This window comes from Papaver somniferum, unplaced genomic scaffold, assembly GCF_003573695.1.
Source record: "Papaver somniferum cultivar HN1 unplaced genomic scaffold, ASM357369v1 unplaced-scaffold_21, whole genome shotgun sequence".
Classification (NCBI taxonomy): Eukaryota; Viridiplantae; Streptophyta; class Magnoliopsida; order Ranunculales; family Papaveraceae; genus Papaver; species Papaver somniferum.
The window spans coordinates 852,182-924,270 of NW_020631041.1; the positions used below are offsets into that span (position 1 = coordinate 852,182).

The following is a 72,089-nucleotide window of genomic DNA, read 5'->3' on the forward strand; positions in this document are numbered from 1 at the left end:
CAGTCGACAAACACTGGTCTTTTTTTACACCAACATAAATATACTCGAGATCTTATTTCTTTGGCTGGACTACAAGATGGTCGCTCAGTTGACACTCCTTTAGAGGTAAATGTCAAATATCGTCGGGATGATGGTGATTTTCTTTCTGATCCTTCTTTGTATCGTAGATTGGTGGGAAGCCTCAATTATTTGACGATTACAAGGCCATATATTTCATTTGCTGTTCAACAAGTTAGTCAATTTATGCAAGCACCTACACACATCCATCTAGCTGTTGTTCGTCGCATTATTCGCTATTTGCAAGGCACTTCTGATAAAGGTCTCTTCTTTCCTGTGGGTACTTCCATTCGTTTAGATGCATATAGTGATGCAGACTGGGATGGTTGTTCAGATACTCGACGTTCTATTACCGGCTGGTGTATGTTTCTTGGTGACTCTCTTGTATCATGGAAGAGCAAAAATCAGCAACGAATATCTAAATCTTCAACTGAGTCTGAGTATCGTGCTATGTCCTCTGCATGCTCAGAAATTATTTGGCTTCGTGGTCTCTTGGGTGAACTTGGCTTCTCTCAAGCCGAGCCTACTCAACTTCATGCAGATAATACCAGTGCCATCCAAATTGTCGCAAATACAGTATTTCATGAACGTACAAAACACATTGAAGTGGATTGTCATTCTATTCGTGATGCATATGATAGTCGTGTTATTTCACTTCCTCATATCAATACTTCTCTCCAAACAGCTGATGTTTTCACGAAGGCTCTTTCAAGAAAACGTCATCAGTTCTTGGTTGACAAATTGATGCTTCACAATCATCCAGCATCAATTTGAGGGGGGATATCACTGGTAGTTAATTCAGGATTCTTTGCAGATATATTGTGGCTCAAATTAGGATTATTCTTCTTTGCATGTAATTGTATATATTACTTAGAATAGTTAGCCAAATAGTATATAGCATTAGTTCTATATTTTGTTGCCTGTTATAGGCTGTACAATGATCTTATTTATACATAATGAAATGAATAGAGAAGGCATTCAGCCATTTAGCATTTAGATTGTCATGTTCTAGCCGTGGCAGAGATATGGATGTGTATGGAGATCATGCTCTTCATTGTGCAAGTGAAGTGGGGCTCAAATTCAGGCATGATTTGGTTAAAGATGCTTTGGCAGACGTGTTACAGGGCAGGGGTCGCAGCTAGAAAAGAAGTTTCTCTTGGTTTTCTGTCTGGAAACAACGATTTAAGATATCCTTGTCTATTGATAAGATATTTCAAAGTTGTTGTAGTAATAAGATTCGAACTCTAAGACTTATGAAGATTAAATTTAAAGATTTAATAATAAAGGGAGAGTTACTGGGTCAAGGATTCCACCGAATTCATATCATAAGGTTCAATTATTTATTCTCAACAATTATCGCTCAACAAATAAAACAACATCAACTCTGGTGTTGTCAAGGTAGATTCTCAAAATATTATTTATAAATCGCAAGCATGGGACATCAAACATTTAAGCAACCATGACCCATCAAATAAAATGATAACTAATTAATCAAAATCAAAATTCTATTTTAATTAGTGCAAAAGTCAAATAGAGAATAAAATAAATTCACCCATGTATTCGTCTTCCTCCGTCGATCCAGTGTCGGGGTTTAGCTTCTCATGATAAGAATACCCTCAAAAATATAATTCATAGATCAAATGGTGTTTTTATTAAAGAAAACTAATAATATAATGAATCTGCAACGCTGCAGCGTCGTTACAGAAGTCACGTTACAAGAGATGTTGCAAATTCAAAATAAGCGTGCCAAACTGACCGTTACGAGTACTGTTTATAAACGACAGTTCTACGACAGTCATTGGACATCAAATGTTCTTCTTCTTCTCTGTAGCAGCAGAGAAATCTGCTCTTCAACACTCTATTCTTCACCCCTATCACTCGATACCCATCTGTGAACCCCTGTGACTCTTTTTATACCCAACAACAACTCATATCTCCACAATAACTTCCCAAAAATCTTCACAGTAACTCAATATTATTCGAGAATATTTTCTTTATTTTCTCTTCATGTCACGAGATATACTTTCTTTTTATTTCTTCACACGCTGTGTTATCCAAGCTATCACACTGCAGCACGTTGCTTTCTCGTTCAAAGTATTTTCCAACTCACGCCAAGCACAAAGAAACAAGGGAAAGTCCGTAAATAACTCTAGTCTCAGTTTTCTTCCCACACGTCTCCTGTTAGCTATCAAACTCCAACAAAGATATAATTCAACCATCAGAAATATCTTCTCTTATTCTATCCATATCTTCCAATAATAAGCACTAAAAGAAACCCGGGACACTCGAGTATTTGTTCATTCCCTATTTTGAAAAGGAAAGAAAATCTTCCTTATTTCACTAATCAAAGCTGTTTCTTCCAATCCAAGACAGTTACCAATCCTGAAACAGGGTTTTCCCGATTCATAACCAACAAAATCTCTGCTTAAATCTCTCCCAGAACTTCCACAGGAACCCGTGTTTATCCTCCACCTGTGTTTCGTCCAGAAACGATTATCCAGCCCAAGTTTATAAATTCTGATGGACTTACCAATCCTGTTCGAGTCTAACAGGCCCAAAACTAGCTAAATCTTCGATTGAATCTTACCGGAAACTATCCAAACCAAGTTTCAGAGCCCCTTATCAACTGGTTGCCCCTTATCCAATATGAGAGTCCGCTTAGCAAATGCTCTCTGGGTGCCTTTGACACTTTTTCGAGCCGATTTTTCCAAAACTGTTTATTGCCCAAAAAACACCTACAAACAAGTTTATTAGTCATAAAATGAGTCCCAACTAATGTATTTATGGGTGAAAATGCGTCACATTTGCGTGCTCATCATCTATAACTGCGAGAACGGGAAAGATGTGTGCTTCGACGTCAATGGTGTTTCACCGTTCACTAGTAGATGCAATCTTACGCCTGGATAAGTTACTTCCGCTGCCATTAATCGTAAATGCAATAAGTACTTGGGCAAATGCACGACTCATGGATATGGTTTCGGGGTTCTAGCCTTCTCTACTCTTGGTGAACTTGGAGACGACATTTCTGTTTTTTAAGAAGATTGAAAATTTGCTTAGTATGTCAGGATGTTAACAATAAAATAGATAGTTCTCTTTTTCATAGGTTCGGTATTATTATTCAAAAAGGTGTGGATGTTTAGCTTGTTGCTAGACTCCCGACTGTTTCTTTGTAATTACTTTTTGTTTTCTTTTGATAATATAAATCATAGTACTTAAACTAAACAACAGAGCAAACGTTTTTACAATGAGTTGATTGGTAGCCGACCAATAGGTTAGGCACCAACCCCTTTTTGAATACTAATAGCTGGTATATGAAAATTATTCACATAACGTTCTATTTTCCCTATTCTTGGGAGAGTTTAATAAGCTTGTCCACCAATGTGTCCGCTATGTTATAGTAATACAATTAGCTAAAATACATGTGCACCCTTATGACTCGTTTACGCGGTTTTGGTGTGCCTTCGCCTTCACATCAGTAAAAAATTGTTCGCCTTTGCCTAAATTGATTATTTTACACGAAGGAAAAAAAAATTCGTTTTTTACTGTAATCACGTACGATCTAAATCTAATTGTCTGAATATGTCTTAGGACGACTCCGTGGACCAATGCGTAAAATATCCTGGTCTACAAAATTCTACCTCTCTCAAGCTGGTAGGTGAAGCAGTCAGTTTTTGGTGGCTTTCGTTATCGCTGAGAATTCGCATAGGAAAATTGATTCAGAACACCTTTGTACTTTCATCTTCTTCTTAATAAATCTTCTCTTTTGATCAAAAAAAACAACACCTTTGTAAGTTTTGAGGAGGGAGGGTGAGGCAGTTGATACAAAGCACTTTCTTTGTTGTACTACTTGCTAAGATTGGCATAGTTCACCGTCTACCTAATTATCAACGGAGCGTTGATTAAGTTTCAATGCGCGTATGTCTAAGGTATACCAATTAGCTCATATTTTCTATCGAGCTACACCCTCATTAGAACGCATATAGACTTTTCTTGCACCATGTAGATATGACAGCCTTTTTTGAGATCGAGTAACATTATTAAGCAACTTCATGAATTCTAATAGGAATGTTTCCCAAAGCCATGAGTACAGGAGAACAATTTGTTAGAACCGTAACAATAAAACATGCAAATAGGAGAGTGAAATTAACATAAACACAAAGGAATTTGAATCGGACAGACTCATTTGTTAAATATATTGTTCTTGACATAATATTGCTCAGTCAAGCTTCAAAAGAGCGAAGCTAATAACCCCACAGAGCACCTGCGAGTCTTAAAGAAGACTGTCTGTTGAAAATTGTGTAAAGAACAAACAGTATTCACCCGCTTAAGAACTTGGCAACAAGAAGAAAAAACAACATGAATCCGCGAAAATTGAATGCAAGAAAAGAAAGCAATATGAACTGTCGTGCATATCAACATCCAGTGACTTCACCGCTCTATACTAGCGAGGCATGCGTCTGTGCAAATTGACATTACTCTTTGCGTAGCAATTGTCCCAATGAGCAGATGAATTTCTGTATGTAATCCACATGGAGATCATGGTCTGAGAAAATGTTTTTGCTCATCTCAGTTGTCTTCTGTCTTAGTTGTTGTCCCTTTTGTTCTACCATCACAATCCTCATTGCATTTTTTTTTTTTGATCAGCAAAAATATATATATTGATAAAAAAATAAAAAATACTCAAGAAATAAAAAAACATCCATTGTGACCTGTAAGCAAGTCACAGTGCACTCCAGTACAAATAATGAAAATCTTCAATCTCTCACCAATTGCTCCCACCTGAATACTAGGTCTTCAAAACGCACTCCAACCTCTCCCCAATTTCTTTGTTTTACTCACCAATCTCTCACCAATTGCTCCCACCTGAATCCTCATTGCTTTTGCCACTGCATCTCTGGTAAAAGAACCGTCTTCCTTTCTTTCAACTTCGAAACCGAGTCCTTTGTCAGCTAAGAACCTAGCATTTATGCCTTGGTCAATGATCATTGGCATTAGAATCTGGCTATGTCCGAAGAAGAGATTCTCAGAAATAGAACTCGACCGCAATGACACAAACTCCCTCCAATTGCAGTATGAGATAAAACCTCTACCTGATAGATCCATCCAAAGCACATAAAACCTCTACCTCTGATTCTATCCTCAAAACCAGATGGTAATAGATTTGATTGATCAATTCCTTCTGGCTTCCATAGTACCCACAAGAACGGTAGCCGGGAAGTTTCCAATCCAAATGCTAGCTCATGAATCTCATCTATACTCATTTTGTATTCACTCCCAAATGACACATAAACAACAGTTTTTGGTTGTTGTTCATCAAGCCAATCGAACATTTCAGAATTAAAATTCTTGCTTGAATCGCCAGAGTTGCTCCTAACTGATGAACCCGGCGCAGGAGGGGGTAGTAAACCAATGGATAAAACCGGTTTTTGGAAGATATCCTTGAGGAGGTTCACATAATCTCCATCAAGTTCCGTAATACTTTTTAGTAAAATGAAGTCGCAACCTTCCACAACTTTTACATGTCTGTCACCAGTTGAAAGTCCGGTTGCATCTTTAGTGTTCATAACTTCATTCATACCTATAGCTTCATGGTATCGACATGCAACACTTGAAGGAAAAGGAATCCATTCCGGTACTGAAGTTAAATCCTCCGGCGTGCGACATTTGTTTGGCTCTTTATATTCGGATGGTGGTCCAACAAAAGCGAGAAATGGTGCATAAAACACACTGAAATATGCAGTTGAAATACCGAGTTTAGCTCCTATATCTGGTACCCAACAATTGATAATATCGAATACAATCAAATCTGGTTTTATCTGATCCAAAAGTGTCTCGACCGGCACCTGTAACAAATCATATGCTATCTTAAGATATTGAGTTTGCTCTCCATCTTTCAAATCGACGGTTGCTTCACAACCTGCAGGTAAATTATCGACCGAAGGAAAATCGACCGATATTAGATTGATGCAAGCCTTCAAACTCGGTGGATGAATTGGTGGTAGTCTTTTGATAATACTTGGTGTGGATATGAATGATATTTGAATATCACCTTTTGAAGCTAAACTCTTTGATAACTCTAGAAATGGTATAACATGACCAAAAGCTAACCATGGAAACAACACAATATGGTATTGATTTTCTTTAATCTCCATTAAAGAAGGAAGTTTGATGAAGTAGCAAGTATGAGACTAGTTGGTAACCTGGTATACACATAAAAGAAGATGCATATTTCATCTTTATAAATCAGTACTCAAATTATATTCTATTATGGCTGCTGCATTTTTTGTCCAATTTCTATTAAAATTAGTGCTTGAGTCGCATTTCTCACCGATACTGCTAATCAACGTTGTTTTATTTAAACGGTTTTAGTGTAGGTTCAGGAAGGCACGTGGTCGCACAGGAAGGCACGAAATAGGTCTGAAGAGTCTCACTCAAGGATCTTGCATCATTCCCGAGAACTCGGTCAGTGACTTGTCAAATCAAAGTCAGATTCATCTCGTCGTTGATTAACGACACGAAGTAAGAAGACCCGTACACAAGGAAGCATCCCAAAACGAAATAACCCGCTTAAAAAACCTAAAACACGAAAGATCAATTGGAGTACCCAACAAGATACCGATCACGAAGACGAAGTAAGATTGCTTGGCCGAAAAAATAGCCTGCGAAGTCAGTAAATTATTGAACAAGAAAGAGACAGCTGTCCCGACAAGTTCTCATGGTCGTCAGCGAAAGAAGGGGATAAACTTTATGGAAAATGGCCTGGGCTAAGTAAAAGGCTTACCTACGAGAATACAGTGACATTGGATGAAGTAAAATGAGCTGTTTTCCATTAGGGTTGGATGGCCTATAAATAGAGGCCCTTGGGCAATGTAAAGGAGGTCGGATTTTTGAGTGAGGAATAGTCTTGTTTAGAGTGTGAGATTAGGGTTTTCCTTGTATCTAAAACTTGTACTTTCATTACCTTGAATGGTGGATCAATAAAGAATTTCTTATCCAAATTATCTATTATGTCTTAGATCTAGTTTTGTTTCTTATTTGGATGTACTATTGGATTTCCGGTAGTTACATTTTGGCGCTAGAAACAGGGAACTTAGATTGGAGATCCATCTTCATCTAATAGTTTGAGAAAAGTTGAAATTGTTTTAAAATCATAGAAGTTGGAGATCTTGGCTTATTGTCTTTTGCAAGTTAGGTTTTTGTAGATCTAGAACGATTTATTTATAACTAAGATTGGAGATCTAGGAGAGGGAGTAATCTTTGGGTGTTGCATCGTAAGGATTTAGAAGCGGAGGTTGATTTGGAGATACCGAATCAAGGACTAGTTGATGGCTAGGACGACAGATTGAGCAAGGCACTTGATAGCAACGAGGAGAAGCAAACGTTTGGAGTAGAAAAGAGGAGGAAGAATGGAAAGAGGAGAAACATCAGATGCAGGAGAAAGGCAAGGCATGAACCAAAGGAGGAACGGAGAGGCCGGTGAAGATGACTTCAGGGAGGGTTCGGTGCACACTTCTGATACAGACACCATAGCGGAAGAAGAAATGACCCGCGAAGAGATGGAGAAGAACATCAGAGAAGAACATATGACGCCGGAACAATTAAGGGAGACTCTTCACCTCGAGAAGGAAAGAGATCGGGATTTAGCGGAACAACAAGCTAGGCTGGTGAGGCAAAAAGCATTGCTAACGATTGAGAATCGCCAACTCGACGAGGAAAGAGAAGCTGACGTCACGGACTCTGAGGCAATAGCGATATCATCGGAAGAAGAAGAACGACGACATAGAAGATATGCTTACGGGGAAGACGGAGGAAAACGAAAAGGAGACGGCGAAGAGAAAGTAGTGAAGAAAGAGGCCTGAGAAGGGCGTTGGAAATAACGAGATGGGAAGATAAAAAACGAAGGTATTAAGAAGAGAGGAGACGAGAAGAGGAAAGAAGGAACGAAGATTAAAGGAGGTGACAATAGGAAAGGAAACATGACGAAAACCGGAGATACGAGGAGGGAATAAGACATGAAGAAGGAAATCTTAGCGTGATGAGGGGCAATCATCTCGAAGAAAATGGAAAAAACCCAAACCAAGAGGTCTGGAACGAGTTGCAAGATATGACGACATTGATAAACAATTCTCGAAAAGGAGGCAGGGTGCAGCTGGCAGAGGCAATAGAGGAAGCAGACAAATCTCCATTTACTTACGGGATAATGCATGCGGACATCCCTGAGAAATGTGTGCTACCAATATTCACAAGCATATTTAGCGGGTCAGAAAGTGTTGTACAACACCTAAAACAATACATTCTTTCATTGATGCAGTGGGGACGAAATGATGCGGTACTCTGTAAGTATTTCCCCGTGAGCTTAACTGGAGAAGCGTTGGCTTGGTTTGATGGGCTACCAGAAAGGTCGATTTCGTCATTTAGAGACCTGTTGAGAATATTCTTGACAACTTATATAAGTAACAACATGCTGAGGCCGGGATTGAGACCCTGTTCAACCTTAGGCGAAGACCCACAAAGAGTCTGCAAGGACTGGTAACGAGATGGAGGACAGTACGTAGCGATCTTGCAGGAAGAGTGGATGAGAAATTTTTTATCTTAGCCTTCGGAAACGCCTTAATCCCAACTGACCTGCTGTACACCCAAATATTCATACGAAACTCCTTGACAATGATGAGTTAGGGGAGTACCAAGAGGAATATATCGCGTTGGAGGAGAAGCAAAGGCAAGTCAGCGAAGTAACACTGATCCCGACGAAGGAAGGAAATTCAAGGATATTACCAAGAACAGTACATGTTGTGGAGGACGAACCGAAATATGAAAATGGGGAGCCTTCAACCCCAATTCCTGCGAAGCTAGTGGATGTGTCAAGCGGAGATCAAGAATGGATCGATCAGCAAAGATATGAGGAGTCAAGACGAAGGAATTATGAGCCGCGAAGTCATAACACGGGATACCAGCACAGAAAAAATCAGAGACCTAGATTTGGAGAGAGAAGACCGAATGCGCCAGCTTTTGAAGATGTAAAGCTTCCGAGACTCAACACGACTGTGGAAAAAGTATGGGAAGCGATAATATTGACGGAGGAGATCCCACCCCCACCAAATTTTGGAAGAGAACCACCTTTGGGGGTTGGGAGTCATGAGTTCTGCAGGTATCATCGTTTTCATGGACATCACACGAATGACTGTCGAAATATCCGAAAAATTATACTTCGTCTGGTAGAAGAGGGAAAACTTGCGCACTTCCTGGAGAATTGCGTGCCCCCACCGCCGCCTCCACCTCGTGACAATCAACAGGTGTATCGAATTGAAATACATCGGGGAACCCAAAAACTGAATTGTAATTCGATAATACATTCAGCTAAGAACATTCAAAATTTTCATGATAACATACTCAAGAGGGTGCATAAGAGGGACTTCGAAGGAACTGAGATATTCAGTATCGCGAAGAAGGAGCCATTAGAAGAATGGCAAAAGAGAGAGGCAACATTCTCAGCAGACGTACCTGAAGGAGGAGCTTCACACACATATACATTGGTCATAACATTGAACTTTAGGAAATACTCAAAGTGGGAGCAAAATAATGTCAAGAAAGGAAAATTTTGGGAAATAGATAGAATCCTGGTAGATACGGGGAGCTTGGTCGGCATACTCTTTTACCATGCGTTTAGGTCATAATGTATAAGGATTCTGACCTTGTACCATCAACATACAACATATATGGATTTAACGGAGTCGCATCAAAGCCAAAAGGAGAACTAGTCGTAAAAAATTTCGCGGGCGAGTTGGAAACAAAAGTTACAGTCTGCGTGATAGACTAGACTCACCTTATAACGCTCTCATAGGCCGTCCATGGATACATGGGATAAAAGGAGTAGCGTAGACATATCATCAAGCCATACGATTCCATATGCCAAGTGCGGTAGGAGAGATCAAAGGAGATCTAAAGGATGCGAGAGAATGTAATGAAAAGGATGTCCACAACTATGATGAGAATCTAAGAAGAAAGATAGAACAAAAGAAGAAGGTGTGCGAAACAAAAAGGGTATAGAAGAGGAAGATAAAACGTTGGGTGCAAACGAAGAGGACCACAAGGTCATTCTGGAGAGGGAAAGTCAGATTGAAATAAAGCAAAGTGGGAACACGAAGAAAGGGAAAATAGAAGAAGGAAGCGAAGCAACACAAAACGAGAAAGAAACTCCTCTCTCCAAGGAAAAAAACACCCCACGAGGTGGAGCAAAGGCGAACATTACCAAATGCAAACGGGTATCAATACTAGAGACTGAGGAAAACGTCGAAGGTAGGAAGGCATGAAGTTCAAGAAGCGGGCCGAAAGACGCTTGCGAAGAAGATAAGGAGATGAAACGATTAAAGGAAGAACTCTACCAAGAGAGGCGAAGGAAAGAAGACCTGGTAAGGGAGCAGATAAGGCTAGAAATAAAAAATGAGATACTCATAATCAAGAATAATCACCTAAAAGGAAAACAAGCGGATCAATAGGGTAAGACCTTATTGATTATAAGGTCTTACCCTTGTAAGAAGTACAAATATCACTTAGATTTCTAACTTTCTCTCTCTCTAGATCTCTCTCAGGAATTCTATGTAGAAAGACCATCTATTGTTACATAAGTTGTCCATCTTCTTCTACATGGACCGGTATTTATAGAAAAAATAAGACTCGTGAAGGTCTGGCCTCGCCGAGCATATGGAGTCTGCCATTTGTTTCCTCTGGGCTTCGAGCGAGCTTCTATACTATCCCTCATGATGGCATGCTGGGTTCCTGTCCGAGATATCTCGCCCTGTACACCATTGTGCTGTTCTTCTCAAGTAACCTCGTGCTGTATCATTCTCGGGCTATAGTATAGGTCGCACGAGCTCTCTGAGGTGCTGTAGGCTCGCTTATGCTTCTTCTGATCCTTTATTAAATGCGATCCTCCTTTTTAGACTTTACCGTCTGAATTGACTAGAGCACTCCTTACACGCGTCATACATGTAACGTAGTATCAGGAGTCTCGATTCAGACGAAACTACTTTATAGATTATGATCTGGTGCTTCTTTCTTATTGTCTCAGCATGAGATCATCTCCTGAGATGATGACACGTGGCGATCGGGTATTTTACCCTCACATTTGCTCATTTTCTTTGCAACTTTCCGAGGGCATGATGGGAAGAAAACTCCAAAACCGCCCCGTCCTTTTCACCACGTCCGAGATTTCCTCCACGTCTGCACTTTTAGTGACGCTTTTACCTGTTGGACTTGAGGCGCCGGTTGGTTATCCTTTGGTTTCTTATAAGATCTTTCGGGAGGAGAGAATGTCGCCTTTATTATCTGTTTTCAGAGTTCAGATCTTTTTCATTCTCTCTCCTTTGTCTCTTACTGTTTCTTCTTAACTTCTTGTCTCCTATAAAGAAGATTATTATGTCTAGGATAAACTCTCCATCTGGATCTTCAAGACGGTATGGTCCCCTGGTTTTTCTTTTTGTTTTCTTTGGTGGTTTTTTACACCATCATTTTGAACTGTGTGTATGTTATGCTTGTATGGATCAATGGTTCTTGCCATTGATTTATTTTCGTCGGGTTCTGCGATCATCATGATTATTTTGATGATTTTCTCCATTGTTCTTCATCTGTGAAGTTTCAGAGAGTCGCCATTATCTTTTCTGTTTTGTTGATTTTGTCCACCTTTTTTTATTTCTTCCTTCTGTTTGCCTTTAAGAAATATCGAGAAAGGTCCAATGAGAAATCCAGACTCCGACCGTTCCTTCGGCATTTTTGATGATGCTTTCCTAGTATCGGTGAGGGTTAGACATCGTCTTCAAAGGTTTCAGATCTCCTTTGCTACTCCCGAAGGTCAGTTCGGTGTTCTTTCGAATGACCTTTTCGAGAAGAATCCTTGTGGTCCTAACGAGATTATTATTGCAATGGGCCAACTCGACGCCGTCCTTCGTCTTTCTCTATACTGCCCGCTAGATCCTTTCCAGTACGAGGTATTGTGTAAGCTTGACCTTTAGCGAGCTATATTTCAGCCCAATGGTAATTTCTATAGGATTTCCCGAGAATGTGATCGTCAGAGTCAAGGCAAGATTACTGAGCACGAGTTGAATCAGTTCGTTCCTGAGCAGAGGGATTTCTACCACTCCGATTCTTTTATGGAGAATTACTGGTGTCACCAGTCTGATACCTTGGATGGTTTTGGGGTGGGTATTTCTAGGACTCGTCGTGCTATCCGAGGTCCTCGCCTTATGATATATTTGAATCCTCCCATTACTACTCAGCTTACTCTTCGTAAGACTCACGATCCCAAGTGGCTTGTTGCTCCTATTAGTGTTGTGGGTCCTTACATTTTTGGTTGGGATGAACTTGGTAACGTTCTTCCTGGTATTCCTAAGATGCATGCCCATCTTCCATCCTACAGGCCTTAGGTGCTTAAGTGGATCACCTCTCGTAGGCGTTTATCGTAGTCTGCTCGGGTTATTGTGGATGCTAAGGTATAATACTATCTATTTTGACGTATATATATATATATATATATATATACCTTTCCCCTGTTTTATGCCTTAGCAGCTGATGGTTTCGCATTTTTGGCAAAGGAGAAGGGTTGCTGATGGTTCTGGGACGTCTAATGCTCCTCCGGATGTGGCCGAGCATGCCATGGAAGTGGATGTTGGTGCTTTATTTGGTGATAATGAAGTGTTGAACCTTACTGATTCATTCTTTGATGATCTTGATCAAGCTTTGTTGAATGATCCCGTCCATCCCGATGCTGCTTTCGGATCAGAAGTGAGTCTGCCCCAGGCGAGTGATCTCGCTGACAAGGGTGCTCTTTCCGATAAGAGTGCTCGTGGTGGTGGTAGTATTTTCGTGGTTCCGCGTGTTGGCACTCCTGGTGTACCGAGTGGCTTTGTTAGTGGCTTCCCCCCTGCTCCAGCGATTCCGTCTAGTTCGTCTTCCACCGTATTTTTGTTTAGTGGAGGGTCCGAGGAGATGAAGACGCTATGCTCGGATAAGTATTCTCAGATGAGAGAGGACGAGCAAGATGGTATGTGTTGTACGCCTTTTCTTCATGAGTTTTAGGTTTCTTAGTGCCAAATTTTGACTGGTGTTGTTGTCTGATGTACTAGAGCAAAAATTTGAGGACTGGTGTTGTTGTCTAATGTACTAGAGCAACAATTTGAGGACTGGTATGCTGTCTGAGAATCGTGTTGCTAGGAGGATAGCCAGGGCTGCTGAACAAAAGATCCAACATCTTCGTTCTGCTGTGGAGATGGCTAAGTAATAGGCCTTATCTTTTCACCAGGATAAGAAGGAATTATAAGGTATTTATTTGTTACTTCATCTAAGTTTTGCGTCTCCATAATAGGTTTTAGACTTCTGAATTATCCCCTCTATTGGTAGCTATGGTCAAACGGTTGGAGGAGAATATAGATAATGCTAGTCATAGGCATGCTATAGAACGTAGAAATCTTAAGCTCGATGTGAGTGCATGCCAGTGCAAGATTGACTCCTTAGAGCAAGATAATGCAAAACTGCAGGAGGCTGTAGATGTACATCGGGACCGCATTGTGGAGCTTCGTGGGCTGTTGGATAAGGCTAAGAAGGTAGCTGTGGATCGTTCGGATGAGATCAAGCTCCTTCGACTTCAGAAGGACGAGCTTATTGAATGGAAGTCCAACCATTTGCCTCAATTGGCGCAAGCCGAGGATGATAGAGAAGCATTGAGGCAGCTCAAGCAAGAGTTTGTCGCACTTGAGAGGGAGCGTGATAGACATGCTATCATGATCTTCTGGTGATGCGGCTAAAACCCATGCCGAAGCAAGGATTAATGCTCTAGATACGGAAAAGATCCAATTAGAACAGAATTTAGATGCCGTTTTAATTGAGAATGAAGGTTGCTTTGGTAGCAATATTAATTTGTTATTTATTTTGAATACTATCTTTGCTGAGCTAATAGTATCCACTTATGTTTCTTTCAGAAGCTCGTAAGCGAAGTGCAGAGTTGGAGAAGCAATTGGAGGAAGAGAGGGCTGCTAGGCAAAGTCTTGATGAGGAACTTAATGAGTTGGTGAATCAACACCAGGAGGAGTTAGCTGCTTAGCGTGCGGATAAGAATGAGAAGTTGAGCAAACTTCGGGCGGAGTTCAAGGCTTTGGTGACAAAGTTCTGCAAAGCAAATAGACACATTTTTGTGACCGTATTGTCCTCAATTTTCAGTATTGTTGGTACTCGATTTTCTATTTATTATGGTGTTTTATGTGTTTGTAGGTATTTTTGGAAAATAAACATTTTTGGAAAATTCGGCTCGAAAAGTTGGTATAGGCACCCGGAGGACACATGTTATTCGGACTCTCAATTTTGGATAATGGGCACCCCATGGAGCCAACTGCTAATCGCGCCCTATTACTGGTTAAGGGGGCTCCATCTTCTTCCTTGATTTGAAAAGAAAAATTGGCGGGAAATTTGGTCAAAACCGTAAAAGATTTATTATCTTTAAGATAAGAATATATTCTTGCCTTACAAACATGAAGTTTTGAAGAAAAAAGAATTTATCTTGTATTAAACAAGAAAGATATCCTTAGAAGATTTTATCTTGGATTTTATTCTGCTAATTAAAGAAGATATGGGTTTAGTAAAGACATATATAGAATAAAGAGAAGGAAAAATTCCTGAAGAAAATTTTAATTAAAAAGAAGAAGATTTTGGAGTTATGGAAGAATATATTTGAGTGATGTGTATTTGTGTGTATAAATAGAGAGCTAGAGAGCACATTTGAGGGGAGTTTTGGGAGAGAAAAGAAAATCACTGCTTTAATAATTTTCTCACATTCTCATCATTTTGTAAACCACTTTTTAAGCCATGAATAAATATTTTAAGTGTGTTTTCAACATGATGAGCTAATCCCCAACACTGGGACGATGGAGGAAGACGAGTGTCATACATGGGTAAAATTATTTAATTATTTTTAAGACTTTTGCATTAATTTTAATCGAAATATTATTTGAATTAATTGGTTGTCATTTAATTTGATGAAATATGCTTAGCGTAAATGTTTTGACACATCATGCTTAGGATTTACAACTAATCTTTTGAGAATCTACCTTGGCAAAATCAGAGTCCATGTTAATTTTATTTATTGAGCTTTAATTGTTGAGAATAAATAAATCGAATCCTATGTTTTGAATTCGACAAAATCCTAGTCTCAGTAACTCGCTTCATCTTGTGACAATATTTTGTATATATTTTTCTTTTATTTTAGTTTATTAATTCTTAAAATCAATCTCATCAAGTCCGAGTGAACGAAAAGCTTCTTACCATTATATAAAATACCATCAATTTTTGGCGCCGCCGACGCGGATTTGTTTTTAGGTTTTATTTGTTCTTTTTTACGCGTTTTGGTATTTTTGTTTGCTTTCAGATTTGGAGCTAAGCTAAAGGAAAAAGAAAAAGTGCTGAAAAGAAAGGAAAAGCCCAAAAAGGAAAGAAAAGAGAAATCAAAAGGAGCGAAGAATAAGATTTTGTAAATAATTTTATTTTTATTTTTTTAGAAACTGTAACTAAGGTTTTTATTTTTGGACATTTTTTTTTTCTTTTCTTTTGTACATTGAACATTGTACTTTTTTTTTAAAACCCTAAGGAAGGGTTAGTTTAAATATAAACTGCAAAGTGAAGGACGGCGATTATGATATCACCTCGGCCTCTCAGGCTCGTACACTGACATTGGAGTCGGTAGCCCGAGTCGAATTCAACGGTTCATCCCCCGTCTGGAACGGGAGGTAAGAATTATAAACACCCGCGAATCCCCTGTCAGCGGGTTTACTGGATGATTTTGTATGCATATATGTTGAGGACCGGAAATCAGATTTAATTTTCTAGTAAAGGGCAAGGCCTGGCCAAATCAAGATAAGGACTCGGATTTCATCACCGTTTCCTTCTTGCCCGCCTTAGGAACACGTAACCTAGGCGAACCTAAGCCTTAAAATTTGGACTAGAACGAGACCGACAGGGTAACGAGGTTATTATGAAAGTCGTTCGAAAAATATTGGTTACTCTTTTGAGCATATTTTGAAGTTCATGATGGTTTCTGTGAGTTGAATACGCCGCCTTGTAACGCCGGTGAGGCCTTGGGTATCAAAGCTCCACTGAGCTTCCCTCGTCTCTATTCAACTTACTTTAACTCGGATTGATTCCAGAGAGGTTTGCTCAGATTGTAACGAATTCCTTTTCGAAAGAATAGAAGCTAGTCTAGAAAAAATCTAAGTGGAGCCATCATGCTTTTTGTTTGCTAGATAAAATAGGCTTGTTGTGGTCGAGTCAGCCTTGTTTGTGCTTGTTTAGAATTCCCTTTCAGTTAGGATGTCGAACTGGTATAGCCAATACAATGATTATCCAAATGAACAACATGGACATTACTATTTTTATGATCATAGGGTGAATAGTGGTTGGGCACGCCAACCTTTTCAAGGTTTTGGGTCATACCATGGTGAGCCCAATTACTATCCACATGCATCGGTCATACAGGAAAGAAGATTATAATACTAGTTCTTCGTCTTTAGAGGATACAATCAAACTATTGAAAAGTAGTCATTTTTATGATCCTGCAGTTCCTATTCCTTCTCTAGAAGAGTCTCTCAGGAATTTAGCTGAGTCATCACGTAAGTTAGCTGAATCAACATACAAGTTAGATGAGGTGGACAACATAGTTATGGACGAAAGAACTGCAACAACGACTGAATCTTCTTTGGAAGATATCCTCAATAGGTTAAGTGAAAACTTAGATCCAACACTTAGGGAGTTTTCTTTAGAAGAGACCCTTGAGAGGATAGTTGAGTCGACACGTAGACTTGAGTTACAAACGAACGAAAGTATTTCTCGAAATGACTTGAATTTCCAATATAGTGTATCCAATAATATTCTTGAAAATGAGGATAGTTATTTGCATAATCAAGATATCGAGGTTAGAATTGGTGACCCTCCTTGTGTAGATGAGGTTCAGTCATTTCCATGTTATGATAATGATGAGTATGACGTGGACAATGTTGATGAAGAATATGAAGTAGTTAGGCATGGTGATCAGGAATTTGTTACTCCTATTGAGCTTGATAATGATAATGATATTTCTGGTTCAAATACCGATAATTTTAATTATTATCCACCTATTAAAAAGGACGGGGATTTGACTAGAGATAATACCGTTTTAGACGAAGTTGTACTTCCTTGTGATTACGAAGCCAATGATGGTTTAGAGGAACTAGTTTATCCTGAGAATATTGTTTTCGAGTCTAGAAATTTAGAAACTCTACTCTTAGAAGAAAATGAACTCGTAGAGATGAGTGAGGATGAACCTGACTTAGAAGAATCAATTGACCATTTCCAGGAATCTGATGACCTAGAAATTAGGGAAGTTGTGACTAGTCTTTCTAGAGACACTGAAAACTCTAAGTTTGGGGATGATCATCATTCTCCATGTGCTTTAACTCTTAGAAAGGTCTCTCACTTGGGACTTGACATATGTGCCTCAACCATTTTACAAGATTATCTTCATACGCGTTTTCCCGAACCTAATAATATCCAGGAAGAAGTTCAGTTGTTAGAAACCCATCCTCTGGTTGATGTGGTTTACCCAGGCTATGATACCCAGATTGATTTTGTTTTCCCACCAAAAAATTTTATTCCAATTGTGGGAACTTTTGAATTTAAAATGTGTCAGTTATTGAGTTTTGAGACTAAACCTAATTACTTTAAGAGATTAGGGTCGACACATTTGTTTAAGGAACACCACCACTCTCATTGTGGTTAGATGTGTGAATCAAATCTGATTGACTTAGAGGATCCCCAGTTATTCAAGTTATTATTATGTGCTTCTATGTTTGTATTTGAGTTTTTCCAGACTCTAGAACCTGAACATTCAGATCTAACTTATGAGGAATGCAACCCATGGAAATATTTTATCTAGAACCTGTTATAGAACCTGAACCTGAACCACAGCTAGATGTAGTTGTCTTAAACAGGAAACTAGACAAGGTTGTGCTTTATTTGTTAATTTTCTTGGCATGTTGCATATTCCTTTTACTTGTGATAGCTCTATTTGGTTTTGGTGATCCGCAGTTATTCCGGCTATTACTTTATGATTTTATGAGGTGATTAATTCCTTCCGATGTCTGGCTGAAGACTTTAAACTTAGCACTTCTTGGGAGGTAACCCAATCTCATGCAACACGGTAATATCTTTCCTTTACTATTTTGCTTCGGGTGGTAACAGTTTCTCCTTGTTCATGCTTTTAATTTTATTTTTGGAACATTGAGGACAATATTAGATTTAAGTTTGAGGGTATGGGAGAAACTTTTTATTTGCAATAAATAAACTCCAAAGCCTAGAAATTTATGCTTATTAAGGTTGGCACTAACCAATCTAAGTGGATAGGAACATCTTGGTTGTAGGAGTTGAGGAACCAATCTGATTAGATGGAAACATCTAAACAGTCTATTCATAAAAGCACAGAGCTCAGGTATTAGAATTAAAAAAAAAAAAATGGTAGTTTCGCCATATCTCGTTGAATCCTAATCCTTCTATTTTTTTTTAAGTGACTTGGTGGGACACACGATTCAAGTGGTTACCATTGCTAAGGTGAAATAGGGTGATTGGGATACCAAAAAAAAAAAAAAAAAGAAAGTTAAATTGAGATTGAGACCAGACCAACCAGAATAAATTCAAATAAAGTCGACCACCGGTGCCCTTGTATATTCCAGTTGTGTTGACCTAGAGTTAGGTTTATCGACCAATGGTCCCATTGTATATGCCAGTTGTGTTGATATTAGTCAAACCGGTATCTCAGTCCATTAGGATAGGTTCATCTTGGCAGAGGCCTTCAGACAGATATGGGAAACACCGTTCACTTGAAACATCTATTTTTTCTCTTTATCCATCTTCTTGATCTTTTCATGTGATTTATTGACTCTGGTTATGATGTACATAAACTATCTGAGTAGAGTTCTGTCACTTATATGAATTTTTGTATGCTTGAGTGCAAACTCGTGTACAACAATTGGAATTTCGCATCAGGGTACTTCCTCCCGTAGTCAATGAGAGTATGCCAACCAAGGAGATTCTTTAGTGCCTTCCAAGGTTTTTCTTAGATAGCTAGGGTCCGGAGTAAAGGTTTTGTGGGTACACCTCTGGTAAACCCTCCGGAGACAACACTCCGCCGCTAGGGCCACCTAGCGGTTTAACGGCTTGCTGCACGTGCTAAGTGTAGTCATTTTTATTTTTCTAAATTATATGTGCTCGAGGACTAGCAAATAATACGTTTGGGGCTATTTGATAGACACATTTTTGTGACCGAATTGTCCTCAATTTTCAGTATTGTTAGTACTCGATTTTCTACTTAATATGGTGTTTTATGTGTTTGTAGGTATTTTTGGAAAATAAACATTTTTGGAAAATTCGGCTCGAAAAGTTGGTATAGGCACCCAGAGGACACATGTTATTCGGACTCTCAGTTTTGGATAAGAGGCACCCCAGGGAGCCAACTGCTAATCGCGCCCCATTACTGGTTAAGGGGGCTCCATCTTCTTCCTTGATTTGAAAAGAAAAATTGGCGAGAAATTTGGTTTCCACGGTAAAGGATTTATTATCTTTAAGATAAGAATATCTTCTTGCCTTACAAACATGAAGTTTTGAAGAAAAAAGAAGTTATCTTGTATTAAACAAGAAAGATATCCTTAGAAGATTTTATCTTGGATTTTATTCTGCGGATTAAAGAAGATATGGGTTTAGTAAAGACATATATAGAATAAAGAGAAGGAAAAATTCCTGAAGATATTTTTAATTAAAAAGAAGAATATTTTGGAGTTATGGAAGAATATATTTGAGTGATGTGTATTTGTGTGTATAAATAGAGAGCTAGGGAGCACATTTGAGGGGAGTTTTGGGAGAGAAAAGAAAATCACTGCTTTAATAATTTTCTCACATTTTCATCATTTGTAAACCACTTTTTGAGCCATGAATAAATATTTTAAGTGTGTTTTCGACGTGATGAGCTAATCCCTAACACTAGGACGACGGAGGAAGACGAGTGCCATACATGGGTAAAATTATATAATTCTTTTTAAGACTTTTATATTAATTTTAATTGAAATATGATTTGAATTAATTGGTTTTCATTTAATTTGATGAAGTATGCTTAGCTTAAATGTTTTGATACATCATGCTTAGGAATTACAACTAATCTTTTGAGAATCTATCGTGGAAAAATCAGATTCCATGTTAATTTTATTTATTGAGCTTTAATTGTTGAGAATAAATAAATCGAAGCCTATGTTATGAATTCGACGAAATCCTAGTCCCAGTAACTCTCTTCATCTTGTGACAATATTTTGTATATATTTTTCTTTTATTTTAGTTTATTAATTCTTAAAATCAATCTCATCAAGTCCGAGTGAACGACAACCTTCTTACCATTATATAAAATACCATCAAAAGCCGCTGTGCTTCGTGAGGGTCAACAAGTTGCTGCAGCTACTAACGTTGCGATCCCTCCACCATTCGTCGAGCCCGAGCCTGAGCAAGAGGCTCCTGATACCGAGGATCATATGGACACTGATCAAGGCACTCCTGGTGATGGACAAACTTGAGCTTTCCTGCCCTCTTATACATGTAGGTGTTTCCTTTTAAGGACTTTGAAACTTCTTCTTTTGACCTCTGGGTTTCGTCCGAGGGTGTAGTAGTAACGTTCTCGTGCTCGCGAGACGAAAATACTTTTTTTATCTTTAGAAAGTCCTCAACTGTGGGAGGCGCTATTTTGCTACTCGTATTTTGATAAGTCCTCATACATGGGAGGTACTTTGATATTTTCTACTAATATGGTTAGCAACTTCTTGCTTTCTATCATGCAATGGTCTTGCATTATTGGCTTTAAAGGGTTTGGGTGTACATTTTTGGTCCAACCATGGATGACCTAGCCAAGGAGTGATCAATTCCTTGATTGGATGGGTCGTCTCTTACGGTGTTGGGATTCAAATATAACAAATTTCCCTTTAGATTTCGCGCCTTTGTATCCCTTTTAACAGTGTCCAATTTAGGTTACACTTGCCCCTTGATTGAGTGACCAGATGTTTGAATCACTTTCTGCTTGTTTGACCAAGTTCTTTTTTGGTGGGTGATACCTCGGTCGAGTGATTCTTGTCCCAGCCAGAGGTAAGTACCCTGATTCTGGATATCTCCTGTTATGGAGGACATCATCCGATTTCGTGATCGTAATGGCATTACCTTAGGTCTGTTTCCGTCTCAGATAGCTTAGATGTGTTACACGCATCATTCTATAAAGAATGGAAGGTGTAGCTAGCACCGTGCCATAGTTTGGATGGGCTTTCTTTGTAATGCAAATATGACATGATTAATCTACATGCAAATATAAAGTAAAAAACGAGAAACTAATGGAAGAAATTTAACAGAAAATGAAAATACAAAATCAGCCAGAATGTACAAAAGGAGTAGTTTTATTATCTTCAAAAGAGGGTTCGTAGACCCTTAGTACATTTATGAGAGGTTTCATGACCTGTTTACAAGTAGGGGTTAAACCCATTCTTCAAAATCTATCCTTCTAAGAGGTCGTTCAAGCACTGTATGCTTGTTTGGCATTTTGATATTCCAAAGATGTTTTTGTTATCTGCCACCTGGTTGGAGCAGCTTGTGTGCCCCGTATTTCTTTCTTCGTGTGGGATGACTCAGGTTTGGATTGTTATAGCGAGGTGTCCCCTCGAGCCATCTCGTTCGGACTAAGCTCTTTTAGCTTGACGAGTTTGTTTCTCATCCGAGTTGCCAGTTGGTGGCTTGCTCGTTCTTGTTTCTGATTCGTCCGAACCTTCTGGGGATAAGATCTCCTTCCGATCCCTAAGTTTGTCTTCTGTGATCGCATCTGTGTGGGCCTCGAGAGCTTTCTCCTTATCCTTCTCGTCGTGTGTCGAGTGTTTTGGTGTGGCTCTGTTACCGAGCTGTTGTTTAGAGAATTGTCTCCATTTCATATAGTATTCAGCGTTGACCTTTCGAGGTGTATTACGCTTATCATCGTTGTCTAACGTTGTCTCAGTGTCGTCTCCTTCTATGGTTTCTTCTGGACATTCCTGCTTGTCCGATGATGATTCTATCCGAGATTGATATTTAATTTTGAACTGTGCGACTTGAGTTTTCCATTTAGAGATCCTTCCGGTATCGTCAGTATGGTTTAGTGTAAACTCTATCTTAGTTCGTGTGATGATGGTCACAGTGTGGTTTTGGAAGTATCTCTTCCACTTCTCCGTACCCTACACCAGAGATAACATGATTTTTTCTTTCCTTGAGTAGTTTTTCTCCGTTGATTTCAAAGCTCTTTTTATGGAGCGTACCTGCTTTTCTGCATTTTTATCTGTTTGGATTATTGTTGCTCCGATAGATATATTGGTGGAAGATAAGTGAACGTGTAGTTCCTCATCTGACGACCTTTTTACTAAGGGCAGGGGCAATTTACATTTCGTCATTATTCCCTCGTCCGTATGTCTAGATACTATGCCCTTTTCGGGGGGACTTTGCGAGATGCTACCCCGAATTGTTTTTTCAAGGAGGATCTGCTTGTATCCAGAATTACTATCCATTAGTGATAGCAGTTCCAATCCAGGAGCGATGTTAATGAGCCGCCCGATATCACCTCCCAAGATTGGGAGGTCCAATCTTCTCTCCCCGATGTTAAGAGAGGTTCTGTAATTGCTATAAGGGCTTTGTTGGCATGTAATGTCCGAATTCTCGGTCTCATCTTTCATCATGTAGACATTGGCACTCTTTTGATTTTCCACCTTGTCCTTCTTGGTTTTTGACGAGTTCACTCTCTGTTCACCATTTTGCACGTCCATATTGTAACAGTACTTAGCTTCTTCCGAATCTCCTTGGATTTCGGCGATCCCACAGGGTGTTGGAAACCTTAGTTTCTGGTGATATGTGGACGCGACTCCCTTGATCCCATAGATCCAGGATCGCCCGATGATGGCAGTGTATGTCGATATTATGTCCACAACACAGAATGTGGTGAGTGTTAGGATTTCCCCCACTCCGATCTCCAGGGTTATCTCTCCTCTTGAGCGAGTAGACAAGCCGTTGAAACCAAATATATTATAGGTTGATGGTATTAGGCTTTCATCTTTTAGTCCCATTTGGTTGAATGTTTCGTAAAACAAGATCTCGACAGAATTTTCTCCATCTATTAATATTTTAGGCATGGCACACGAGAATGCCTTTGATTTTCCTTCCTCTTCTTCGGACTCGGGGAGTGCAATGGCCATCGTGACCACTAGTGAGTCGTTGTGCTTTCGTCCCCCATCAGGTGCCTCTGAGGCCGAAAAGATGGTGGGTAATTTCATCCACTCCTCAATCGGGGGCTCTCTGGCTACACTGAAGACTTCATCACCTGCGAAGTTTTGTTTGTGAATTCGTCCTGTAATATTTCCTTCAGGCGTGGAGGTAACGATTGCCGAGTGCGATATTGTATTGCACCCTAGATACTGCGACTCACGAGGGATCTCCACGCGGGGTATCGGTGCCCCAGCGACGGGTGGGATCGCTGGTTGCATGATGTATTCCTGGATCTTGCCTTCATCGATCGTTTCTTTCACCATCTTCTTCAAGTCCCTACACGAGTCTGTCGTGTGGCTATGGAATTGATGGAATTCATATAAATCAGTTCTATTTTTGGCCCGCTCTGGCTGTTGACTTCTGTTCCATGGGTAAGTGATTTTATGTTTTCCGCCGATCTTCTTAAGGATCTCGGATATGGGGGTGTTCAGCTTCGTGTAGACTGGGTCTACGAACTTTCCCTTATTTCGCTGGGCTTGATCTCGCCCTTTCCATCCTCCAGTCCGATGTTTGTGGAACTGGGTTGACCCGTTGTTGGATCGCCCTGCTCCTTGTCTTGTATTTTGGGATACTAGTTCCTTTTACCATCTTGTCATAAGTTCCGTTTTGGAGTTCTTCCAAGTCTACATAATCCTCTTGGATTTCTCTTAATTTTCCCAAATTCTTTGGCATGGTTTCATACATGCGGAAAAATATAGGGTCTGTCTTTCTAAGACTATTTTTGAAACCTAAGATCGCGTAAGCCTCAGGGGATTTTCCAATCTCAGCACATAGTTTTCTCCATTGTGTTATCAGGGAGCGGAGTGACTCACTTGTTCCTCAGGATATCTGGAACAACGTGTCAACTTCAGGTCGTACTATGCTATTATGAATGTATGTTTCTAAGAACAGCTCGGATAGGTGAGCAAATGATACAACTGAGCCTTTAGGCAGGTTGTTGAACCACATTAGGGTTTCGTCTCTTAGACTTACTGGAAAAAACTTACACAACACTACATCATAATGATCCCATTGGGTTAGCGTCATGCGATAAGTCCTAAGGTGCTCGATCGCGTCTCCTGTTCCAGTGAAAGGAGCTGTGAACGTCGGTAGAGAGCATTTCCTTGGAAATGGCAGTTTTAATAGATTTTCAGATAGAGGAGATTGTGCTTCCTCCTGCATGACTTCCGCCAATTTCTTTCTTTCTTGCCTTCCTGTAGCTTCCCTATATATTGCCTCGAGCCGGCAGAGTCGGTCCTTCAATTGGTCCTCATTCCGCCTTGTTTCGGCTTTCTTCTTCCTTCCCTATGCCTTCTCGGGTGAGAAACAAAGCTCCTGGAGACGACGCCTTGATCTCCCCGAATCCTCGTCCGATTGTTCAGTATATGACACAATCTTGGATCGAGTTGACCTTGTGGTCTCCCCTCTCTTGGGGTTCACAGCCGCGAGGTTCTCGGCCTCGCAGTTGGTTCGAACTTCATCGGTTCTATTCTTATCTCGTTTATGCTTGGGATCAACGTCTGATGATCCCTCAGATGGGATATCCTCCTAGTCAAGGACGCCTCTGCTCCCTCTGGGGAAGCGATCTGCTGTTTCCTCGTTCGAGGTGTCAGGGATATTGAATCGCTCGTCGTCCTGTAGGTTCTCCAAAGAATTTTCCTCCTCGAGGATATCCTCAACGGTAGCGAGTGACACCTTCTTATTTTCTTTACGCTCCAGCCTGCAGTTTCTCCGTTCTAGCCTCTTATTTCATTTCTCTAATCTCTTCATTCTCTCATCCTGAGCTTCTTGGGCTTTCAGGATGGCTGCGATGGTAACGTTGGCACCGCTGAGGTCTGAAAGGTTGTCCTTCTTGGCCTCGCTGTTCGCTATTTGCCTTAGCAAACGGTCCAACCATCCTGGTTGGGTTAGATGGAAATCATCATGCCTCTCGAAGGGGTGTCCCTCTTCTTCGGAGATATAATTGTCAGTTAGTCCTTCCGGATACTGGTCATCGGGTTGTCCCTCTCCTAGGATCGCACCGTTTAACATGGTCTCGCCTGGTTCCATGTCATCTAGTCCCTCTTGATGGGCTCCATCGTTTTCACCTTGGCTCGTGCGAGCAGATCGTCACGTCACCATTACCTTCCCTGCAATATATGCAATAATACTTAATGTGTCTCTTTTCTCATAAAGGTGGGTCCCTAGATTTGCAGGTCATGTGCAATTGCTAAGTCATAGTTCAGACTGGACAGTTTAGTACAGGAAGACTTTGCAGTAAATTTTGGAGACATGTGAAGATGTCAAAACATTCCCTACTTTCACAAGGTGTTAATGATGAAGAAAAGGTGTTTTATCAGTCCTCTTTTTTCGAGAAAAATACCTCCTTCAATACATTATACCTCTTATTGGAAGAAACCAAATTATGACGATTGAGCATATCTTTCCCATTCTAGGAAATATCTCTCATCATCTTTAGACTTTGGATTTTCGTCAAATTTTTGAGTTTGATGAATGATTATGTACTCATTAACCCTCCTTCTTGACTTAGAGTTAGATTTATAGGAAGAGGTTTATGGATTATCTTGAGTTCCATTGAGGATGAAGAGCAACTAGTTTTTTTTTTCAACTTTCATATGAAGATATTTTCTTCCATGGAGTCTACTGATAGCTTTATTCTTTCCGACTCTTTCATGGAGGAGATCGTTTGAGTGCCGAAGTATCAAAAACTCCATTTTCACTCCGATATTCAACTCTCCTGAGCACCTTGAGAAAGATATTGAAAGCTGCTACTAGATGAAAAATCTAAAAGAAAACAAGCGAAAAAACTGTAGATCTGCTGATTTTGAGGTTCTTCTAGTATGAAAACCAATTCTCTCATGGAGAAAATAAGAAAAGGAAAAATGTAGGTACACAAAATAGGCTCTCCACGTGGCCGCACAGGAAGGCACGAAATAGGTCTGAAGAATCTCACTCAAGGATCTTGCATCATTCCCCGAGAACTCGGTCAGTGACTTGTCAAATCAAAGTCAGATTCATCTCGTCGTTGATTAACGGCACGAAGTAAGAAGACCCGTACACAAGGAAGCATCCCAAAACGAAATAACCCGCTTAAAGAACCTAAAACATGAAAGATCAATTGGAGTACCCAACAAGATACCGATCACGAAGACGAAGTAAGATTTTTTGGCCGAAAAGATAGCCTGTGAAGTCAGTAAATTATTGAACAAGAAAGAGACAGCTGTCCTGACAAGTTCTCATGGTCGTCAGCGAAAGAAGGGGAGAAACTTTATGGAAAATGGCCTGGGCGAAGTAAAAGGTTTACCCACGAGAATACGGTGACATTGGATGAAGTAAAATGAGTTGTTTTCTATTAGGGTTGGATGGTCTATAAATATTGGCCCTTGGGCAATGTAAAGGAGGTCGGATTCCCGAGGAAGGAATAGTCTTGTTTAGAGTGTGAGATTAGGATTTTCCTTGTATTTAAAACTTGTACTTTCATTACCTTGAATGGTGAATCAATAAAGAATTTCTTATCCAAATTATCTATTATATCATAAATCTAGTTTTGTTTTTTATTTGGGTGTACTATTGGATCTCCATTAACTACATTTAGTGTGACTTTGTCTAGAATGATCGACAACATGCCAGTAACATAATTTTTTCAATCCTTCCCAAATTTTAGTCATTTGTCATCGGACTCGAATCAAATGTGATCTAATTGGCAAGATTTGTCTAGTACACCTGTACTCTTTTTGATCAACAAACAGGACACCTGTACTCTACAAGACTAATGATTCTTTTATCGTTTTTCCCTATTCTTGGGAGATTTTAACAAGCTAATGCACCCACGCCGGCAATGTTATAATAACAATTAGCTAAATTGCGTGTGTTTGTGGCTCATTTACACAGTTTCGGTTGTGCCTTTGCCGTTACATCAAAAAAGAAATGTTGTTGCCTTTGCCTAGAGTGATTATTTTACCAAAAAAATATTCATTTTTATTGTAATCAGGTAATGATCTAGGACAACTTTGTGGACCAATGAATAAAATCCAGGTCTACAAAGTAGTATCTCTCTAAAGCTGGTAGGTGAAGTTGTCAGTGTTGGTGGCTTGCATAGGAAATTGTATTCACACCCTTGGTGGGTGTGTGTATAAGCTTCACTTTTTAGAGAAGGATAGTGTCTGTGGATTTAGAAAATCCGAGTGCAAAATCCCGCTATGATAGCTAAGAAGGCTTGGCGAATGGTGGGTAATCTGGATCCTGAAAGTATTCCGAAGGCCAAATATTTCATACTAGCTACTTGATCGTTCGATTCACCCATGTGTTGTTCTTGAATTACAGATAGCAAGTGGTTAGTTCCGGGCGGGCTATCCAAGCACAATATGGTCTGCTCTTGGGGCATGAAAATGACATCACCATAATTTATTTAAGTATCTCTTTTGTAACTTTACATTTTGGTTAGTACTCCGTGCTAAGATTAGCAAAGTATACCTATTAGCTCATGTCTCTATCTAATTATCAACGGGGATTTGATCAAGTTGTTTGAGCTGTTTTAGTGTGCATTTGTCTAAAATGACAAAACTTCGAAATATTGGAAGTGCACTGCACAAGACAGTCGATCATCGACTTCCCTTCTTTCAAGCTACCCCATCATTACAATGCATATGGAATTTTCGTAGACCATCTAAATAATCACAGACTTAGCTTACAAGTTCTTTGCTCCTAGTCCTAGGTTTTCCCCTTCCCAAGTTTGGGTTACTATTCTCACTGTTCCATATAATGCTAGCTGCTTTTCTTTCCGTCTTGCTCTTTACTGAGCGATTGGCCTAGTGAAGAAATGAATTTGTTTATGTAACCTTCATGGAGATCATGGTTTGAGAAAATATTTTGTCTCATCTCGGTTGTCTTCTGTCGCAATTGTTGTCCCTCTGGCTCTACCATCAAAATCCTCATTGCTTTTGCCACTGCGTCACTAGTAAAAGAACCGTCTTCATTTCTTTCAACTTCGAAACCAAGTCCTTTCTCAACTAAAATCCTAGCATTGATTCCTTGGTCAATGATCATTGGCGTTAGGATCTGGCTATGTCCGAAGAAGAGATTCTGTGAGATGGAACTAGACCCACAATCTATGTTGTAAAAGGTGCTAGGCAAGGCGAGGCGCCAAACCTAGCGCCTAAGACGTTCCAGGCGAGCACCCGAAATTTAGAGAACGACAGAAAATAAGTATAACTTGGCGCCTAGGCGCCTTTTTTTACTAGGCATCAGCGCTCGCCTTTTACAACATAGCCCACAATGACACAAACTCCCTCCAGTTGCAGCATGAGATAAAACCTCTACTTGGGAGATCCATCCAAAGCACATACAACCTCTACCTCTGATTCTACCCTCAAAACCAGATGGTAGTAGCAGGGGCGCAACCACATGGAAAGGTGGGTGTGCACTTGCACACCCAGCCCATCTGACTTCCAAGCCCAATTGTTTTGCATTTTAGGAACCCTGATTTTGGGCATACCAAAATCTTTTTAGGCATACAAAACAATAGCCCCATCTTGGGTGACCTTATAAGGGGTACCCTATGGGTAGTTCAATTACCTATATACCCTTAATACAAAAATCTGAAATCAATTTTCTAAAAAATCAAAATCAGTTTCCCTTACCATCTCTTCTACCTCCTCCTCCTCTAGCCGAACTCTTCCCCTCCTGCGAAAAAAAAAATTCATCATCGTGATTAATTATCGATTCGTAAAAATTTGATCGTCGATTAAACTCAACCACATAATGACTCGTACAAAGAAAAGCAGGGACTAGGCAAACCAAATCGTCTACTAATCCATCAATTGAAGAAGAAGAACCAATTGAAGATGAAGGTGTAGAAACTGAAAATCAACCACCAATTGAACCAACTGCATCTCCAACTCCGGAAATGAGGATAAGAAAGCAAGTTTTACAAACCCAATCTCCTATTTGCTGTTTTTCATCGATTAAATGACGGTTACAGTGTTGGGTTCGGCTCAAAATTGAGTTGCGTTTTTAGCCGAACTGTTCTTCACAAAAACTTCCTGTAAGTGTATATGAACAGTTCGGCATGAAATTTCATGATATTTCAAGCCGAACCTAGTCACAGATAAAGATGCATAGGGGTTCGGCGTATTCGATAATCGTAATATGTGCCGAACCTAGCACATTAACGAGGTTCGGCTATTACGATATTCTCAATATGTGTCGAACCAATAACAATATTTTAACCCAAAAAATAACAAATTGATGTTCGGCTCATACGATTTTCGAAATATAAGCCGAACCGGTAATTATTTTTTTTTCCGAGCTATTCAGGATGTTGTTCGGCTTACTATGAAACTTTCATATAAGCCGAACTAGTGTCTAGCAAACAGTTCGGCACATGCAGTAAACAGATTCAGTAAGCCGAACCGTTCATCAATTGGTAGATTCGGCTCATAGATGTGAGCCGAACCTCAACCTGTTTCGCCGAACCATGATTCAAAAAACCTAACTTTTGATAATTGAGAGCTATAGAAGTGAGATTAAGTATAGGATATAAGTGTACCTGTGTATTAGAAGCATTGGGTTCCTCATCAATGTCTTCATCATCAGGATTTGGCTCATAAAAATCATCATTCTTGAGTTTGTGTAAACAACTCATCCTCAAATTTTTCATCTAAACAACTCTTATAATTCTGAAAATTATTTTAATCACTAAATAAAATATTTAATCACTAATCAAGGTTATTAACACTAATACGTAAAGGGCAGATTTGCCATTAAAAAAAAATTGGGTTAAAGGGTTATCTGATTTTGCTATTTCACAACCTTTTTTGTCTTCATTCAATATGCCTTGGAAGATTTTGGTATGCCCAAAATTATAGTTCCATTTTAGCCCAATTTAGTCATTTTTACTCATTTTGCACCCTCTTAAATGTCCAATAATTCATTGCTTGCCCACCCAATTTTCAAAACCTGGCTCCGCCCCTGTTCCTTAGTATCCACAAAAACGGTAACTCGGAAATTTCTAATCCAAATGCCAGCTCATTTTGTATTCACTTCCAAATGCCACGTACACAACAGTTTTTGGGTGTTGCTTGTCCAGCCAATTGAACATTTCAGAATTAGAACTCTTTGTTGAATCACTAAAGATGCTCTTAACTAATGAAACCCGAGCAGGAGGCGGTAGTAAACGACCGGAATACAACCGGTTTTTGGTAGAGATCTTTGAGGAGATTCAAATAATCTCCATCAAATTCTGTACAACTTTTGAGTAAAACGAAGTTACAACCTTCAATAACTTTTACAAGTCTGTCACTAGCTGACAGTCCAGTTGCATCTTTAGTGTTTAAAATCTCATTCATACTCACAGCTTCATGGTACCGATATGCAAGACTCGAAGGAAAAGGAATCCATTCCGGTAGTGAAGTTAAGTACTCCGGCGAGCGACTGCTATTTGATTCTTTAAATTCCGATGGCGGTCCAAAAAATGCGAGTGATGGTGCATATGACACACTGAATAATGCAGTAGGAACATGAAGTTTAGCTCCAATTTCTGGCATCCAACAATTGATGACATCGCATATTATCAAATCTAGTTTAATCTGATTCAAAAACATCTCGACTGGCGCCTGTAATAAATCATAGGCTATCTTAAGATACTGGGTTTGTTCTTCATCTTTTAAATCGATAGTTGCTTCACAACCGGCAGGTAAGTTATCCACCAAAGGTAAATCAATCGATACGAAATTGATGAGACTCTTGAGACTTGGTGGATAAATGGGTGACAGTCGTTTGATGATACTTGGAGTGGATATGAAAGATATTTGAATATCACCATTTCCATTTGAAGCTAAACTCTTTGATAACTCTAGAAATGGTATAATATGACCAAATGCTAACCATGGAAACAACACTATATGGAAGTGATTTTCTTTAGTCTTCTCCATTGAAGAAGCGAGTTTGATGAACTATCAATTGCATGTGGCTTCTGAATTGTCAATGCAATTGCTATTGTTAGCAAGTGTGTGGCTCACGTAAATATCGTTATCAAAATCATCATCTATGGGATTATCTGTTTTGTAACTTTTCATTTTAGTTTAGCAAACTTTTACCTTCTTCCAGGAGTATTACGTGCTGATCATAATATCAATTATTTCTGTACAAATATATCTTTGTACTATCCAACAATTTTAGCTATTGACTAAATTTGTGCAACGCACAGCCTAAGTAGGAAGCAAGGTGACTGGCTAGTCTGGCTTGTGCCCCGTGCTGCTCTGCTGTCAAGCCAAAATAAAATAATCATTTGTGTTCACCTACCCACTCAAAGGCCAAAGCGACATGGGAGTTTTGTCTTACGTTCTATAGGACGTTACACATGTACATAATTACATGGGGATTTAGCATTTTCTCCCCGGCAAAAATTGGTAACTTGAATTTCCTCACCAAATAAATTTAAATTAATGTTTCCTTCTGTCGTCAAATATTTCATCTAGAACTTGGTTAGCTGTCTCAATACATGTGCACGCATGGCTTACATTCTACACATATTTGCTGATCTTCCCGAAATACTTTTAACTAAAATTGAAAATGGATCATTTGTCCAAATATTTTTAAAACATGGTTTTAATGGACGAGTAAAAAAAAGTATGGGTAAAATGGACAGCAAATCCTGGCTTAAACTTAAAAAATAGCGAGGATTAAACTGGACACATCCTGATGTAAACTAAAAATAAGAAAAAATATTTGAAAATGGATATGATGAAACTGTTTACATCTTGGCTATTTTTAAATTTTTGTCCATTTAAACAGTATCAAAATCAAGATGTCTTTTTCACCCAGGAATTGTTGATTTTGGTATTTTTAAGCAATTTTGTGCAACTAAAAACGAACCAAATCTTGTACACGTGTAAGGTCCAAAATAAAGGATCTGGACAGTCAAATTTCGTCTAAAATTGTGAATTTTCTTCATCCTCCTCTTCCTATATGTATATTATAAGCACAACCCCATTTTGTTTTCTGAAATTGTAGTAGTGAAGAAGGTAACTCAAGTTGTAATAGCAAATTCATGGGGATCCATCGTGAAGCTCTACATGCAAGGTAAGTAATTCCTACATATTGGGGGAGATTTTTTTTACATTTCCAATGAGATGCGGGTGTCAAATTAGCTTATTCGAAACTACGGGAAATGGGTTTAAGACCAACCTCTGCGCTTTCCCTTTGCTATACGAGTTTCCGTGAAAATAGTACCGCAAGTGTACAGAGTATAAGTTAATGCGTTGACTTGACCGAAATGTAACCGTCTTTAAATCGGCGTGTAGTTTTATTCCTAAAGCTTGTAATAAGGCAACTGATATAAGCTTGCCAAATTCAGTAGATATTAATATCTAGTACGACAGTACTGACTTAGGGAGCCGTTTTTTGTTGGACAATGACAACATTTTGAGCTAATAAATTTTCATCCTTGGCATCAATAAGAAAGACAGAGACATGATAATAATTTGGGGTAAAAAAAAGTTGGTCTCTGGTACATTTTGCGGACTCTTAAGCGAAAATTGAAATGGCCATCACATAGGGGAAACAAAATAAATCCTCCATGAGCGAAATAGGAGCACAAATATGTACTAACTCTCAGTCACAATTGTTCTAATGAGAAAGAAAACAACCAACTTTATTCATTTTGTTTGGGAGAACATGGTACATCAGGATATCAACCCCGACGACTCTATACTAGAGAGGCATCTGCCATGATTGACATTACTCTTTACTTAGCAAGTGATTTAGTTCAGAAGTAAATTTCACTACGTATTCTTCATGAAGACCATGGTTCGAAAAAAATGCTTTCACCCATTTGCTTTTAGCTGAAGATGTTGTCCCTCTTGATCTACCATTTATGTCTTTATGGATCTCGCAATTTCCTCTTTAGTAAAAGAACCATCTTCATTTGTTTCAACTTCATGACCAATTCCTTTTTCTACTAGAAACCTGGCATTTAATCATTGATCAAGCATCATTGGCAGTAGAATCTGAGCATGACCGAAAAAGAGATTCTCAATAATAGATCCTCATCCAGAGTGAAATAAATATCCTCCAATCGCAGTATGACTTAAAACTTCTACCCTGTGATACCCATCCTAAGCAGAAAAATCCTCTGCCTTTGGTTCTATGTTGGAAAACGATTAATAAAATATGATTTCAAAAATTTTAATAAAAATTTTAATTTATTATTTGAATGAAAAACTTATTAGTCGCACACCGTGAAGTTTTCACTTTTTATTTGTTTTAAGAGACTATATAAGATTTTTAGTCCCACATCGGAGAGTACCTTTTCTTAATTTGTATTTGTCAATTATATAAAAAAATTCACTACTTTTGTAAAATCTAGTGGAAAGGGGATTCTCTATTTTTAGAGAGACCCCCAAGGAAAAATATTTTATGGTGATTTCTTTAACGTTCGCGATTTTTCCTTAGCGGTTTTTTTGAGCATCTACTACATATGCTAGTAGTAGGTGTAGTAGGGTGTTTATTCTTGGAGATATCCGTCCTGTGAGGGCTATATAATCACTCTTGAGTATAGCCGGGCGCTAATGTCTTAAGGGCAGCGTGTTGAACACGTGACTCATTCTGTTTTTCCAAAGTTTTGCCTTGTTGTTGTTGTGGAGATATAAGAAGCTCGCTCGTTTCGTCAAATCCATCACTTCCATTACAAAGGAGCTAAGTATCAATAACTTTGCTATTTGATTTTTCTTTGTTTTGATTATTGCACCCAACAATCTTAAGACATTAGAATTTGTAATAATCATGGATGTTAATTGTGAAGTGAATAGGTGGCATTCATCCAGCTTAGTAAAAGATATATACACCCTCAAATCTGTCACCAACTCGCCATGTCCAGTTCAACAACATCATACCCATCCGTAATCCATCACCGATTCCTCCTTGTTCTTGGGTTCACTGCACCTACAACATCCACCAGTAAAACTCTCCAGCATCAACACTGTCATGTCACCTGTCCTAGCATTCATCTAAGTCACCAAATACCCATGGAACTCTGTAGCAACACTTCAGTTCCATGGAAATTCATCACCAACCATCGCAGTCATTTTCGCTTGCTTCATCTCAAGAGCCTACAACAACTCCCTGCAGCTCCTGTGACATTAACCAAGCACAAACCACCTTGTACACAGGCTCAACTGGTAGAAACTGAGCTTGAAAAGGTGAAGAAAAAACCATTTAGGACTTTTATCGAATATCTAATGTGCCATTCTCATCTTGGTGTGACATTGAAATTTCTAGCGCTTCTAAACTCACCGAAACACCTGCAAATTCAATTCACAACAAACCCATTGAATCTAATCCCATGCCAGTTCTACCATTTTATAGCCATATATCCCCTGGAAAACCATCTTCAGTTTCATTCAACACCTATGAGAAAAAATGTCACCAAACCCATGGAACCAACATCATACATCTCCATTACCACCAACCAGTTCAGTCTCTGCAACTCCTTCTTCAACCTGTCATCACCTGCAACCATGGCCCAAGCCATGACATCACCACCAGTATCAGCCACCAATACTGCTTCATCACGACAACCATCATAATCAAAACAATTTACAGTAAAATACAATTAGAAACCCTAATTAACATACGAAACTGGAAACAAAATGAAAATCAAGCTAAACCCTATTCTTAAAACAACCTGAATTCTATGAATTAAACATAATTTTGACGAACCCTAAAATTATTTCCCAAAACTTTAAGAAAGAATTTTGACAAATCCTATATGTAGCTTTCACAAAACTGATTTTGATACCATCTCATCACTGTTCTTGCTTCATCACAAAATTCTAACCAATTCTCGATTTGATTCAAACCCACAATCATCACAGCATCCATCAGATCAATATCTTGATCTCTATTGGCAAATCAAAACCAATGTTCAATTTATTCTCAATTATCCACGACTGTAGCTCAGTTCAATTTCATCATTGTACCCTATCAATTCTTCTTCATCTTCCATTTCTAGAGATCGACAACAACATCAACTCCAAATGTTCATCTGAATCACCAAGAACACCTCCAATTTTAAAACAAATCCTCAATTTGAACCTTCACAATCTCAACAGATCTTATTCTCAGACCCATCTTCATTTTCTACTCGATTTCATCTCTCAATTTCTATGTTTTTTTCTCAACCTAGTTCTCGGCAATAATAGCAGCAACTGCTTCTTTTCTCCTCTCTCAGGTTCTTTGTTCTGCTTTCTCCTAATTAGCGATTCACAAGTCTTTAAGGATTGTGAAGGGTAAATAGGGAATGATAACATATTTTCTTGACTTGTTCAACACATATAGACCGGTTTGGTAGGCCCTGACGGAATATTTAACGGTTGTGGCATTTAATTAACTATGAAAAAAACGGTGGCATTTTCTTGAATCGGGATTTGCAAGTGTGGCAGTTTGTTAAACAAAAACAACGAATTTTTGGTCAGCTGTAGAGTTTTGATTTGATCTCTTAACCTAGAAGGAATTTAGATGAACCCTTTTGACCTAATATAGTAGACATCTGTATAGTTACCCACATAAAATTTTATAATTTTTCGAGTTGTAAAAGTATTTTTTTGATATTTTACAAAACAGAGAAACGTTTCTGAAAAATTTTGACGAGCAGAAATTTGTTGTTAACTATAGTAGTTTTTATGGGATAACCATGAGTTTGTTGATATGGTGATTCAAACGAAGTTTGTTGATATGGCGATTCAAACGAAGTTTGTAGATCTAGATGCTATCTTCAAAACTCATATTTTATTTTCCGATTCAGAACTAAGGTTTGTGAGATGTGGTGTATTAGGTGATTGGGAAATTACCGTGTCTGTGGTCAAAGTATAAACAAAGATTATGACATGAAATTGGAAAGGGACATGGATACCAGAAGCCTGTGGATGAACACAGGTCTTCCAAAGCTGACAAAGGCGAGAACATCAAACAACTCTAAGCGTAGTCTTCAGAAGAAAGGTATGTTTCGTAAAAATGAATCCGACATTACTTTAATTAAGAGTGATTGTTATGTTTGTAAAATTCCTGGCCATGCGGCAGTAAATTGTATAAACAACATAAAAACCTTAATAAGTAGAAAGCTAATGCTAATTTAGTTGAAACAAACTAGAACGAGTTCAATGGCATTATGTCAGAAGTTATTTTAATAACCAAGAGAGACCAGTAGGTGCACTCTGGAGCCACCAAGAATGTTTTTTGAAACAAAGACCTGTTGACCTCCTATCAGAGGATAGGGGATGTCGAGAAAATCTTTTTGAGTAACTCATCTGCAACAGAGGTTGCATATAAGGAAAAGGTCAAGAAGAAGATCATATTTGTATTATTCTCATATTGAATGAAGTTTTCATGTTCCGAGCATATGCAAAAATCTTGTATCTTGTTCTGTTGTAGATGGTAAAAGATTTAAGATATTAATTGAATCTGGAAAACTTGTTGTAACTAGGCAGTGATTTTTTAAGCAAGAGTTATAGGACTTTGGGTCTATATAAGCTTAACGGAAAAACTGATGAAGTAAACATAGTTGATTCTTGTGCTTTCTTTGTCTGATTGATTGTTTTACGTGATAGAATTGGAACTGTAAACTTATAAGTCAATGCTTAACTGTCTAGCATAGGCTGCGTACCCAAATTTAGTTTGGATTTTGAACACAAAACTGAAATCTGTGAAGAATCAAAATATGCTATAAAACCTTTTAGCACAAATGTTCAGAGTAATTCCAAGCCTTTAGAATTAATTCAGTTAGGCCTAGTTGACATGAATTCAACCCAAAACCACTTTGGCAAAAGATGGTTTATAACTGTACGAGGTACTATCTTGTATACTTGCTTCGGGTTAAGGATGATGCCTTAGAAGCCTTAAAATGTATAAACTTGAAGATGAAAACCAATTAGAAGCCTTGAACATAACATCTGTATCCGTAAGGAGATGATAATTTCCATGTTTATTAGTTCAGGATTACTTGCGTCTAGGGATGTCAACGGGTCCGGGTCCTCCCGGGTAGCACATGGCCCAGAACCGGACCCGACATATCAGCGTCGGTTCCGGGTCCTAACGGTTCAGGGGCCGGTTCCATAATGTGTTGTCCCAGAACCGGACCCAGTAAAGGTCACGGGTAATCACCGGGTCCGGGTACCCATCGGGTAAAAAAGCAAACTACATGACTTCCCAATTTTATGGCTCCTGAGTACTGAAAAAGGATTATTCAACACCTGAAAAGTGACCATCTTTAACACACATACAAAAGTAGAGTAAACTTGAGCTTAGAATCCTTAGATTAGGAAAATCAAAGTTACTTTCCTAGCTATAAGTAAGAATCTGCCATTATATATGATAAATATTAAATACAAAAGTTGGCAGACATTTTTTTAGCCGATAACTACAAGTAAGAATCTGCCAAAAAGAAGTTCCAACCAGTTCACTAAAGATTTCACCATCATATTTCCAATTTTTCCTGCAAGAGAAACAAAAACAGTTGATCATATTCCCAATTTTTCCCAATTCAGAAACCACCTCAAAATTATTATCACTACCACATTCTCTACCAAGTTTAAGGAAATACATTACATAAAGACAATGTGCTACGAGTAAAAAAGTACAAATCTTGCATCTTCAACCAAACAACGTGTACAAGTAACCATATCACAATCAAAGACCTTTCCTGTAATGAAGCAAGAGTTGCTTCCGTGATTGCACTCACCAAATATACAACTAGCTAGGGCCAGGACCAAAAGCAAACATTAAAATTCCCAAATATACAACTAGCTAGGACAAATATTGTATAAACAGACACAAGTCAAACTTTCTTACGAATGTATTTCCTTATACTGTACTAATCACATTTCGACAAAGTTTAAGGAAATACAAATTTTTGCATTCCAAGGTTAGCTGGTTATTTTACCTTAAATTGATAGTCAGTCAGTTAGACAATGTGCGATGTTGCATCATCATCGTCTGACTCGATCTCCTCCATTGCCTCCAAAAGAGTCTGAAGTGAAGTACTACCTAACCCAAATCCCTCATCTAACACAATAAAATAGTTAGTTGACGTACAAGAACCATAGTAAATGAATCACTAACTAAAATTGATATAATAGCAAACATGAATTGAATATGTTACTTACTCTTCAGCGCACTTCTTATCCAATCTTGTGTGCATATCAGAGCTTCAATTGTTTCTAGAAGCATTGAAGAACGAAATTTATCTACAACTCTACCATTGGTGCTGAAAACAGATTCAGAAGCCACCGATGACGCAGGAATTGCTAATATATCACGAGCTATCACTGCTATAATTGGATACATTGGTACATGAAATTTCCATTCTTCCAGAAATGCCGTCAAACCTTTCCTTCTAGAAGTAAAAGAACTTTGAGAAGATGAAGTACTACCACTACTACCAACTGAATCTTCCATGTTCACTTGATTTGTCAAAATGTTTGCTGAGTATACATGAGCTGAAGAAGCATAATGTGTTGCATATTCATTATACAATCTTTTCAAGACTTCCATAACTTCTAACTTCTTCTCCTCGCTGTTACCAGGATATATTAATGGGAAATAGTAATCCAATAATTTCATTTTAAACCGAGGATCTAAAATGGAAGCTATTGCAAATGTTTTACTAGTAAGTTTCCAATATCTTTCAAACCTTTTCATCATATTCACTGCCATTTTTGAGATTAATGCATCATCGGAATCACACCACTCACGAAGTTCTAAATACAAAGAACAAGCAGTATCAAAATAACGATTAACTGTCACGTATGACGTACCTGAAAAGAGAATGGTGACTTCATAAAAGAACGTCAAGCAAATTGAAAGACTACTTGCATTCTTCCAGTCTTCACTTGTTGGAGAAACATTAAGAAAATCAGGTTCAATCTTCCCGAACCGGTTAAATGCTTCTCGAAATAGAAGTGTTGTTTCAAGCATCACATAGGAAGAATTCCACCTTGTATCAACGTCTTGAATCAACTTTTTATCAGGAGCATTGACTTACAAGCAAACTTCTTTAAATTTTTGTTGTCTTTGTGGTGAACCTCTAATAAATTTCACTGAATTTCTAATTTTTTGTATTTCTTCTTTAATTTGCAGCATCCCATGATCAACAATAATGGCAACTACATGAGCAGAACATCGAACATGGAATAATTCCCCATCCAAAAGTAATCCATTATCTGGTTTTAGCTGAGCAAGAAGTTCACTTACCACGACTTTGTTAGTTGAAGCATTATCCAGCGTAATTGAAGTTATCTTCCTATCTATATTCCACTTGTACAACTGCTCCATCAGTACCTTTGCAATGTTAACTCCAGTGTGTTGCCCATTCACAACGTTAAAAGATAAAATTCTCTTCTGAATCTTCCATTCTTCATCAACATAGTGAGCTGTCAAAGCCATATAACCTCTATTCTGAGTGGTACAAGTCCACAAATCAGTAGTAAGGCTTATGCGACTCTGTACCTTATTAAAAATCTCGTACAAATGCTTCTTTTCCATTTGATAAATCTTTATGCAGTCTGACTTCGTAGTGTTCCGCTTCACAAGTTTAATATTGGGTTGTAATGAAGTCAGCACCCTTCTAAAACCAATGTACTCTACAAATGAGAAAGGGAGTTCATGAAAGATAATCATTCTTGCAATACAATCACGAGTTACTTCTTGGTTAAACTTAAAGTTGTAAGCAGCTACTGACCCATCTTGTGTTTCACTAGCTTTCAAGAACATTTGGTTAATTTGCTGTTGTGCTCCTTTGTACGCCATACAACTATTTAGATGTTTCCTCAAACTGCTTGTCCCATTTTTGCTCTCTGCACCAATATTCCTCTTGCAGTGCTTGCATTCTCCGTGTGTTTTCCTTTTTATCAATACCTCTTGAAATTCAGCCCAATACTTTGAGGTTCTTTTGCGTTTACGTGTATGTGACGGAACCACATCTGTTGTTGCCGCTTCTATATGATCAGAATCACCAGAATCACTTGACTCACTGGCTACAGTTTCTACTTCTTTCGGCTCTGCTGAGTTTACAACTTTACTCTTCTTTGCAGCCTTCGAAACGGCAGCTTTAGGAGGCGGCATACATGGGGATTTCGAAACGGTAACTTTAGTCTTCTTTACAGGAACACAATGACCACCAACACTACTTACTGTTTAACTTTTCATGTTGCCTCTGCAAGGAAAAACCAACAAACATCTGTATCAGCCTATCAGGTGTCATAAAGCATAAACGATAATAAATTTAACAAACATCTACAGTAAGAAAAAGACAAATGTTCCAAGCATATACGCATAAACAGCATACGCATCAACCACACACAAGGAATTAGTAGTTTATGACTTAATTGCCAAAATGGCAGTAGAAGACTTGCTCTTGTGCATGTTTGCTGCAAGCTACTGAAAACACCCAACCTTCGAGCTATCATTGATTTCTCACAAAAACAACCATAGAGTTCACATATCATTGAGATTACAGGGATACCCATTCAAGCATAATAAGTTTGCCTTGTCTGTGCAAGAGAAATCATCAAGAACAAGGAAAAAAAATTGATACAAAATGAAAGAAATTAAACAGTAGACTAATAAGAGATGAGCGATTCATTTCAACTAGACAATTACTAGATAAGAAATAGTATAATAACTAGACACAACAACAAATCTAGGCCGGCCTGTTTGACAACTCTACCCACAAATCTAACTTCACTAGCAGCAACTATTAGAGCCATAAGTTAAATTATTGAATTTATAGAAATTGAGCACACCAAATACTGACTAATTTAGAAATTGAAAGATACCCACTGATTAAAATTGAGAAATTGAAAGATACCCACTGATTAACCTTATCACCACCCATTATTGGAATCAATAATATTTTAGATGTTATTTTCCTAACATTTATTAACATTCTCTTATATTTTTTTTAATTGGAATCTCTTCTAAAATCATACTGTAACAAATTCAAGAGGATTCAAAAGCTTCTAAAATCGATTCAATAAAAATCACGCACATCACTTTAAGAATTTGTAGAGTAGCATATCATACTTTTCTTTCAGTGAAAGAATTTGAGAAACAAAGGATTTCCAGTGTGTAGAAGTAGTTGCAGGCAGGAGAAGAAAGTAGATCGGCTGAAATGGGTGGTGAGATTCTCATCCTTTATATATGACCTAATTTTCGCTGGGATTTTTACAGAATTAGCCTTTATGGAATACCCGAATACCCGCGGGTACCCGACGGGTAGGATCCGCATGGACCCGTTCATAAACGGGTATATATGGGTAATTACCCGCTGGGTCCAAAGTGGTTAATGGGTCCAATTTAAGGACCCGGAACCGGACCCAAATCCATCGGATCCGGTTCCGGACCCGGACCCGGGTAATGGGTACCCATTGACAGCCCTACCTGCGGCCTTGTGGGGGGGGAGGCAGTCCTCTTAACTGGTATATCTTGAACAGAGTACCCTTTTAAGGATCAGATGAAACTCCATATGATTTATGGAAAGGTAGATGACCTTCTTATGAATGTATCAAAGTGTGGGGGTGTTTAACTAAGATTGTCATTCTTCATCCTACAAGAACTAGATAGAAACCAATAATGTTGATTGTGTCTTCATATAGGGTATGCCGTATACTTCTTTATATAGATTTTTGGTTGTGTGTTCTGATTTTTCAGACTTTGGTGTGAATATTCTTACGGAATCTAGGGATACCGAGTTCTTTGAACATGTTTATTCTTAATCCTGTACCTCATTAGAGATGTGATGTTGATCCCCTAGATTTATTTTCAAATAGTTAGAACTTATCTTAAAGGAAGATGAAGTTGAGGTTGAGCCAAAGAGAATTAAAACAATTAGACTTGAGACTTATTATGAAGTCGACTTCATAACATGCCTAGCTTAGTCTGAGGCCCCGACTTGTAAAGAATCCTTGACATTTAGTGAAATGGACTCAGTCCGTCGGAACCAGACTTGACCATGAGATGTAAATGAGTTTTTAAGAGGAAACGTTAAGTAAATGGAACTGTGGAAAAATATTAAGCTAAGTTGGTAGATAAAGTCTATAAACTAAAATAGGGTGTACATTTCCTTGATTCGTATTCACTTGTGACGAGAATTACTTTTGTTGAGATGTTAATTGCTATTGCTGCCATAAACAACTTAGAGATACATCATATGGATGTTAAGATAACGTTTCTAAAACCGTTAATTAGATAAAGAAATTTACATAGACCAACCTAAGGAATTTGTAGTGAAAGGTTATGAAGACAAAATTTGAAAGTTGAATGAATCTTTGTATAGTTTTCAAATAAGCACGTAAACATTGACATGGAAATTTTGATCATGTGATAATGAGTAGTGGATTTAAGTCAATGAATCTGACAAGTATATTTACAAGTAACTTGTCAAGGATGCCTGTGTGATTGTATGCTTGTATGTCGATGATATGATTATTCTTGATACAAAAATAGATGTGATTAATTCCACCCAAAAAAATGCACTGAATAAGAACGTTGACTTGAAAGACTTAGGCCCTTTTGATGTAATCTTAGGGATGAGGATCAGAAGATAATCAAACATTTATAGTCTTAGTCATTCTCATTATTTTGAATTTGTGCTTATGAGATACAATCATTCTGATTGTAAGCATGCGTGTACTCCATAGGATTCATCTTGTAGACTCGAGAAAAATAAGGGTAATTGAGTATCTTAACTTGAATACTCAAGATTTATAGGATGTCTGATGAATTTAATGAACTGTAAGAGTCCAAACATTGCCTATATTGTGAGTAAGTTAAGTAGATATACTTGTATTCCATAGCAAGAGAATTTGGATGCACTTATTAGAGTATTATGGTACCTAAAATATTCTATTACCTTTTGTTTGATTTGTGAAAGGTATCTTGTTGTCCTTGAGGGACTTTGTGATGCGAACTGGATAGTTGACTCAGAGGAGTCTAAGTCTACGAGTGGATATGTTTTCACTCTAGCAGGAGGGTTTATTTTTGAAAGATTCCCAAACATACTTATATTTTTCAATTCATTATGGAATCTGAGAGTATTGCGTTAGATAAAGCACGAGAGGCGTCCGAGTGCCTAAGATGCTTTTTAGAAGACATTCCTCTCTGACATAGGCCTGTGCCAGCTATATCTATATATTGTGTTAGCCAAGCTATAATAACTAAAGATAAAAATAACTAATCTCAATTGGCGTTTTTCCATTGATTGGATAAAGTCCAAGGAGAACATCGCACAACCTTTGACGAAAGGTTTGTAGAAAGATATAGTTAAAAATTCATCAAGGGGGATGGGGCTTAAGCTCATAAATTAAACTTGCCATGAAGGATACTCAACCTTGCTGACTGGAGATCCAAAGATCAAGGTTTCGAATGAGACAACTAATTTGTGGTGGGTAAAGGTAAACACTATCAGAGAATTTCATTCTCTGTCCCTTCCCTGTGGTGTAGACGTGATAGTGTGACTACATGTGAAGGATGACTTTTAAGAAGTCTTAATGAGTTCTATAGTTTCAATTTAAGATTGAAGTGGAGTGTAGCAGTAACACTATTTATGGAAACTCGCCTATCTGAATAAGGAAGTGGGGCCGCTTCCTATGAGAATATAAGCTTTGATTCTCTAGAGCATTCTGAGAAACAGGATATGTCCAGGGACAAATTGGACAAAACAACACGAGCTTGGCAGCAACCTTGGAGATATCATCCGTGGTCGTTATCGCGAATTACATCAATCGCTAGCAGTTCAAGACATAGTTCACTGTCTCTAGCAAGTAATTTCAGTAATATCTCACTAAGCAAAGGTTCAAGACCTCATGGACACCTCTGCCTAAAATGGTATTTCCTGCGCTTTTTATGTGATTTTCGTTTTGATGGTTTTTGTATTACTGGAACTTAGGACCTAAGGGTCACTAAGGGTTCACTAGTTCATGCTTTTTCACTTTGGTGAAAGGAACCTTTAGTCTTACTTGTGAGAAACTAAAGATGAAATCTCTCTATACTATATGATTTTTGCAATCCATAGTATGACCCTGGGGTCAACACACTGTTGTGTGAGGGAAATGACGTTGGAATGGATAGTATGACTTCAACATGCACGATCTGTCTGTCTGTTAAGTCAGTTCGGGTCGTGAGATTCCGTTGTTGATTTACCAAGATCTATCTGTGTTTTCGTATTTTATTGAGTTTTCATTCATGTGGGGGATTGTTGGAAAACGATTAATAAAATATGATTTCTAAAGTTCTAATAAAAATTATAATTTATTGTTTTCTTTTGTGAATGAAAAACTTATTAGTCCCACACCGTGGAGTTTCCACTTTTTACTTGTTTTAAGAAACTAAATAAGATTTTTAGTCCCACGTGGGGGAGTTCCTCTTCTTAAGTTGTATTTGTCAATTATATAAACAAATTTCAATACTTTTGTAAAATCTAGTGGAAAGGGGATTCTCTATTTTTTAGAGAAACCCCCGAGGGAAAATATTTTATGGTGATTTCTTTAACGTTCGCGATTTTCCTTAACGGTTTTTTCGGAGTTGCCAAGATCAAGTTGAGCATCTACTACATATGATAGTAGTAGGTGTAGTAGGGTGTTTTATCCTGGAGATATCCGTCCTGTGAGGGTTATAGCATCACTCTTGAGTGTAGCCGGGCGCCAATGTCTTAAGGGAAACGTGTTGAACAGGTGACTCACTCTGTTTTTCCAAAATTTTGCCTTGTTTTGTGGAGATATGAGAAACTCGCTCGTTTCGTCAAATCCATTATAAAGAAGCTAAGTATCAATAACTTTTGCTATTTGATTTTTCTTTGTTTTGATTATTACACCCAACATTCTATCCTCAAAACCAGAAGGTAATAGACTTGATTCATCAATTCCTTCCGGTTTCCGTAATATCCACAAAAATGGTAACCCAGAAAGCTCTACTCCAAATGCTAGCTCATGTATTTCATCTATACTCATTTTGTATTCACTTCAAATCCCACAAAAGCAACAGATTTCGATTGTTGTTTTTCTAACCAAAAAAATATTTCAGAATCAGAAGAACCTGTCACCGGCCGCTGTGCAGGAGGTGGTAGTAAACCAATTGGAATAACAGGTTTCTGGAAGAAATCTCCGAGTAGATTCAAATAGTCTCCATCAAATTCTCTACAGCTTCTAGCTAAAATGAAGTTACAACCTTCCACACCTTTCGCATGTCTTTGACCCGTGGACAGTCCAGTTACGTCTGGATTGTTAATATGTTTGCTCATAATAATAGCTACTTGGAATTTATATGAAACAATCGAAGGAAAAGAAATCCATTCCGGTACGCGTGCAAAATCCTCAGGAGTTATTCGGCGGTTGCTAGTGGATTCTTTGTATTCCGATGGCGGCCCAGCATCGGCGACCGTTGGGGTTGAATGCACATTGAAAAAAGCAGTAGGAACATCGAGTTTAGTTCCTACGTCCGGTATCCAGCAGTTGATAAGATCGAATATAATCAAATCTGGTTTGTTCCGGTTCAAAAGCATTTCCACTGGCGCCTTTAATTCATCACACGCTTTCATAAGATGCTGAGTTTGTTCGTCATCTTTCAAATCCACTGTTGCTTCACAAACGGCAGGTAACTTATGGATGGGAGGAAAATCGATCGATTTTAGATTGATACGAGCCTTCAAACATGATGGACGTGTAGTTGAAGGAGCTATGAACTCAATTCAAGAAATCATAACTAAAACTCTCACACTATTTTATTAAAAGATGGAGCAAATATAAAATGAATGTATGAAAACCTAAACTTGAAAAATAAAATAATTTTCTCTCTCCTAAAATATTTATCTCACCTATCTGCAATGATCTCTCCCTTTACAATAATTTCTTGTCCTTTTATAGGGGTTACATAGTGGAGGACAGCTAATAAAGCCCTTATTTTCGGATTTGGTGTGCGCCAACTTCGCCTTGATATTTATATTGTCGTGTTGATCTTTAAATTACCGCGTTGATCTTCACGCTTTTGGTGTGACCTAGTGACGTCATTCAGTTCGTCAGCGGATATATCCTGCACGCGTAATATTCGCTTGTTGTCAAATGAATTCTTTCGCGCCACTAATGAGTGTGTGATATTTTGTATCCACATTTTGCCTCTTCTCGTATCGTTCTTTCCGAAGAAAAGGGTGGTAAGAGAAGTCTTTAATTTTTATTTTCCCGCACCAATTCATCTTTTCGTATTCTTCTAACTGTTATTTTTTCGGAATCTCGACATGGCAATCTACACGTATTGATTTTCTATTTATTAACTGACACGTCCATATAAGATTCTCTTTTTACTGATAATCGCCTCTTCATATCCATCCCGAATTAATGCTTTGATGAGAGAAGATATCTCGAGAAAAGGGAAGAGAATCCTTTATATATCCTAACATGCCTTTCTTCCTTTCTTTTTACTTTCTCTTTCTTTTCTTCTGCTGCTCTTTTCTGCTGCTGTTCTTCTGTTTCTGCCAGACTTTTATTGATCACGCTTCCATCGTTCTTTTCTTTACTTTATTTTCTTATCAACGTCCTGATCAATTGCTTTCATTATTCTCTATTCCCAATCTTTAAATGGCTCCTACACCCGGTTGAAAGAATCTTAAGGAGTTCAACAAATTGAAGGCTGAGTTTAAAAATAGAGGCTTTACGCTATCATTTCCTTCTGGATCAACACCTACTTCTGCAAATGGACCTGAATGGTTTTCATCTGATCAATGGAGTGATCAGAAAATCATTATTTCACTTGGGCAGCATTCCGCGAGCTTCCCATTCCTTTATACAATCCCCGAATTCCTCTCTTTTACAAACTTCTGTCACATGCCAAATTCAGACGCGACCTATTTCAACTGAAAGGTTATTGCACCAAGATAATCGTGGAATATTATCATCGCACGACAGGATTAGAATATTCTTATCCTCAGCATGCGAAGTTGTCGATTAAGAAGGAAGAGTATACGGTGGATAACTTCTTCAAACACTATGAGGTCGTCATCATAAAGAATGAACAATTCCGCTGGGGCACTCTCTTGAAGAGAGCAGATGGTTTCGCAGAAGTAGATAAGATCATGCGGGATGTTGACTTTAACAACCCAGCCAATGACTCTGCGCGTTTATCAAAGGATGTTTGTTGGGTAGAATATCCTATTGTTATGGAAGGTCCTTACATCACCGATAAGGATGCTGATGGATCGACTCTTCCTCTTCCTGAAGGATTTTACGCTTACAAACCTTGGGAGTTTAGATGGCCTGAGGAGGATGACGTGGTATGCTAATTTTTACTTCGCTTTCTTGTTTATTTCTTCCACTTTTTATTCCTTTTCGTCTCTTTTAATACCGCCTTTGATTTTAGATCAAGAAGAAGGATCAAAAAGCTAAAAAGATTACGTCTAAGGTGTCAGATTCACGCACTAATGAAGTAAGCAATACTCTCATTTAAATTTTAACAATATTGTTGCCTCTGTTTCTTATATTTCATTGGGCGTGTAGATGCAGACTGAAGACGCTGAAGGTTCTCATGATGGTCTTTCTCTTTCTTAGGGAGATCAAGTTTTTTTGGAAGTGAAGGGTGGTAGAAGAGTGGTCTCAAAGTCTGGTCTTATGAATCCCTCTAAAAAGAGGAAGAAGTCTTCCCCTACTCCCTTGAACACTAGCTCTTATGATGATGCTCTCCTTCCTTGTGAAGATTCCGCGTCTTCGTCTTTTATGGGACTCTTGTCTGATATCTTCTCCAATTCTTTATCAGTCGTTGATAATCCCGCGTTGGGTCGTGTATGCGACGCGGTGGTTAAAATTTGTGATGCTCCCGCTCTAAATCATGACTCTTTTCGTGGGGTTGCCTCTTCCTTGGATCATGGTCTTTAATTTGCTCTTGGTGTCATTGGTAAGTTTCCTTCCTATGCGTAAATTTCCATTATGATTTCACACTTTTTGGTTATTTTGCCGCTTATTTCATATTGATGCAGGTCGTCCATATGTCTTATGCTATTACCACTGATCTTCAAAGAAAGATTCATTTTCTTGAGGCTGACAATCTCAAGTTAAAAGGAAATATTTCTTCCAGTTCTGAACGTGCGATAGAGCTTCTCAATAGGAATAATCAGCTTATTGATGTGTATTTTCGTTCTCCTCTTAGATCTAACACTTTCGCGTTATTTCCACCCTATTTTAATTGCTTGTGTCTGCAGAGATCTACAACTTCACTGATGAAGTAGTTAGTTATCCTATTGAGGAATAAATTCTTCTAGAGCACCTTAATGCTTCCTTGAATAACACTTCAGACGATGGATTAGACACTCTTAGTATGGAGGAACTCAAGTCAAAATATGAGATCCTCAAATTTGAACATAGGTCCATGTTATTTGTGAATGACAATTTTAAACGCTACCTCCTTAAAGACAAGGAGGAAATTAGGAATCTTGAGGCGAAAAAGAATGCTCTTATAACTGAAAAGGATAATGCAATTCTTAAGGGTGCTCATGCTTTTAAGGACTTTCATGAGATTAAACTCCAAGTTGAGATGGAGAGAGATCGAGCTATAAGCGTAAAGAACGCCTTTGCTTCTCGTGAGAATATGATTCGCTCTCGTCTGCTTATTGAGAATGATGATGAGTTTGAGTGGGCTGCTAGGGTTATTGATAATGCTAGGACAGGTTTATCCACAAATGTTAGTTTAGAATCTGATCGTGCTGAAGTTGTAAAGGCTATTATTTCTAAGAAAGAAGGTTATCTATGATTTTTCTTTAACTTCTTCATTCTTGAGTGTCTTTTTTAAGTTTTGTTCCCATGCGTCAATAATTTTTCTGTTCTTTTCGTAGATATTGAAAAGAAACATCTTCAAGAAATCAATGATTTGAAGTTGAAACTTTCTGCTAGAGACTCCAAATACGGCAAGCTTAAAAAGAAGTTTATTGTTTCCATTTCCAATATGAAGAAGGATTCGATTCGTCTTCGAGACGAGCATGTTAAGAAGAACGCGGAAGAGATCTGTGCCGAATATCAAATTCCTCTTTCAGATTTCAAGCCTTCTGATGTTGAACCTAATGAAGAGGATATTGAAATATATGATAGTGAGGTGGTGCATGAAGAGTATGAGGAGACTGATGAAGAAGATAATGGTTCGGGATCTGGAGAAGATTCAGAGTTTGAAGAGGATTTGGGAGGTGATTCTTCTAAAGGTGGTGGGAATGACAAGAGTGGAAAGTAGCCGCGTCTTCTGAAGATTATTTTCATCCTTGTCTATTTCTTGTTTGTAATGTTCATATGCCTTCCTTCTTCACCTTTATAATGAATATTCCCTAGATTCGGGGTCTTTTCTTCAATGCATATCCTTTTTTGTTTCATTTTACATGTTAATCTTGCATTTGGTTATTGATAAAAGCAAAGCACTATTCCTTCTAATGATTATAATTAATCTCACAATAATATCATGTAATATATGCATAAGTCTATCATATGAAGGATGTTAACATTCAACATTTACGTTAGAATTCCCATTCTTGCCTCTGGTAGCTGTCTTTATATGATTGAGCTTTTCTTTTATGCGTTTAAATCCGCAATATATAATGAGTATATGCATGTGTTATTTACTATGCGTAAAATTTGCAATAATAATTTTTTATGTTTAGTCCCTTACCTGGAAGTCTTCGTCATTCTGCCTTGTTGCTTTATGCCTCAGTTATTTTTTATGATTTTATATTCTTATCTCTTATGCTTTTACCTATGTATGCGATTTTTTCGCTTGTTCTTTATTATTGCGCCGCTTATTCTTTCTTTGACATTTTTCCTGCAAAACAGTGTTAGTAGTATTTTTATAGGTCTATTTGTTCTTCTTGTGAGGTCTTATTCTGCCTCCCTAAGTAGAGGTTTTATTCTTCCTCCCCTTGTTGATAGGTCGTATGTTTTCCCCAAGGTATTATTTATGGTCGGGCAAAAAAATCGCAGGCGGTCATTACCCTTTCAAGCAACAACACATTGATCTTTCCTTATCATCTTTCGTATTATTTCCTCTGCAGGATATATTGACGCGTCAATATGACATGCTTATACTCTCCTTTGAGTCATAGCCCCATGATATTGATGTCTTTTGACACAATTCAGCTCCCTATTGGGGTGCCGAATTCAGCTTCCCTTGATTTCCCCTTCAAGGAAGCTTACCTCTAACGGGTTAGGTTGGGCTCTTCCCATCCGATTATGCCAACAATCAATTGTTTTCGTGATCTCCTTCGAGATCACACCCTAGTGGGGTTTCTTTGGAGCCGAGTGTATCATAGTCAGGACTTGCCAAGAATGGCCAGGTACGCTCCAGAGACCCCAGGCACCCTTGGCTCAACCGTGTACCACGGTGCCCTGGTAACGGGCTGGGTTAGGGTCAACCCATAGAGGGTTTGACGGGTTGCGGGTTCATTACAACCAACCCTAGACCGAACCGTATCACCTTACGAGTTCACTTTGCTAAACCGTAACCCTAGACGGGTTACCCTGCGGGTTGACGGGTTGAACAACAGTTGACAACAAATATAGCAAAAGCTAATTATGGGTACTGACGTTCGAACGTCACGGTTACAAAGTAACAGAAGAACCACCTTATGTGATACGTGTCACGCTTGTCATTTGATAGTTTTTCCCTATATGAAGCTGTTAGACAGTTAAAGCATATCATTTATTTCAGTTTTCATACACGAGTGGGGTTAAGTATACAGCAGCTAAGCTCTTTATATTCTCCAGGTCATTACCTTTATCTCTATCTCCCCATCAACAACCTCTTTTTCTCTGTACCTCCTCCTTCTTCTCCTGCCGCCGTCTCCCACCATATTATGAAAATTATGAATCAACAACCTCTTCTTTTTTTTCTTTTTCTTCTGTACCTCCTCCTTCTTCTCCCGTCACCGTCTCCCACCATATTATGAAATTTATGAATAAAGATAAAGACTAGCTCTCTCCTATTTCTTTGTGGATCTGTATCCTTTTTATTCCATCTTCTCATAAGTCTCTAACTATGTTTTCGTAACAATTTGTGTATTCTTGTTGTGTTACAGAATTAATCTGAATCGGTCAATACTTAGAGTTTAGGATTTGATATTTCAATTACTTTTGATATGGGTATGTGTGAATATTTAACCCATGTAAATAGTTGAGGAGTTGATCAATGATTTTTATTGTTTGAGTATTAAATAAATTTATTGTAATTGGTTTTCTTCTTTGTTAAATTTTTTTTTGCTGTAAGTTATTAAGATTTGGGTAGTTTGAAATTACAAATTGTTAATTGGGGATCTAAGATAACAGATGAAAATACGATGATATGGATAATAAGTGGAAAATCACTTTTAAATTCTATAATTAAAACCCAAAAATGCACAAACTCAAGTAATCAGACGGGTTGGCGGGTTAGGTGGGTCATCCCGTTTGACTCGCGGGTTTTAAAAGCTTAGTCCTAACTCGACTCTACCAACCAACAAACCGGGTTAGGGTCGGGTTTACACGATCTGGGTTAGGGGTGACCCGCGGGTTTGAACCCTAATTGCCATGAGCAAATATAAAATGAATGTATGAAAACCCTAACTTGAAGAACAAAATAATTTTCTCTCTCCTAAAATTCTTATCTCAGCTCTTCCCAATGATCTCTCCCTTTACGATGGTTTCTTGTCCCTTCTATAGGGGTTACATAGTGGAGGACAGGTAATAAAACCCTTATTTTCGGATCTGGTGTGGGTCACCTTCGCCTTGATATTTATATTGCCGTGCTAATCTTTAAATTACCGCGTTGATCTTCAAGCTTTTGGTGTGACTTAGTGATGTCATCCAGTTCGTCAGCGAAAATATCCGGTACGCGTAATATTTGCTTGTTGTCCAATGAATTCTTTCACGCCACTAATGAGTGTGCGATATTTTGTATCCACGGGACGGATTGGTGGTAGTCTTTTGATGATACTCGGTTGGAGCTAAACTGTTTGATAACTCTAGAAATGGTATGACATGACCAAATGCTAAACAACACTATATGGTATTCATTTTCTTTAGTCTCCATCAGGGACTGCTTGCAGGTTTGGTGAGTATGAAGTTTGCTCAAGGAAAATATTCCTATTGCTGAGAGAACTCAATAATTTAGTTTACTGTGTACAATTTTATATTGCAGTACGTAATTATCTAGATAACATTTTTTAATCTTTGATCGGGTCAATTAACTAATCAGATTTTTGTCTGCCAATTGTTGTAGTGACCTATTAACTAATCATTTTTCAACTATCTTTTCGTATTTTAATTTAATCACCACGTATGAGCTAATTGACTACAAAGTACTACTCTCTCAAGCTGGTATGTGAAGCCATTCCTTTGTATCAAATGCTGCAAATGGGGATATCTTGGATTTCCCAAGTTCCATCAAGTTTGCAAAAAAAAAAAAAAAAAAAAGTAGTAAGAAAAGGTAGTAGACTTGAGCTTAATGAAAATGAAACATCTCCAAGGATTTATTTTCTCACTAAAACAACCGGTTGATATTGGTACTTGATAACAACACCCGAAGATTTCACCGCTAGAGGCATCTGAAGCAATTAACTTAGCAGTTGGCCTAATGAAGAAATGAATTTGCGTACGTAATCCCCATGGAGACCTTGGTTTGAGAAAATGCTTTTACTCATCTCAGTTGTCCTCTGTCGCAGTTGCTGTCCCTCTGGCTCTACCATCACAATCCTCATTGCTTTTGCAACTGCGTCTCTGGTGAAGGAACCGTCTTCGTTTCTTTCAACTTCGAAACCAAGGCCTTTCTCGACTAAGAACCTAGCATTTATTCCTTGGTCAATGATCATTGGCATTAGGATCAGGCTATGACCAAAGAAGAGAATCTCCAAAATAGATCCCCATCCAGAGTGAAACAAACTCCCACCAATTGCACTATGAGCTAAAACCTCTACTTGAGAGATCCATCCAAAGCACATGAAACCTTTTCCTCTGATTCTATCCACGAAACCAGATGGTAATAGACTTGATTCATCAATACCTTCTGGTTTCCTTAGCACCCACAAGAACGGTAACTCCGAATTTTCCAACCCATATGCTAGTTCATGAATTTGCTTAATGCCTATTTTGTACTCACTTCCAAATGCTACATAAACAACAGTTTCTGGTTGTTGTTTGTCTAACCAATCGAACATTTCAGAATTAGAACTCTTACTTGAATCACCGGAGTTGCTCTTAACCGATGAACCCTGCACAGGAGGCGGTAGTAAACCCATCGGAAAAACCGGTTTCTGGTAGAGATCTTTGAGGAGGTTCAAATAATCTCCATCAAGTTCTATGCAACTTCTAGCTAAAACGAAGTTGCAACCTTCAATAACTTTTACAAATCTGTCAACTGTTGAAAGCCCAGTTGCATCTTTAGTGTTCAGAATTTCGTTCACCCCTACAGCTTCATGATATCGATATGCAAGACTCGAAGGAAAAGGAATCCATTCCGGTACAGAAGTTAAATACTCCGGTGTGCGAGTCGTGTTCGACTCTTTATATTCCGACGGTGGTCCAACAAACGCAAGCAATGGTGTAGCGAACACGCTGAAAAATGCAGTAGGAATATGGAGTTTAGTTCCTACGTCCGGTATCCAGCAGTTGATAAGATCGAATATTATCAAATCAGGTTTGATTTCATGCAATAGCGTCTCAACCGGCGCTTGTAATAAATCGTATGCTATCTTAAGATATTGGGTTTGCTCCCCATCTTTCAAATCAACAGTTGCTTCACAACCTGCAGGTAAGTTATTAACCGAAGGCAAGTCAATTGATAAGAAATTGATACGAGCCCCCAAACTGGGCGGACAGATTGGTGGTAGTCTTTTAATGATGCTTGGAGTGGATATGAAAGATATTTGAATATCACCGTTTCCATTTGAAGCTAAACTCTTTGATAACTCTAGAAATGGTATAATATGACCAAATGCCAACCATGGAAACAAAGCTATATGGTATTGATTTTCTTTAGTCTCCATTGAAGATGCAAATTTAATGAACTACTAGCAAATATGAGTCTAGTTGGTACTTGGTATAGAGAAAAGTGATGCTTATCTTATCCTTACAGAGAAACCAACAACCCATGTGGCTTCTGAATTTTTCTATTGATAGCAAGTGGTTGGCTCATTCCCCAACACATCATTCAAAGCTCCGCCATTTATCATTATCAACCACACACAATCCAGTGTTAATACGGTAATCGTTTCTGCAAAAAGTCTCAAACATACTGAGTAAATGAACATTGGCAAAATCATTTTTCCCATTTTGGGCTTTTGTGGGACCCACTCCGTGCCATGTTTTTCCTTTTTTGGTAATAACGTGCCATGTTCGCATGTGGTGGTGGTGCATGGTGAGGCAGTTGATAATTGTGGAGAGTAATGTAGTCAATTTTGGCCGAGATACCGTCGATAATATTGGTTTCGGTGTTTATCCGAAATATCGGTACAGTCGATATTTCACCGATACGTCCGATATTTCGCCGATATTGTATCGATATTCAACAAAATATAATGTCTCGGTGTTGGACCGATGTTCACTGAAATCCGATATTAACTACATTGGTGGAGAGTAGGAGGCGTGGTTGGGATGCTATTTTTGGATTAGGTCTCTTAGGGAAAGACAAAGAAAGACATCATCAGTACTGTATCTCTCATTAATTTAGAACTATTTTTATTACCTGGCTGGATTGGGTACACCAAAATTAACTGGAGTATAAGTAATGAGACAAATCCCAGGTTATTATGAAGTAAAGCAAAATACTCCTTAACCCGTTATTTTCAAAATAGCTAATCAATTCTTGCTTAGTTAACGCTAAAAAAATTGATTAGATTAATTTAGTTAGTTAGTTAATTAGATGATTAAAATTCTGAAATTAGGTTTTATTTAGATTGAGTTCATGATTATGGGTTACGTTTTTTTTGAATTTTTGAATTTTTTTTTTGCAACGAATACGAAAGCACACTAGCCAAACACTTCTAAAAAGAGGATTACAAAGCTACTGAGTGCTTTCATACTCAAAGTTAAAGAAGAAATCAACACTTTCAGTTCTAATAGTATGAAAAGACTGCAGGGTCGACATATTAGGAAGATATGGCCGGCATACTTGTAATAAATGCTGATGCCGACTTTATTATTTTTGACAAACAAGAGATGTGTTGTAAATTCTTCACGAGTCGGAATCTTATTAATTTCTCACCCAGTCGGCTAATATATAATCGGCATTGAAGTAACTTTGGAACAAAACGACCCTGGATTAGCCGACACGCTGTGAGTTTTACAACCTTGCTGACCTTTGGTTATACCCAACAGAAAACAAAATCTAGAAAGATGTATTATACTTTATTCATGCGATATTTGTTAGTACATTGATTGAAACATAAAATCTAAGTACTTGTTGTAGGAATCACGGATGCAACCCCTAGGCGACCCTAGTGGACGAGTTATAGTCTCGTGATGGTTTACACACCAACAAAAACTATATAAAAACTTCTAAAACCGTCAATCTTCGTCAGAGGAATCCGAATCTGATTCACCCACCATTAACTCCGAGGTATACTCCGGAATTTTGAATATCATGAAGTGATGGATTTCAGAAAATGTGAATGCTTTCCCCTTTTCCTCCAAATAGCGCGTTTTTACGACTTCGTGCTACAAAAACATAACAAAAACGTACTTTGTTAGTGGTGTTTAATTGGAAGATCAAACAACATGGATCACTTAAAATAAACCACAAAAATACTTACAAATTGTTCAATGCAGAAGCTAAAGTGGATAGCTTTCAAAATCTGATGTTGGATAGTTAAATAAGAAAGTATCACATTTTCGATGACTTGGTGCCTATCATGGATCTGTTGAACAATTCTTCCATTCGGATTCCCAAAATCTTGCCTATATTTGTTATATATCTTTGTCCAGAAGGTTTCAGAATCTACTCTTACAGAGGACTGGTTTTTAATTCGATTTTCGGCGTACCATGCTTTCGTGATGGACAAATCTTCACTTAAATCAAATAATGCTATTGTTGTATGTAGAGGTATTGGGAGAGTTAAAAAGAATAGATGATGATACGAGCTTTGGAGAGTATACGTACATAAATAGGTGTGTATTGTGTTGTAAAGAGAACTAGTGTATTTATAGGATGGTGTCCAAATCTAGCCATTGGGGTAGTCAATCAATACAGTTGTAGTTGTAAAATTTTGAATTTTGACATTTTTTTTTTTGGCTTAAATATGTTAAAATTTTATTGAAAAAGTAAAAGGAAAACAAGAAAGGAGGACGCCTAGGCGATACAAAATGAGAAACTAAAAAGTTTTCTCTAACACAAGTTGATGAGCAGCAGCACAAAGCCCTGGTGAGCAGCAAAACAAAGCAGATAGAAATTGATAGACACAAAGGAGGCCAATCAAGCCAAACTCCACACAACATCTAATCTCACAAAGGGAACAAACCAAAATACAGAAGCAAAAATACTTGAGATCTTTTCCCCCTTCCCAACATCTTATAATCCTTGTTAATTAGGACTTTCGTTCCATTTGATCCTGTTAAGTTCTCTTTCTCTTCTCTTATCTTCACAAGACACCTATCTAACATTTTCAGAAACCCTTTCCTCCACTAATTCTTCATTTGCAACTGGAGCTTTAATATTCACTTGGTTGTGGAAGTTAATGAGCTTCTGCACTGGATTTTTAGTTGATTGTATATCTGGGGATAGTGGCAGCGACGGCAGAGTTAGGGTTCAGGTTGCTGGAAGGAATTTTCTATAGCTCTTTTATGGCTAGGGTTTTTACATGATTTTAGGCAATTCATTTGTCCGGAAGAGGGTTTTCTAAGTTGGGCTCTCGTAGTTGTCTAATGTGTAAGGGTGTGCAATTGATGGACGGATGCGGATTAGGGATCACCCGCGTCCAATCAGTCAAAGTTACGGTTTTTATAAAATCCAATCATGTCTGGCCCAATCACCCGCGGATTTGATATTCCTGGATTAACGGGTGATACGGGTCGTCGGATGCGGATTATCCGTAGATTTTTTCAAAGGAAAAAAAAAATGTATATAAACTTATACACCTTGCAGTGTTAGAAACCACTTGTACTTTGAACACCGCCAATTTTTACAGTGGTGTAAACCGGTAACCGGAACTCCATGCTCATCTGAATCCGTAATATCCTTCGTAGTTTGTCTGCATAAACCTATTATTTTGGTATGTAGTCTTCTTAGATGAAATGTCAGGGCGTGCATTGTTGATTGCAGCCGGGGAAATCCTTGGGGTTTTTTCATGAGATATCATTTAGAATTAGATTTTTTTTTTTTTTAAATACTCAATCAGGTGAAAAGAAAAGTGCTGCTTGAATCACCATCGTCAATAAATCGACGACATCATCATAGATTTTGTGCTTTAACCTCAGAGATTAATCTCAAAGATTTTGGTGCAGCCCAAATAATTTCAAGCATTGGGCTTAGTGGGTTAACATGATAAGTTGTTGGTTTGGTTTGGAGCAATCTTTTTCTTGATTCCAATATAAGGTATTCGCTGATTCGGTGACAGAGTTTCCTCAGATTGCACAATTGATTAACCTTTTTCCGCATAGGAGCCACAGAGCCCCCCTAGGCAAAAGTGGTCAATATAGAAAAATTCAAATGCAAACACTAAAAACAAGAAAAAAAAAAGCATAAAAGAGGAAAGGAAGCTTTCAGCTATAATAAAAATCCAGTTGACAATAGCTTTAGAATTCCCCAGTATGTTTTCATCATTCTTTCACATGTATCCTCTGTGAAAAAATTTCATCATAAAAACTAGGAAAATTTTGATTTATCAAATTTCTATGGTGCGGATGAATTCGCGGATTTCAAAGTCCAACTGTAACCAAATCGTTAAAAATGAGGATTTGAGAACCCCACTCGTGTCTGGTCCATAAATCTTACGGATTGGTTTCACCCGTAATTTTATGGACGAATACGAGTGAAATTCACGGTTCCAGATATTTTTGCACACCCTACTAATGTGAATGTGAGTTAGCATTTCTTGGGCCTTATATTAACCTGCCTAAATTGGGGCCTATAAGGATTAATTGGAGCCTATGACTACAAGAAAAAAAATGGTCACCATGAAGTAAAATGAAAAATCCCTTATCCAACTATTTTACATAATGGCTAATTTACCCCTGGTTAATTAGTGTTAATCGGGTAATTAATTGGTGTTTAATCATGTTAATCTAGAAATCAACTAATCTTTCATCATCATCAAAATATGTAAAAAATTTGATTTTTTTTTTTTTTTTGAAAAATTTCAACCCATAATCGGTATACGTTCATGCCCCATGAATAGATTCTGAGTTGGTATTCACGAAGCGCACCAAGAACCGGTTAACATATGTATATATAAATCTGATTATTACAATCGGTTTTTGATTAGGCTTACAATAGAAAAAAAATGCTTTCGCCGAGAATCGGTTTATACGAACATGAACATCAACCAATTATATGTTAAAAAACATCAAACAAAATCATTTTCAGATCGAGTATGAGTCATACTCTATTTGAGAAACGTACTCATTCTCATAACGAGTATAAACCAGCGTACTCATTCTCATAATTAGTATAAGCTATACTCATTTCCAGGTCGGGTAATTTTTTTTATAAATTTATACTTATTTTCAGTTCGAGAACATCACTTGAATTAATTTTTTTTATAAACTTATACTCATTTTGAGTTTGAGTACATCACTTGGATTTCAGAATGAATATGAGATAATACTCATTCTATGATCGAGTAAGTCATAAAACTGTTAACAATCGGAGGATGTTATATAACCACATGGACCGATTCTTGCAGTTAAGAAATCAAATGCTACACAGTCGGTTTATGTGAACATTCACATAATCCGATTCTAGCAAAAAAAAAAACATACAGAGAACTTGATATTTCACATAATCGGTTTATATGTGAGGCACATAACGACCGATTCTTGATGTCTCTACAAATCCAAACTTTGACACAGAATCGGTTTATGTTCATCACATCAACCCTGAATCGGTTTATGTATGTGTACACCAAAAACCGATTCCTGGTAACATCAAATACAATCGGTTTATTCTAGGACACACATAAACCGATTCTGGGTTGATTTTTCAGAAAATTAGATGAAGAAATTTCAAAGATTCATGGTTAAATCGTTGTTGAGTTTCTCTAAAGGAACGGATTAAAGGGAGTTAACTCAATCACTCGAATTTGTTTGTCGCTGATTTTTTTTTTCAAAAACCAAAAAATAGAGAATTGAATGTTGTTTGTGATTAGGTTTTAGTTTTTATTTTTTTTGATGAATTGGGTTTTAATTTTTGATTGATGATTGTTAATAGAAATGATTTAGATTTTAGAATTTGTTTTAGGAATTATTAAGAATGTATAAGGGTAATCTAGTATTTTAATACACTTTAGACACCCTTATCATTCTCTATTGGGTGGATGAAGAAATCGATAGACCTCAATTAATCACCATAGGCCCCAATTTAGCCAGGTATGTTTATTACATTACGCTAGGTCCTAGGTCTTTCCTTTATTGGGTTTCTTACTTAGAAGCATTTGTTTGGGGTTTGTACTTTGTGCTAACCGCTAACTATTCTCTATAAAATTAATTTTTACCTATCAAAAAAATGAAAAAGATAACATTTTGAGCCAATAAATTTTCATCCTTGCATCGATGTAAGAAAGACAGAGACATGATAATAATTTGGGGAAAAAAGAAAGTTGGTCTCCGGTACATTTTGCGTACTCTAAGCGAAAATTGGAATGGCCATCACATGGGGGAAACAAAATCAATCCTCCATGAGCGAAATAGGAGCACAAATTTATACCGACTCTCGGTCACAATTGTTCTAGTGAGAAAGATAACAACCAGTTTTACTCATTTTGTTTGGGAGAACTTGGTACATCAGGATATCTTCAAAGGCTTTATTTTCTAGCAAACTGTTCAATCCCGACGACTCTATACTAGAGACATTACTCTTTCCTTAACAAGTGAATTTAGTTCAGAAATAAACTTCACTATGTAATCTTCATGAAGACCATGGTTTGAAAAAAATGCTTTCACCCATTTGAACTGCTCTTAATCGAAGTTGTTTTCCTTCTGGCTCTAGCATTACCGTCTTTATGGATCTCGAAACTGCCTCTCTGGTAAAAGAACCATCTTCATTTCTTTCAACTTCAAGACCCATTCCTTTTTCTACTAGGAACCTGGCATTTAATCCTTGATCAAGCATCATTGGCATGTAGAATCTGAGCATGACCAAAAGAGAGAGTTTCTATAATAGATCCCCATCCAGAGTGAAACAAACAACCTCCGATTGCAGTATGACTTAAAACTTCTACCTGTGAAATCCATCCTAAGCACACAAAGCCTCTGCCTTCGGTTCTATCCTCAAAACCAGAAGGTAATAGACTTGATTCACCTACTCCTCCTGGTTTCCTTAGTACCCACAAGAACGGTAACTCGGAAAGTTCCAATCCAAATGCTAGCTCATGAATTTCATTAATACTCATATTTCAGAATCAGAACTCTTAGCTGAATTATCAGAAGCCTTCGTCGCCAAACTCTGTGCAGGAGGTGGTAGCAAACCAATTGGAATAACAGGTTTCTGGTAGAAATCTCCGAGTAGATTCAAATAGTCTCCACCAAATTCTATACAGCTTCTTGCTAAAATGAAGTTACAACCTCGCACAGCTTTTGCATGTCTTTGACTTGTGGACAGTCCAGTTATGTCTGGATTGTTAATATGTTTGCTCATAATAATAGCTTCATGGAGTCGATATGAAACAGTCGAAGCAAAAGAAATCCATCCCGGTACTTGCACAAAATCCTGAGGGGTTCGTCGGTGATTGCTATTTGATTCTTTGTCTTCCGATGGTGGTCCAGCATAGGCAAGCATTGGGGTTGAATACACACTGAAAAAAGCAGTAGGAATATTAATTTTAGTTCCTACGTCAGGTATCCAGCAATTGATAAGATCATATATTATCAAATCTGGTTTGAACCGGATTAAAAGCAGTTCCACTGGCGCTTGTAATTCATCATACGCTTTCTTAAGATACTGAGTTTTCTCTTCATCTTTTAAATCAACAGTTGCTTCACAACCTGCAGGTAAGTTATCGACCGAAGGCAAATCAATCGATATGAGATTGATACGACTCTTTAAACTTGATGCTGGATTGATGGTAATCTTTTGATTATACTTGGGGTGGATATAAAAGATATTTGAATATTATCACCTTTTGAAGCTAAACTCTTAGACAACTCTAGAAATGGTATAACATGACCGAATGCTAACCATGGAAACAACATTATGTGGTGTTGATTTTCTTTAATCTCCATTAGAGAAGAAAGTTTGATGAACTACAGATCAGATATGAATTTAGTCGTTGTTGTAGAAGTTCGCATATGGAAAATAATTTTTATAACATCAATTATTGCTGTTCTTGTATGAATATAATAAGCTAGTCCACTCATGTGTGCTATGTTATAATAACAATTAGCTAAAACGCAAGTGCTTGCGACTTGGTTACGCTGTTTTGGAGTGCCTTCGATTTTACATCAATAAAGAAAAAGAATTTTTTTTCTTTTTTTTATATGATCACGTATGATAATTGGCTTAATTTATGGGAAAGTTGGGAAAACGTCCGGATAGGGGTACAATGTTGGAAATCTATCCCAGTATTTAAAAATTTGGAAAAATGCCCTATTTTGTCAGAAACTCGGTTAAGTCACATGTGTGAGCTATCACACGCGAAAAAGAAAACCTCCAGGATTCAAGTTTCAGGGTTTAAAACTCAGGATTCAGGGTTTAAGGTTCAGCTGGTGGCGACGGTGGTTTTTGTAGTGGTTCTGGTGGTAATCATGGCTTTACACGTGTGACTTAACTGGGCTGGAAGTCAAAATTAACGGAATGGGACATTTTTCCAAAAAATTTTAACGTTGGGAAAGATTTCCGACGTTACACCTCGTATTGGGGCATTATCCTAAGTTTCCCTCGATTCATCTAGGACAACTCCGTGGACCAATGAATAAAATCCTGGTCTAAAAAATACTACCTTTCTCAAGCTGGTGGTGGAGCTGTTCTTTTGTATCAAATAGTGGCTTTCGCTGTTATCCTGCATTAAAAAAATTGATTTACTCGCTGATGTCAAAAATAAAAATAAAATAAAACATGATTCACGCCTTTGCAAGTTATCTGGCTACCATAGCTAATTAGGCTTGGCGGATGATGAAAATTCCGGATCCTGCTAGCATACTGAAGGCCCGATATTTCATCTTTTGTTGTGTATTCTGGGAACAAACTTCATCATTCAATTCACCCATGTGTTTTCTAGAGTTACGGGTAGCAAGTGGTTAGTTCCGGCTTAAGTATCTCTTTTGGAATTTTTCATTTTGGTTGTGTACTACTTGCTAAGATTAGCATAGTAGACAAACTAGCTCACATCTCTATGTAATTATCATCCGAGCTTAAATTAAGTTGTTTAAGCTGTTTCAACGTGCATTTCCCAAACGTACAAAAACTTTGCAAAGGTGATAGTGCACAAAGGGTCCGTAACGAAGATACACAACATGTTTATGGACAGAAAGAGCTCTATGATAAAAAAAACTTTTGAAAGGAGAGCAGTAACACGGTGGAAATTGGAATGTATCGTTCATTAGGGAAAACAATATCAAGCCTCATTTATGAGTGAGATAGCGGCACAAATATGTAAGAATCACGGCTTGAACATGACTTGTCAGGTTCTAGAGCTATGCCCAGAATAAAAAAGATGCGTATATGAACTGTTAATTTGAGACGAGATGTCAGTTTAACTGTTGTGCAGATAGTATGTCTTGGATCTTCCTCTAGCTAAGTGGTGTGCGTAAAATGAATAAATCCGTTAACTTTTACGGCTCATGGAATTCAGATGCTTAATGTTTCTACGGTAATATTTTACACCAAAAATGGCTCTTGGGCTTAATATGCTCATCTTACTAGCCGAATATGCACTAACTGGGCCTTACAAGGGCTAAAAATAGAAGCTCATATGCAAAAGTGAAAACTACAGGGAGACCCATTCTCCCTGATGTTTCTACTGTGAAACCCATGCTCCCAAAACTACAGGCATGCACCCAAATTCTGGAAGAAAATTATTCTCAAACCCAAAATATATAAAATTCTGTTTCTGTCCTTTTTTTTTTCTTCTTCTTCGTCTTTTTTTTTTTTTTTCTTCTTCTTCTTCTTCTCCACTATACCCAGATCTCAGAAAAAAGGAGAGATTCGACTGATTTCGAGAACAAATTCATGCCTAAATTCGATTGATCTCAACAGCAGCACCAAATCGTCTTCTTCTTCGAATTAACGACGAACACTCTTATTACCGATTCTCTTCATTACAATTTAAATTCACTACTGTTATTAATGGTAGCAGCAAAAATCCCTAAATGGGTTTGTAGAACACGGTTTGGTCATCATAGATTTATGATCAAAACTTGTTTTCAATGAAGATTTTGAAATGAATTTCAGATTTTTATGAAACTCTCAGCCGTGAATTGAGTTGGAGTAAGCAATACTGGATGAGTTGTGAAGAAGGTTTAATTGCAGATGATGGTGTAAATACATGAAAGAAGATGATGGTGTAAATATATGATTTTGACCAAGAGCCCCCGAATAACTGAAAGATAATGGTTTGCGTGGGAGTTAATGAAACATGAAAGAAGATGATGATGTGGTTATGACTGCATAACATGTCATTCAGTCGAGAAACTGTCTGCATAACATGTTATGCACTCGTGAAAATGGATGCATAACCTGTTATGCATCTACAAAATTTGTTGCATAACTTGTTATGCAGTCCAGAAAACCTGCATAACCTGTTATGTGTTCGAAAATATGGCTACATAATGCATTATGCATCGAGAAAATAGATGCATAACCTGATATGCATCCGTAAATATGGATGCATACTGCATTATGCATCAATTTTTTATATGTACGGCTAAAATCAACCAAAACAATGGTTACTTAACTTGTTATAGATGGTTATGCATAATGGTTACTTAATTTTTTATATGCAGTCGAAAAAATGGTTGCATAATTCGTTATGCGTCTGCAGAATGTGTTATGCATCGTTTTTGGTGACTGCATAATGGTTAAGTATCAAGTTTTCAGAAAATTTCCCTAAAATGAGGATCATCTCCGATTTTTTCATTAAAAACAAAAATTTGATATTTTTGTTTGTACTCGTTGCGTAGCTCTTTTAAAAATATTTCCAACGATATAAAATTTGTAAAATTCTAAGGCGCGGATTTTTAGATACGTTATGTCCAAGTTGCGTTGCCAATTATACCCCTGAAAAAGATAGTATGCATAACGAGTTATGCCTGAAAAGATAGTATGCATAACCAGTTATGTATTGATTCATATAATAATTTCATATAATTATGAGTGTCACGGTATACAAAATTAATTGTGGGCCTGAGAACGAAATATTATTTTTTTTTGGATCTCCCCCTAAGTTCCCCTATGCAAAAATCCATGTCAAAGCAAGAATTAGCCACATCATCATTGCCATCGCGGGCGCTACGCCGGCGGAAAGAACAACCAACTTTTGTGCAGGAGGTCAGCACAATTATGTCACCGTTAGCATATTCTATTAGGCCAATACAATATTCCATTACCGTTGTAACGCCGTGAACATATTCTCAGTATATTCTGTTGTTGTTGTGACGCCGTCAGCATATTCTGCTATGGCGTCAGAATTTTCCGTTTCCGCTAGTTGTCAGCATATTCTTAACGCCGTTAGCAAAGCAGCGAATCTGGGTCATGACACTGTTTTCTTCACAGTCAACAACATCAACATGACATCATCCGACTACATCATCGTGAAGTCAGCATCACGTTATAATCATCTTCACTGGGGCGGGTCATTTCTCTGGTGGGGATCATCTTCTCTGGCGGCCAAGTCTAGAGGACAGGTCCCGATGCCATTGCCCACAGGCGAAGTCGCCGAACCTAACTTCGTCCGGCTACAAAGGGGATGTCCCTGTGCTTCACTGATTAACTTATTTCTATAGTCCTCCACATTTACACTGCAGGATAAATGCACCCTAGCTGAGCCAAGCCAGACCGAGTCGAGTTACAAGCTATCTAGCCAATTATTTAGCTAGGCTAAGATGTTTCCGCCCGATTCTGTTACTTTTACGGATTTTTCCCCCACCTCGTGGGCTTGGCCAATACACTCACTTCTTGAGCTTGGTCTCTTGTACCTTTTTTGTTTGGTTAGTTCCATAAGACTAGAGGAATGTTCTGGAAGTGTCTAGGGTACTGGTTGGCCAAGAAAGTTATAGGAAGTTCTGGAACTTTCTAGAGGACTTGCGGAGCAAGTTAATTCAAGTCATGCTTATCTCAAAAATAGGGTTAATCCCAAATTGGATATATATAAATTTATGGTTTCACAACCCTAAAAAATACGCAATCTTCTCTATACAATTTCCTGTGAAAATCTCTATAGCTTACTTAAGAATCGGACGATTTTTTGTAGGTACCCCTCCAACACGGTTCACATGGAGAGAAAGGTTGCAGATCGTTCAACAACTAAATTACCATCAGATCGGTATTTGAGATAAAAATCTTTTACTGTACAAACATTGGCGCTACACCAAGGGGATTCGAGAAAAGAGATCGTGTTTTTCCAAATAGAGATATGGAAAAAGTCAAGCAAACTGAACGAAGCGTAAGAAAATGATGTTCATTTCTATATTATAGTTGTTTTTTCCTTTTAAATAAATTGTAGTTATACGTTAATACTAGCTAGTTTGTAACTTTTACATGGTATAATTGAATAAATCCAGGTGCAACAAATCATATGAACTAAGATAATTTATTAATTTAAGGTCAAATATATTTTCTTGCAATTGGATGTTACTTGTAACTTTTATTATATTACATGAAGATGGTTCTTTCGTTAGAGAGGAAGTTGGGAGATCCGTAAAGACTTTCTTTATCTCAATCAAAAAGAGATTTTATTAGAGAATGTGAATATACAAAAGCCATCTTACACTCTATTCAGTGAAAATGGTTGGAGAAAACTTGAGAAGTTCGATTTTGTATCCAACCAAAGAATGGTTGCAAGGTATCTTTGTAAATGGGGTCCTTTATTGGTTGGACAAGAAATTAAAGATGACTATCACCTTCGATGTGGAGGAGGAAATATTTTTTGAAACTATATTGTTGCCTCCTTCGCCACCAGGTAGTGATTAGAATGAGAATACGGTAGTGGTTTTTAACGGGTTTGTGTTTTATGATGCATGTCTAGTTGTTCAAGGATCTGGATATTATGACATATAGATATCTATAAAGAAAAATGATAATAATTGTCGCATGAAAGATCCATATGGGCGTTGTCATCAGTAATTGGGTTGGAGTAAAGAGTTTATAATTGACGAAAGCATATCGTTTTCTGTTATGAAGAAGGGTAACCTTGCTTTAACTTAGGTTGGTAAGTAAAATAAAAAAACTTCAAAAATGGCTTGTTAAGTTTAACGGTTCGCTTGAAGTATCCCCTCACAGAAACACCTTCTTTTTGCTAAAAGAATTAGGGAAAGAAGATACAAAACCAATTGGGTCAGTTGACATCGAGAAAATAAATATTTGTAATTATACTTTTGAGCAGCTACATGATGATGCCTATCCCCAATATAACTAGTAATGATCCTTGATTTTGGAGTTAATTTATATCATTCAATAAACTTTTAAGTTACATTCTGATATATCGGAAAACAAGTAACCTACATGTGAACCTAATGCTGTTGGCATATATTTAGAGTGACTATTGTTGTTGTTTGTATATCATCTCTGCAACTTTATCGTAATATATTATTTTATATTGTCTTAAGCTAAATTTTGGTATCGACCAATCTATTTCAATGGAATAATGTGATGCATCCTATACCGATTTATTTCGTTTCATATATCAGATAAGTATATATATGCTGGAAAATAAATTATAAGAAAGGGAAGTGAGAGTATTCACAACAGTATGAGAGATTAATTTTGGAATGTTTATGTTAGTTTTTTTGTTACTAGTATTATAAAGAAAATGTTAGTTTGAATAAAAAACTACACTATTATTTCTTTTCCCACCTTGTTCCTCAATTATGAAACATGGAAAACTCGGTGATTGTTCGAGGTAGGTGGTAGCTGAAGTTTATACACGACTGGGTTCTACGATTATCAAACACTAATAACCAACCATTTACTTCAACTGCTCAAAAGCTAACTCAGATTTCGGACTCTACTTCAAGCTATTTTTCTTTAATATATCTTTTAAAAGATTCCAAATAAGTTCATACCATTGTCAGTCATAAAAACCCTCTCGCACCTTTAAGGTAGTGGGTTGAGGCCAATTAACCATACACTAAATCTTTGAAGGTTCAGCAGCTACTCTATCCTTGATTATTGTATGACCCAAATATTCAATTTGGTGTTGTCCAAGGGCACACTTGAAGCGTTTGCTAACATAGAATGTTGTTGAACAATAGTTAAGAAAGCATGCAAGTTTCTACAATGTGATGTTAAGTTAGGACTCAGGGCTATATACTAAGAAATCATCGAAGAACACAAGAATAAACTTCCTCTAGTATAGCCTGAAAGTTTTATTCATGAGAGATTGAAATGTTCCCGGGGCATCAGTTAATCCAAAGGACATAACTCTACTCATAGTTCGGTGTGTGCGAAAAGAAGTTCTGTGCACATCTGGTGGATGTATCGAATTCGATGATAACCAGCTCGAAGGTCTAGCTTTGACAAAATTTGGGTTCCGTGCAACTCATCCAATAATTCATCTCCTCACAAGAATTGGGTATTTATCCTTGATGGTGATGGTGTTCAATTTTAATAGTAAGGTCAGAAATACTAAACATGCTTAACGGTGCCGGAATACTAACTACTACAAGGGACATGACAGGGTCTTGATCAATTTAGTAGCAAGTTATATATGAGTAAGTTAAGTTAATGGACTACTGTTAAAATATACACTAACTTGATCACATAATGCAAAAACATTTTAAAAACACAAAAATCTTAGAATGTTGATATATACTCTTGCTAATTAATGTACGACCGACATAAGATGATGATGAAGAAAAAATTAACGAAAACTCACCTTCCAAAACAGCCTCAGATAGACAGGTTTCTCCGTGCGATCTAGCTTAGCAAAAATATTCCGAGTTACCACATCGAGGAAATGGGAAGAGTCATTGAGCTTTTTAGGACCATCATACCTAACCGAAAGAAAAGTAATTAAAAGAAACTCTTGGGGATAAAAAAGTGCAAATGCATGGAAAAGACTTACTTATTCAGCTCCGATTTCAACTGTGGAACAACATTCAAGCATTGCCATACAGAATTCATGTAGCACGTGTTTCCCAAACTAACCAGACCACTATCAACACTAACTTGAACTGATTTCCTGCCTTTAGTCAGCTTCTTTAATCGATCTAATTGCGACACCAACTTTTGTCCTGCAATAAGCTTCTTCAATTGCGTTAACTATTTCTTCGCTCTAATTAGTTCATTTTCTTGATGAAAAATCTCTTACCTCGTACTTTTCATCTGTGATTGAATATTTCAGAGTTTGTATCAAGTTCCCACACTCTAATCAGTAAAACTTATTTACAGATGCATGCAAATCTTTATAATACCCTTAAAAAAAACCAACGAAGATCTGGGATCGCTGAATTTGGGATGGAATAATATGATATATAATACACTATATGTAATTATATGTACAACTATTACAAAATCTTAATAAGTCATGACAAGCACGAGTACAATACAAATATTAAATTAATGTATTTATTAAATGCACTGATATTATCTTAATTATGAGATGTTAAAACACATGTTAATTTAAAATATGGCATTTCTTTTAGGTGAAAGAATGCTTATGGTGAAAACCTTGCCGCTCTTTATGCAATAGAATTAGTTTTATATTTCATGAATATGAGTGTTATATTTGGCAAAAAAGAAACAACCGCATGTTAGTTTGTTTTATTTGATTCTAGTAAAATGAATAGAAGCTAATCCACAATCGCCTACTAGCTTAATAAAGATATACCACATTTAATGAATGTTATAATTTTTTTCTTTCTTTATGTCCTTTTTGTCTACTTTGTTAAATGTTTAAAGTTTAAAAGAATATGTTAAGAGGTTCAGTAAGCAACCAAAGAAAACTATGACATCATCCCTGTTTGTTGCGTAAGAAAATAATGTTCATTTTTATATTGTAGTTGCTTTTTCCTTTTAAATATATTGTAGGTTAATACTAGCTAGTTTGTAACTTTTACATTGTACAATTGAATAAGTCCAGGTGCAAGACAATCATATGGATTTAGATAATTTATTAACTTAAGGTCAAATATATTTTCTTGCAGTTGGATGTTACTTGTAACTTTTCTGCTACTGCGGTTTCCTCGTTAAAAAAGTTTCTGGTGTCTTGTGTTTTTGCTTTTCCGCATTATATTTTTCATATTTATAATTGGATTTGCACAGGTTTCACTACACCAAATTCCCGTATTAGTAACAACAATTCGTAACGGCTTATGAGCCGTTACGAATTTGCCGTTAAAAATGGCCGTTACGAAAATTTCGTAACAGGTGGAAGCCGTTACTAATTTCTTAAGAATTTGTAACAGGGCTCAGCCGTTACGAATTTTTTTATACGCGTGCCAGTCACACGCTTGGTCACACTTGGGTGGTAACACCTTCAGAATGTGCGTTTTCCATTCACATGTGTGGCATTATGTTTCCACCCACGATGAGTTATACCAGAGGATATTTCCTCCCATGCGTGTGCGATTCACATGCATGCTTTTGAGGATATCTCAGCACTTAGCCAAATCGAGATTTCATTTTCAGTTTTTTATTTTCTCTCTTCTGCTCCTGTTCTTTCTTCTTCTCTCCTCTCGTCTCGTCTCCACACTCGTTAATCTTCTGATCTTTGAAGAACTGTGTAAGATTAACGAGTTTAGGTTTTGATTTTAGGTTCGATCTGCATAAGTCATCATCAATTTTTCGATTTTAGGGTTTTATCATCTGTTAAATCAGATTTTTGGGTTTCATCTGATACCATTTTTTGTTTCCATTTCATTTTAGGGTTCATCGGGTTGGAGCTTTCAAGAACTGATCTTGAATCTCGGCTTTAGGTATATGTTTCTTCTTTTTGTCTGTTAGATTTTCTCTTCCTTATCTTTTTTTCTTCTTTCTTGTAGAATCGCATATGTTAATCAAGTTCAGAATTTGAATTTCATCATCTGTTAATCGAGTTTAGGGTTTCGATTTCATCATTTGTATTTCATCTGTGTAAGTCTTTCGTCATATGTTTTAGGGTTTGGGTTATTTCGGATTTAGGGTTTCAGTTTGTTAATCAGATTTTTGTTAATCAGTTTTAAGGGTTTCAATTTGTTAATCAGTTTGAGGGAGTTTCACTTGTAAATAAGGTTTGTTTAAGGTACTGATTGGTTTCGGTTTTGATATACCAGGGTTGGAAATGATATTCCTAAAATTGAAGTGCGATTTGAGAATCTGTCGGTGGAAGGGGATGCGTTTGTTACAAATAGAGCACTTCCTACTTTGTTCAATGCTTTGTTGAATGCTATGGAGGTAATTTTTATTTCAATTTCTTCCCATTATCGATGCCTAAATATTGCACTTCCACTTATTAGTATTAGCCAAATATGAGCCTGCCTTCATTTATAGAAAAAGAAAATGAGTTTCTGTTTGTATATTTGTATGCAACTCACTTAGGAAAGAACTCGACTTAATGTGGCAGGTCATTAAGGAGTGTGTGGAAGCAGAAGCATGGTTGAGAGAGAAGCATCAACAGGAAGACTCTCTGCCTAAATATGCTAACCTAGTGTTGTTGTCTGCTGACGTTAATAGGAATGCAGAGGCCCTTGATAGGTATCAATTTACACTTGGTCAAGAATTAAAGTTAGCATATGTTGTTGTATTAACTTATGCATGTGATAGACCAGCCACTCTTGATGGTTTAAGTACGTTTTGGTTACCAGAACTTCGTAAATTGGAGGTTTGTGTTTTCTTTTCTATTATTTTGATTTGATTGTTCTGGAATTACTGTGTTGAGTTGGATTTCATTTCTAGATTCATGCCATACACCGTTCTTATGGATAAATTTCTATGTTAATTGTGACAGGTCATTGACTACTGTACTCTTCCTCTGGAAAACCCAGTTGTTGAAGGACGGCGTGCCATTATTCGTAATATGTGGCCTGAACGTATACAAGGAAAAAAATCAGAATGTAGAGGTGGATAAGATTTTATTTTCCTCTCTGTTTTATGATTTTCTTTTCTCCATTTCAAATATTTATTGTTCTGAAGATGTGAAATTGTTTAAAACTCTTGTAGTTTGGTAATCTGCGATTGGTACTGCACTTGACGAGCCTCGCGATTCGCTGAGGTCCGCCATTTTATTGGATGGGTCTTTGTTTGAAACTTTTGCAAGCAAGTTTGGCTTCGTGATTGATTGCCTCATCCACTTTCTCTTGAGTGATGAATATATTTTGTTTGTTTCGTTGGAACAGGTTTTGCAGGCCAGTGATGGCGAAACCCAAGCC

General features: G+C 37.7%; 5 protein-coding genes and 1 pseudogene across 5 annotated transcripts; 1 reads left to right on the forward strand and 5 right to left on the reverse strand.

The window, feature by feature from the left end:
• Nucleotides 1-4,851: 4,851 nt before the first annotated feature.
• Nucleotides 4,852-6,209, reverse strand: LOC113340118 (UDP-glycosyltransferase 91C1-like). Its single transcript, XM_026585329.1, has 2 exons — nt 5,148-6,209; nt 4,852-5,055 (listed from the first exon to the last, which is right to left on the reverse strand). The coding sequence occupies exons 1-2, from the start codon at nt 6,207-6,209 to the stop codon at nt 4,852-4,854; spliced, it is 1,266 nt and encodes a 421-aa protein (XP_026441114.1).
• Nucleotides 6,210-30,545: 24,336 nt separating this feature from the next.
• On the reverse strand, nt 30,546-31,337 carry LOC113340119 (putative UDP-rhamnose:rhamnosyltransferase 1). The gene has a single exon (XM_026585330.1). The coding sequence runs from the start codon at nt 31,335-31,337 to the stop codon at nt 30,546-30,548; it is 792 nt and encodes a 263-aa protein (XP_026441115.1).
• A 1,941-nt stretch (nt 31,338-33,278) lies between these two features.
• LOC113340122 lies at nt 33,279-46,250 on the reverse strand (annotated as a pseudogene).
• Nucleotides 46,251-47,807: 1,557 nt separating this feature from the next.
• On the forward strand, nt 47,808-49,756 carry LOC113339388. The gene is made up of 4 exons (XM_026584674.1): nt 47,808-47,868; nt 47,940-48,333; nt 48,416-49,174; nt 49,268-49,756. The coding sequence occupies exons 3-4, from the start codon at nt 48,754-48,756 to the stop codon at nt 49,654-49,656; spliced, it is 810 nt and encodes a 269-aa protein (XP_026440459.1). The 5' UTR covers nt 47,808-47,868; nt 47,940-48,333; nt 48,416-48,753; the 3' UTR covers nt 49,657-49,756.
• A 3,130-nt stretch (nt 49,757-52,886) lies between these two features.
• Nucleotides 52,887-54,487, reverse strand: LOC113340344 (UDP-glycosyltransferase 91C1-like). The gene has a single exon (XM_026585551.1). The coding sequence runs from the start codon at nt 54,425-54,427 to the stop codon at nt 53,000-53,002; it is 1,428 nt and encodes a 475-aa protein (XP_026441336.1). The 5' UTR covers nt 54,428-54,487; the 3' UTR covers nt 52,887-52,999.
• A 6,491-nt stretch (nt 54,488-60,978) lies between these two features.
• Nucleotides 60,979-61,811, reverse strand: LOC113340123 (UDP-glycosyltransferase 91C1-like). Its single transcript, XM_026585331.1, has 2 exons — nt 61,709-61,811; nt 60,979-61,574 (listed from the first exon to the last, which is right to left on the reverse strand). The coding sequence occupies exons 1-2, from the start codon at nt 61,809-61,811 to the stop codon at nt 60,979-60,981; spliced, it is 699 nt and encodes a 232-aa protein (XP_026441116.1).
• Nucleotides 61,812-72,089: the final 10,278 nt, after the last annotated feature.

What these genes read in the sequence shown, in the direction of transcription:
- LOC113340118 (XM_026585329.1), bottom strand. Translation starts at nt 6,209, where the DNA reads ATGGAGATTAAAGAAAATCAATACCATATTGTGTTGTTTCCATGGTTA. An exon ending in GCTTTGGATGGATCTATCAG is followed by an intron (nt 5,056 to 5,147) that starts GTAGAGGTTTTA and finishes GGACATAGCCAG; the next exon opens with ATTCTAATGCCAATGATCAT.
- LOC113340119 (XM_026585330.1), bottom strand. Translation starts at nt 31,337, where the DNA reads ATGGAGAAGACTAAAGAAAATCACTTCCATATAGTGTTGTTTCCATGG.
- LOC113339388 (XM_026584674.1), top strand. Translation starts at nt 48,754, where the DNA reads ATGGAGGAACTCAAGTCAAAATATGAGATCCTCAAATTTGAACATAGG. An exon ending in TATTATTTCTAAGAAAGAAG is followed by an intron (nt 49,175 to 49,267) that starts GTTATCTATGAT and finishes TTCTTTTCGTAG; the next exon opens with ATATTGAAAAGAAACATCTT.
- LOC113340344 (XM_026585551.1), bottom strand. Translation starts at nt 54,427, where the DNA reads ATGGAGACTAAAGAAAATCAATACCATATAGCTTTGTTTCCATGGTTG.
- LOC113340123 (XM_026585331.1), bottom strand. Translation starts at nt 61,811, where the DNA reads ATGGAGATTAAAGAAAATCAACACCACATAATGTTGTTTCCATGGTTA. An exon ending in TAAGAGTTTAGCTTCAAAAG is followed by an intron (nt 61,575 to 61,708) that starts GTGATAATATTC and finishes ACTTACCTGCAG; the next exon opens with GTTGTGAAGCAACTGTTGAT.